Genomic DNA, 71,453 nt, shown 5'->3' with positions numbered 1-71,453 from the left:
GCAGGTCGAGGCTGTGGTGGCCGGGAGCGGCCACTGCACTCCAGTCTGGGCGACCGAGTGAGACTCCAACTCAAAAAAAAAAAAAAAATTCGGAATAAAACAAAAACAAAGATGAAAGATACCAATACAATTATCTTTCAGAGATAATGCCTATTAACTGATACATATGCTCATGTAATTATAGACAAATATAGACATAAATTTAGGTGAGGTTACACTCTTATTTGCATCCTATATATTTCACTTAATAGTAAAAAGAAAAAGTTTTCATGTGCTTGTGGTGCCATCACTTAAACTTCCATACCTCCATGCCAGCAGGAAAGAGAGGGTTTTAAAGAGAGAAGAAAAGAGATCCACTCTATGACCTCTCCATTCTCTCTACAACTTGAATCACAAAGGTATGATAATGGTATGCTACTATAATGGAGAACCCCATCCTCAATTTCAAATTAGATGCTCTGCTTGCATGCAGGGGTAGGGTTTGTCATTAATATAGATTTTCTTTCCTACAAAGCCAACCTTACTCACAGACATAAGTAGCCAGAGAGAGTATTATTTATGGTAGAGGCTGAATGATGGCCACTTCAAAAATATCCTCATCAAAACCCTTAAAACCTGTGTATGTCACCTTACAGAGCAAAGGGGACTTGCAGATGCGATTAAATAAGGGATCTTGAAATGAGGATATTATCCAGGATTATCTAGATGGGCCCTAAACATATTCACATTAGCTTTTAGAATAGATGACGCAGATCAGAAAAACAGTAGGAGATGTGAAGCAAGAAGCTGGAGTCAAGTAGACATTGGAATAATGTGCTATGAAGATGGAGAGAATAAGCCAAGGAATACAGGGAGCTACTAGAAGCCAAAAAAAAAGAGGCAAGGACCCAACTTTGACCTCCAACTTTAATCACACTTTGATTTTTATCCCAGTGAAACTGGCTTTGAACTTCTGATCTCTAAAATTTCATAGAATAAATTTGTATTGTTTTAGGACATGAAGTTTGTGGTAACAGCAACAATAAGACATTAGTGCATGTTTTTGAGACTCCTCTCTAAAACAACCTTCTCTGGCAATAGGAATTCCATCTTTAGATATAAATTCTTCGGAGCTATATCTTGAGAAATCTGTTAAAATGAAAAAATCTATAAGAGGTGTGATATATTTAACATTATAACATTAATGTGAATTATCTATAAAAATATCCATTCTAGCAGAAATAGTCACTGGCTAGGTAAATCTGATGGGAAGAATAGAGAAAGGACGGGTCTAGAGTTTGAGATACATCTGGAATGAGCTGGTTGGAGCACCTGGGATTTGGACAATAAAATTGGAAGAATTAAAATTGGGCAAAGATCAGGAGAAGCCCAAAACACATATGTTAAGAATTCTACAAGTTAGCCTTGAGATAGCCCTGCTTTTATGCTCTTTACACATAGAATTTTATCCATTTCCCTAGCAAAGTACTCTATTTTTAATTATTACATAAAAATACTAAAAAGAAAGAATAGTTACTTAAATGAATATAGCCACAGAACAGTATAGAGTTTCCTCAAAAAAAAAAAAAAGTCAAATAGAACTACTATATGATCCAGAAATTCCACTACTTGGGTATTTTTCCAAAGGAAAGAAAATCAGTATATTAAGGAGACATCTGCATCCCCCACTCCCCATGTTTATTGCAGTATTCACAGTAGCCAACATGGAATCAACATAGGTGCCCAACAACAGACGAATGACTAAAGAAAATGTGGTATAAACACAGTGGAATACTATTCAGCCATAAAAGACTGAAATCCTGTCATTTGTGACAACATAAATAGAACTGGAGGACATATGTTAAGTGAAATAAGACAGGAACAGAAAGCTAAACGCCACATGTTCTTATATTTGGAAGCTTTAAAAAAAGTGGATCTCATAGAAGTAAAAGGTAGAACAGAGGACGCTAGAAGTTGGGAAATTTAGGGAGAAAGGGAAAGGAGGATAGAGAGAGATTTGCTAAAGAATACAAAATTATAGCTAGATGGGAAGAGTAGGGTCTAGTGTTCTATAGCCCTATAAGATGACTGTAGTTAATAATAATATGCAGTTTCAAATAGCTAAGAGGAGGATATATAATGTTCTGAACACAAAGAAATGATAAATCTTTGTGGTGATGGATATGCTAATTACTCTGACTTGATCATTATATTGAACTTATCAAAACATCACTATGAGCCCCATAAACCTGTACACTTATTAAGCATCAATTAAAAAAGTAAAAGGAAAAATAAAATTCTGAACACATATTGAAATCTAAATAATAACATGTGTGCTAAAATGTTTAAATATTCTCTGTACCAATGTCTGTAATTTACTTTAAAATTAATAAAACAAGCCGGGCTCGGTGGCTCAGACTGTAATCCCGTGCCTTTGGGAGGCTGACATGAGTGGACTGCCTGAGCCTGTGGGTTCGAGATACGCCTGGGCAGCGAAACCTCATCTCTACAATAAATCAAAAAATCAGCTGGGCGTGGTAGCATGCGCCTGTAATTTGGGCTACTCGGAAGGCTGAGGCGGAAGGATCCCTGGAGCCCAGCAGGTGAGGCTGCGGTGGCCGGGAGCAGCCACTGCACTCCAGTCTGGGCGACCAAGTGAGACTCCAACTCAAAAAAAAAAAAAAATTAATAAAACAATAAGCTGAATTGATGGATGGCTAAAGGGATGGATGGATGCGTAGGTGTGAAATAAAGCTAATATGGCAGAGTGTTAAAAAAAATGAAATATATCTAATTGAACAGCTAAGGATTGTAAATTCCAAATCCAATCATTTGATTTAACATGTTTATATTTAACTCCCTCCATGTACGAAAAAGCACAAAAAAGCATGACTTTTATTTATTTATTTGGTGTTTTTTAAATTAATTTACTTATTATTATAAAGATGTGGGGTACATTTCAGGGTTAGGTATATAAACATTGATCATGCAGGTATCCTTGTTGATGAGGCATGCTCCTCCCTCCCCTAGCAACTTCCCCCAACTGCCAGTCCCACCTCCCTTCCCCTAACAGTTTTCCACTACTGCCAATCGCCTTCCCACAGCCCGATAATTGTTCAAGGTCACCTTATGAGTGAGAACATATGGAACTCAGTTCTTTGTTTCTGTGATAAATCACTGAGTATGATCGACTCCAAATCTACCCAATTTGCTGCAAAGTCCATATATTTGTCCTTCTTTATGGCTGCATAATATTCTGTTGTGTATATGTACGACATTTTTTTATCCAGTCCAGCGTTGATGGGCAACACGGTTGGTTCCCTGTTTTTGCTATTGTGAATAGAGCTGCAACAAACATATGTGTGCAGGTATCTTTTTATAGAATGATTTGAGTTCCTCCAGGTATATTCCCATAAGGGGAATTGCTGGGTCATATGGAAGGTCAATTTCTAGTTCCTTCAGAAATTGCCACACTGTCTTCCAAATAGGTTGTATTAGTTTACATTCCCACCAACAATGTAGAAGTGTTCCTTTTTCTCCACATTCTCACCAGCATCTGTTGTTGTTTGTTTTATTAATGATGACCATTCTTACAGGTGTTAGGTGGTATCTCAAATGTGGTTTTGAATTGCATTTCTCTGATGATGAGTTAGACTGAGCACTTTTTTCATGTGTCTGTTGACCGCCCGTATATCTTCTTTTGAGAAGAGTCTATTCATGTCTTTTGCCCACTTTTTAAAGGGGCTGTTTGATTTTTTCCTTTCAGCGCATTTGAGTTCCTTGTAGATCCTAGATGTTAGGCCTTACTCAGATATACGGTCTGCAAATATTTTTTCCCATTCTGTGGGCTGTCTCCCTGCTCTCTTGATGGTTTCTTTGGTTTTGCAAAAGCTTGTCAGTTTAATGAGGTCCCACTTGTCTATCTTATCTCTTATGACCTGGGCACTTCAGGTTTTGGTCAGGAATCGGTTGCCAGTTCCAACTTCCATAAGAGTGTTTCCTGCATTTTCTAAGGTTCTTACAGTTTGAGGTTTTATGTTTAGGCCTTTGAACCATTTAGAGTTAATTTTTGTGTATGGTGATAGATAGGGGTCCTGTTTCAATCTACTGCATGTGTTCAGTCAGTTTTCCCAGCACCATTTACTGAATAGGTCCTCCTCTCCCCAGTGGTTGTTATTGGAGGCTTTGTCAAAGATAAGTTGGTTGAGGAATTGAGGCTTTGCTTCCAGAATCTCTATCCTGCTCCATAGGTCTATGTGCCTGTTCTTGTATCCATACAAGGCTGTTTTGATTACTATAACCTTATAGTAAAGTTTGAAGTCCGGAAATGTGATACCTCCTGCTTTGTTTCTTTTGTTAAGAATTGTTTTGGCTATTCGTGGTCATTTATGTTTCCATGTAAACTTCTGTATTGTCATTTCCAGGTCTGAGAAGAATGATGTTGATAACTTAATGGGTATTGCATTGAATCTGTAGATTGCCTTTGGTAGGATGGACATCTTAACAATGTTGATTCTTCCTATCTATGAGCATGGGATATTTTTCCATTTGTTTGTGTCTTCTTGGATTTCTTTGAGCAGTGTTTTGTAGTGCTCATTGTAAAGGTCTTTCACTTCTTTGGTTAGAAAGATGCCGAGGTATTTCATGTTTTTTGGTGACTATTGTGAATGGGATTGTGCTTTTTATTTGGGTCTCTCCCTGTTTGTTGGTGAAGAGTAATGCTGCTTGTTGGTGAAGAGTGAACTGCACCATTTATTTATTTTGCACATTTATTTTGTACCCTGAGACCTTCCCAAAGTCCTTTATCAGTGCAACCAGGGTTTTGACAGATTCTCTTAGATTTTCAAGATATAGGATCATATCATCAGCAAAGAGGGATAACTTGACTTCCTCTTTTCCTATTTGGATACCCTTGAGTTCTTTCTCTTGTCTAATTTCCTGGGCTAGAACTTCCAACACAATATTGAGCAAGAAGGGTGCCCCTGTCTTGTCCAGTTTTCAGGGGAAATGATTCTAGTTTCTGACCATTTAGCAATATGCTAACTGTGGGTTTGTTGTAGATGGCACTTACTATTTTGAGGTATATTCCTTCTATACCTAGATGTTTGAGGGTTTTTATCAAGAAGGGATACTGGATTTTATCAAAAGCTTTTTCTGCATCTAATGAGGTAATCATGTGGTTCTTGCTTTTACATCTGTTAATATATTTAATGACATTTATGGTTTTGCGAATGTTGAACCAACCCTGTATCCCAGGGATGAAGCCTGCTTGATCATGGTGGATGATATTTGAGGTGTGTTTTTGGATCTGATTTGCTAGAATCTTGTTGAGGATTTTTACATCTATGTTCATAAGGGATATTGGCCTGTAGCTCTCTTTCTTTGTTGAATCTTTACCTGGTTTGGGTATCAGTGTAATGTTAGCTTCGTAAAATGATTTGGGGAGAATTCCATCTTTCTCAATTGCCTGGAATACTTTCAATAGGATTGGTATCAGCTCCTCCTTGTATGTTTTGTACAATTCTGCTGGAAAGCCATCCAGTCCGGGGCTTTTATTGCAGGTAGTTTTCGTATGACAGAGTCAATTTCCTGGGTTGTTATGGGCCTATTTAGTGTCTCAATGTCTTCTTGTTTTAACCTGGGGAGGTCGTGTGAGGTCAGAAAGTCCTCCATTTCATCTAGGTTTTCAAGTTTGTTTCCATATAGGTGTACATAGTAATCGCTGATTATCTTTTGTATTTCGTTGGGGTCAGTTGTGAGTTGATCTTTTTTATTTCTGATTGTGTTTATTTGGGCTTTTTCTTGGTCATTCTAGTTAGGGGCCCATCAATCTTATTAATTCTTTCAAAGAACCAAATTTTTGTTTTGTTGATGTTTTCTATGATATTTTTGTCCTCTATGTCCCATATTTGGGCTCTTATTTTTGTGATTTGGATTCTTCTGCTAAAGTTAGGATTTTGTTGGTCTTCTCTTTCTAACTCCTTTATGTGATTTGTTAGGCTCTCCACTTGTGGTCTTTCCATTTTCTTGATGTGTGCTCGTAGAGATATGAATTCCTCTCTTAAAACTGATTTCATGGCATCCCAGAGGTTTTGGTAAGATGTTTCTTCATTTTCATTTGTTTCCAGTAATCTTTCAATTTCTTCTTTGATTTCGGTGTTTACCCAGTCATTGCTCAGCATCATGCTGTTTAGCGTCCATGTCTTTGTGGACTTTGGGGAAATGTTGCTGGCTTTAATGTTTATTTTTATTGCACTGTGGTCTGAGAATGTGCATGGCAAGATTTCAACCTTGTGGAATTTGTTTATGCTTGATATATGGCCAATAATGTGATCAATCTTGGAGTATGTGCTATGTGGTGATGAGTAGAATGTATACTCTGTGGTTGTTGGGTGGAATAATCTGTAGGTATTGACTAAGTCCACTTGGTCAAGTATCAAGTTTAGGTTCCGGATCTCCTTGTTGATTTTTTGCCTTGATGATCTACCTAGAGCTGTCAGTGGGGTATTAAAGTCCACTGCTATAATATTGTTAGAGTCAATATCTTTTTTCAGTTTATTAAGTAGTTGTTTTATAAATCCTAACACTCCTATTTTGGGTGCATATATGTTTGGGATGGATATTTGTTGTTGATAGATTGAAACTTTTATCATTATGTAGTGTCCTTTCGTATCTTTTTAAATTTTTGATAACTTAAAGGTTATTTTGTCTGATATTAGGATTGCAACTCCTGCCTTCTTTTGTGATCCACTGGCCTGGAAACTCATTTTCCATCCTTTAACTTTGAGTCTGTGTGTGTCCCTTGTAGTGAGATGAGTGTCCTTGATGCAGCAAATAATTGGGTCATGGTTTCTTATCCAGTCCACCATTCTATGTCTTTTCAGTGGTACATTTGGTAAAAAAGTAAAAGAAAAAATAAATATATGAAAACATATTGAAGTCTAAATAATAACATGTGTGCTCAAAGTTTAAGTATGCCCTGTATCAATGTCTGTAATTTACTTTAAAATTAATAAAACAATAAGCTGAATTGATAGATGACTAAAGGGATGGATGGACGCATAGGTGTGAAATAAAGCTAATATGGTAGAGTGTTAAAAAAAAAATCAAATACATTTAATTGAGCAGCCAAGGATTGTAAATTCCAAATCCAATAATTTGATTTAACATGTTTATATTTTAATTATATAAATTCCCTCCATGTACAAAAAAAGCACAAAAAAGCATGACTTTTATTTTATTTATTTATTTGTTTCTTTGTATTTTATTTTAAAGGCATGGAGTACAATTCAGGGTTAGATATACAAATGTTCATTATGCAGGTACCCTTGTTGATGAGGTGTGCCCCCCCTTCCACTGGCAGTTTCCTTTAACTGCCAATCCCACCACCTTCCCCTGGCAGCTTCCCCACTCCTGCCAATCCCTTTCTTATAGTATCATGATAATTGTTCAAGATTCGATTATGAGTGAGAACATGCGATACTCAGTTTTTTGTTTCTGTGAAAGATCACTCAGTATTGTAGACTCTAAGTCCATCCAGGTTGCTGTGAAGTTCATGATTTTGTTCTTCTTTATGGTTGCATAATATTCCATCATGTATATGTACCACATTTTTTTTCATCCAGTTCTCTTTTGATGGGCAGCACCATTGGCTCCATGTTCTTGCTACTGTGAACAATGCTGCGATAAACATACATGTGCAGGTATTTTTTTATAGAGTGATTTGTGTTCTTTCAGGTATACTCCCAGTAGGGGAATTGTGAGATCATATGGAAGGTCAGTTTTTAGATAATTTAGGAGTCACCATACTGTTTTCCACAGAGGCTGTACTAGTTTCCACTCCCACCAACAGTGTAGAAGTGTTCCCTTTTCGTCACATCCTCTCCAGCATCTGTTGTTTTTTTAGTTATTGATGATAGCCATCCTGATTGGAGTTAGGTGGTATCTCAATATAGTTTTAATTGGCATTTCTTTGATGACTAGTGAGGCTGAGCATTTTTTCATGTATCTGTTGGTTGCTTGTATGTCTTCTTTTGAGAACTGTCTATTCATATCTTTTGAAACTTTACAATGAAAACTACAAAACACTGCTCAAAGAAATCAAAGATGACACAAACAAATGGAAAAGTGTTCCATGCTCAGGGATTGGAAGAATCAACACTGTTAAGATGTCCATCCTACCCAAGGCAATCTACAGATTTAATACAATACCCATTAAATTGCCACCAGCATTCTTCACAGACCTGGAAACGACAATACAGGAATTCATATGGAAACATAAACAACCACGAATCGCCAAAACAATCATCAGCAAAAACAAAAACAAAAAAAACGAGCAGGAGGTATCATACTCCCACACTTTAAACTCTATTATAAAGTTACAATAATCAAAACAGACTGGTATTGGTACAAGTAGAGGCATACAGACCAACAGAACAGAATAGAGAGTTCAGAAGCAAAACCTCAATTTCTCAACCAATTCATCTTCAACAAAGCCTGTACCACCAATGACTGGAGAGAAGAGAACCTATTCAGTAAATGATGCTGGGGAAACTGGCTGACCACCTGCAGAAGACTAAAACAAGATTCCTACCTATCACCATACACAAAAATCAACTCTAAATGGATCAAAGACCTAAATGTAAAACCTCAAACTATAAGAACCTTAGAAAATGCAGGAGACACCCTTATGGAAACTGGAGCTGGCAACCAATTCCTGATTAAAACCCCAAGTGCTCCTACCATAAGAGATAAGATAGGCAAGTGGGACCTCATCAAACTGACAAGATTCCGCAAAGCCAAAGAAACCATCAAGAGAGTGTGGAGACAGCCCACAGGCTGGGAAAAAATATTTGCCAACTGTATGTCTGACAAAGTCCTAACATCTAGGATCTACAAAGAACTCAAACATGTCGAAAAAAAGACTTTATTTTTATATTCTACATGTGACATCTTCTGTCTCAGGGACATACCTCTGCTAGATGAGAAATGATGTAGCTCTTTTGGGAAGTGAATGCGTTGTTTAGTCCAACATTTAATTTACATTTTTGGATCTTAAATGCATAAATGAATCTAACTTGGGTTCTCTCTTTTAACCAGAGTCATTTGTTTATGAAATATCAGTTGTATAAAATTTTTTCTAAGTGTTTGAAAAACAAAACTCAGGTTCTTCCATACCAACTATTTAAAATCATATCAGGAAGAAAGTTTTAAAAATATAACCACAAGTAAAGAAAAGTAGAGGATAAGAATACTATTTTGGAAACATCAGCAGTTATGCTTGGGTTGTGCCTCACACATTTTGGAAGCCAGAGCTCTAAGTCTGGCCAAATCAAGATCACTTTCAAGCACAGCAAAACATTCAGTTAGCTCAAGACCATTTTCCAAAAATATATAGTCTGAGATAGCAATAATTTGTTAAAGTATAAGAAATTATTATTTTAGAGTGATTAACTCACTCTTTGCCTAGGACTCTCAGGGGCATTCTAGTTTTTGCAATGAAAATCTCATGTCCTGGGAAACCTGCCCCATCTCAGGCAAGTCAGAACAAGTAGTCCAAATACAAATATAGTCCTGAAAAAAATGTCATCTCAAAAACAGTTTTACACACTTAAAATGAGCCAATTTAAAAAAAATAGATTAGATAAATTGCCTTCTTTTTAAACAAAGATCAGTATTGATCGTTTTTATGTACATTGATTATGTGGAATATGGATAGTGTGAGTGGTATTGCAAATGTTAATATAATTATTGGATAAAATTTTAATTTATTTCTACTTCAAGGTGAAATCAAAATGTGCTTTTTCTTTGTTTATCAATCACATTTTTAAGACCCCAAATCAAGATTTTTCCCTATGCTTAGTTAGACACCACCTGTCAAAACCCCAGACAAATCAGGAATTATACATATATTCACACCCAGAATGAGGCATCTATATTTCTAATGCTATTTCAAGGCAGTGTATCAGACTGAAGATCTTTATTAAGTCTGAGACAGGACAGCATGCAGATAAATGTCCTAATGGTCAAAGCTTTCAAGGAATGTTTTCATTTATCCTATGGATGTTCATTTCTGCACAGCTACCAGACACGACTGCACTTGATGCAACTAAATACAATTCCATTTTCCCAATTCTTTCTCTTTCCCCTTTGCCCCCAAATCCTTCCTCTCTCCTCTTTTCTGCTCCCTCCTTCAAATGTTCATTTTGGAGATATATTTTTCACTGGGATTAAAACAGGGTTTGCATTTAAAATTTTCATTTACCAAACAGAAAAATATTTTACTAGAAGGGAATGGTATTAAGGAGAAATGATTTTTTGTGTGCCCTGAGGCCTGGCATAGACAGGATTTGATTTGCTATGTTCAGTTGGAATCTGGATTGATACGCAGAGATGAGAGGGGGTGTTTAATAAAATTTACATTTCATTTTCTCACTTGACACCAGTCTCCTGTCACTCATGGAACTGATGGGATGCTGCAAATAACTTTTGTCAGAATCTAGTTGGAGAAATAGACTGGGAAAAGGGGGAGAAGGGAGAGAGATCAGTCTAGCTTGTTTCTGCCTTGTGGTTGCAATGAGGGAAACAAATTTATTGAGGCTGGAAGACCTGATACTTGGTCACCTCCATACCGATAAGAGTAGGTGCACCAGTGAGAAACATGGGGAAAGCACCTGGGAAGGGACATGGTCCAGCTGTGCACAAGGGCAGTCATGCTGTTGGAGGGGAATCTATGGATTGAATGTGGAGTTTAAGCTTATGGGGGTTCATGCCAGTTGAAAAGGACATCAGAAGACAGGCAAGACGAGAGGATCAAACGCCCCCCCTTCCTTTTTTTTTTCCCAGTGAAACCAGAGTGTCCGTATTAGTTTTCTAATGCTGCACAACAAATTGCCACACACCTAGTGGCTTAAAGCATCTATTTATTCGCTCTCAGTTCTGTAAATCATAAAACTAGGCAGGCCCAACTGGATTTTCTTCTTAGGGGCATGCAAGGCTGAGATCAAGCTGTTAACCAGGCTAGGGTTTTACCTGGAACCTCTGGGGAAGAATCAACTTCCAAGCTCATTCAGGTAGTTGTAGAATTCAATTCCCTGTGGAGATAGGACTGCAGTCCTCATTTCCATACTGGCTGTCTTCTCGGGGCCAATCTTAGATCTAAGAAGCTCTCTCCAAGTGACATTCTCCATCTTCAAAGTAACAATGACATAGAATCCTTTCCAAGTTTGGAATACCTCTGACTTCCTCTTCTGCCATCAGGCAGAGAAGACTCTTCTGTTAAAGGGTTCCTGTGATCCTACCATAGGGTAAAGGCATTAGTAAGCCTTTTGCATCTACAATATCCCTTTGTCACTTAATTGAATCATAGGTGTGAAATCAGATGACTGAGATTATGCGGTGATCTTTAAAAGCTGCCTATCACATTGTCCTACATGTACTCTATCAGCATCAGCCCAGGGGAGGCAAAATAGTATATTGCCATTGCCAAGGTAGTTGGTGACTTCTGAGAAGCCTGGGGATTCCGAAGCCTATAAAATGGGTTGTTTAATGAAGTTCTTCTTGGAATGAAATCTGTGAATCAGGAAGACATGTATGGTCTCTATGAATTCCAGATAGAATCCCATTAGGGGCTCTTTTTTTGTTGTTGAACCTCAGAAATAATAAGGAGTATTTGTCAAAGAGGATCAAGGTCTTATTAAGTGGGCGAGAGTTATTAAGTCAGAAGATATTTTAGTCACATATTTATTAGTGACTTAATCTGTGTCTTTCATAAGAACAAAATGAGACTTAGAAGTTATGATTTCTATTGATCACAAAGGTAGTATGAACAACAGCATGTTTCTACAGTCTATCTAATGCAAAGTGGTTCCTCCTTCACTTGACTTGGTGTAATAAACAAAAGAGGAATCTAGAGAAACAATCTCTTGAAACTCTGATTGAGAGCTCAGGACTGTTTAGGTAGGGAATTCAGCCTTGGGCATTCAGTGGGTGATCTATCAGAGGTCCCCAAACTCTAGACCACGAACCAGTCAGTACCTGTCCATGCTTCATGCTTCATTTCCCTCCTTTGCCCCCCACCTCAGGCTGCATAGCAGGAGATGAGCCATAAGCTAGCGGAGCTTGGTCTTATGTCGGAGCACTGTGGCATTAGATTGTCATAGGAGTGCAAACCCTGCTGTGAACTTCATCTACCTGGGATCTAGGTTGCGCACTCTTTATGAGAATCGAATGCCTGATGATTTTCCCCTCCCCTCCCATCCAGGGAAAAATTGTCTTCCATGAAACCTGTCCCTGAGGCCAAAAAGGTTGGAGACCACAAGGAATGGGCCCATCCTCTTGGTTTCATAGACTCCCTGTCTGTGTGAAAATTGCAACTAGGCATGGGATTAAGTAAAAGTGGAACTCTCCAGAGCAGTGTCTGGGCAGAAACTTCTATTAACTGGGTCTAAAGGTTGTGTTGGCTGTGGTGCCATACAACTTTGATCCAAGCTTCATTTAGCATATAAGGAAATGAGTGAGTTTAGAAGTCATTTACTCCACAATCTTCCAGCGTATAAATTAGATCAAAGAAGTAACATTTAGCCATGCCCTAAAAATCTCAACAAAGTAGGATGCTAAAAGTTCATAATATTTACTGATCATTTTTTCCAAGCAATTAGAATTTTCCTAATGCCTAATCTCTTCAGGTACAGTGGATATTCTTCAATCTGGCCCAATTTAACCATTTCTACCATTAAAAATATAATTTCACATTTTAAAAATGGCTATTAATTATTCATTTAGCCTTTTATTTCCTATATTCAACAGCAATTCATCACTGAAGAATCCATGATCTGAGGACGAGTAACTCTTCTAGTCCCACTTATATGTTTCTCCTTACCTGAAATGTCCTCTTTTCTATCTACTTAAATCTTACCTATTCTTTCAAGTCTCACTTAAGTTTCCTTCCCTATGAAAACTTTTTTCTTTTCATAAATATTATTACTCTCTCTTTGTGATTATTATTGTTAGTATACAAAAAGACTAGACAATAAAGAGAATTGTCTAGAGAGAATTACATTTATAGAAATAATTAGCAAAATGTTTAAATTAAAATAACATAGGAAAAATATTCTGTAATTTTACAATCATTCCTAAACAGGAACAAAACCCACACTAGTTTCTGAAACCTCTTTTAAAACATTAAAGTCAGAAACAACTGTAATGATGTTTCCAGAATTTTTCAAAGTAAAGATTGTGGTTAAAATATTTTATAACCAGCTTATTTGTTTTTCATGTGTGAACACCATTTTCTATGACAAAGGGGCTTAGAAATAATATATAACATGTATTTTTCTTTCAAAAATTACCAAAAGATAGACTTCAGCATACTAAGATACAGCAAAAGTAAAAGAACATTTATGAACACAGAAGTAAATTTAACATAAAGATATATCTAAATAGTTGTTATGCATTTGGTTATGAAACAAAATGCAAACATTTTAAAATCATTTTTAAAAAGAAATACAAATATTAAAATATTAACTTAAAATGCCTGTTGACATAATTTGTGGTTGAGATTATTGACCTCACTATCCAATAAAGAATTGGATGCATGAAACTGAATTGAGGCAGGAGTGTAAAAATATATTACATTTAATGCATTAGATGCCATTTCAAGTTTGCAAACCTTTAAAATATATAACCAAGGATATAGAGAAAAGGCATATTCACATATTGGTGATGTGAACATACATTTAAGGAGGTGTCTTAGTTTGGACTATTGTAACAAAATGCCATAGACTGAGTGTCTTACATAACTAATATTTATTTGTCACACTTCTGAACTGGAATGTCTAAGATCAAGGTGCCAGCAAGTTTAAATTCTGGTAAGGGCTTTTTTTCCTGTTCACAGATGACCGACTTCTCTCATGTCATCAAATGACAGAGAGAGAGAGAGAGAAAGGGTTGGAGAAGTCAAATAACAAATTGAAGTACTTGGAATAGTGAATAGGAACCAAGGAGGTAATGAAATGTATGAATAAAAATCTTTCAAACAATTTTGCTAGAATGGGAGTAGAAAAACTAGAAAGTGATTTAAAGAAGACTATTAAATCAAAGAATTTTTTTTCTCTCATTTGCTTGCTCTCTCTGGCTCTTTTTCTTTCCCTCCTTCCCTCCCTCCCTCTCTCCTTTCCTCCTTCTCTCCCTCCATCCCACCTTCTCTTCCTTTCTTTCTTTGTTTCCTTCCTTCCTTCCTTTCTTCTTCCCTCCATCACTCCCTCCCTCCCTAGTGAAAACTACTTAACTATATTGTGTAATCACAGGAATAAACCAGTTGAAAGGGAGAGACAGATGACGTTTGAAAGAAAGATGACAATTGAGGCATACTTGGGAATATAATAAAAATGCATATGTGGGGGATGCATGATATTTGCTCTTACTAGACTTGTAGCTCAAATTTATAGCACTGTTAGAGTTGTCAAAACTGTAGATATGCACCTAGAATTATGTATTTATCTGATTTAAAAAATATTGGCACATCTAATGTCTCAGGCCACTTTTACTGTTTGTAAATTAAGTTCCACGGCATCTTTACTTTGTTTTCAGAGTTATACAATCACATATTGCTTAATGACAAGAATACATTCTGAGAAATGTTTGTTATTAGATCATTTTATCATTATATGAACACCATAGAGTAAATGTGTAGCCCACTACACACCTAAGCTGTATGGGATAACCTATTGCTCTTAGGCTGCAAACCTATACACCATGTTACTGTACTGAATGCTGTAGTCAACTGTGACACATTGGTAAGTATTTTTGTATCTACACATATCTAAGCATAGAAAAGGTTCAGTAAAAATACGGTAATCCAATACACTCTTTTAAGTCCACCATCGTGTATGCAGCCTATCCTTGAATGGAACATCATTATGCAGCACATACCTATAACACCATGTAGTGTAAGTCCAGAATAAATTTTTGTGGAGCTGAACTGGAAGAAACACACAGGGTGGCATTAACCTGGGGAAGAGAGGTGTGCTATTGAGTGATCACTGAAGTGCTGTGGGTAACATGTTGGGTCTATACTTGACTTAGGATAAGCATCTGCTTCCACAGTGTGTCCTCTGTATGAGTGATGGGAAGGCAGATGTTTTCATCTGAATCTTACTGAGAGATGCTGAGGTCATAGCCATACAGTTTTTCCTTTGGGGGCATGCCCTGCATAACATTCCAGGGATACTAAGTTAGGAAAGCAGATTCAGCCACACATTAACCACCTACCATATAGTACCTTCGTTTTCTCACCCATTGACCTTCCTTACTTTTTCTTGTATTTCACCTTGGCTTCTCTTCTCAGTCCATTTATCTTCTAGTCTCCACACTCTTTTCCTTCTCCTTTGTATCTATTTTAGTCCTTCAAGGACTAAGAGCATTTCCTATAAGAATTTCCTACTCCAGGCTGAAATTCAACGAGTCTGCCAATCTCTAGTCAATCAAAACTTGGAGAAGATATTTTAAAATGTATTTTAATAGTATTATGTATTTTTAAAAATATTCAATACGACAGGATATAGACTCCATTCCTCAGAAGTAAATATTATTTATAAAATTCTATTGGTTATCTCTTTATAATTTTTTATATATAAATAAACTATGGATAAAAGCGTACTATACACATTGTTTTGCAATTTGCTTTTTTTACTATAAAATATAACATTTTTATATTAATCATTCTACTGAATGGATGTACCATTAAATTGAGAAAATTTCAAAAGAGAAACAAATATAGTCCAAATTTACTGACTTGCCTGAACCATAATAAAGTTATGACAACTGATCTGTTTCTTCCTCTATAAAACAGAAAGAATGAATATTTCTCACATTTTTCAAAAAGAAATTGATTCTTTTTTGTCTTGTTACAGCTACTAATTTCAAAATAAAAGATATAGTGTTAAATGAAATTATTTTAATACTGAAATAAGGGATATGTAGAACCAGTTAATTATCTGAATCCAAGCTAATTTTAGAAAGTTCTACAAATGCGTTAAATTTTCTGTCTCAAAATAGATCAGATTGATGGGAAGAAGTTACTTCTTTTCTTGAATTGTTCCACACAAATTTCCAGCCGGGTTCGGTGGCTCAGCCTGTAATCCTGTACTTTGGGAGGCTGAGATGAGTGGATTGCCCCAGCCTGCAGGTTCGAGACCTGCCTGGGCAACTTGGCGAGACCTCATCTCTATAATAAATCAAAAAATTAGCCAGGCATGGTAGCACGTACCTGTAGTTCCAGCTACTCGGAAGGCTGAGGCGGAAGGATCGCTGGAGCCCAGCAGGTCAAAGCTGCAGTGGCCGGGAGCGTGCCACTGCACTCCAGTCTGGGTGACAGAATGAGACTCCAACTCAAAAAAAGAAACCGAAAAAAAAAAAAAAAAACCAAATAAATTTCCAATTGTTTTTAGTAACTTATTTGAAGCTTAAAAACAACAAATACTTGAAAATATTTCTAAATTCCCAGCTCTTAGTTTTGTGCCACTTACGCTTCATTCAGCTTTATAAGAATGTTTTATCTCTTTTATAAGTTACCTTCAGAAAATGTCATTTGTCTCTCCAACACATCTGTAATTGGCCACAGTGCTGTAGTGTAGATTGAAATAAACTGTTGTATACTCAATGGTGTTTAATTCCTTCTGCTTATAGCCTTTTAAAAATTGACATTGAATATATTATAAATTCTAGAAGCAAAATATGGAATAAATGCATGAGTTTTAAATGGCAGAATTAATTAAAATTCTTTACTTTTATTGACATGTACAGTTTTATAGAAGCTTGGTTGAATAATATTTGCATGTGATTTACATTTTATTTCCCCATACTCATTTTTGCATATAGTTTGCATGCATTTCAATGTATAGTAATTTTATACATTTGGAGTTAGACTGCTAGATGGAAGAGAGTCATCCAACTAAATAATTCTTGAAAGAGGTGAACCCTGAGAGAGCACAAGAATTCTTGGTACTTGGTGGCCTCAATGGGCAATGACATAGACAAATCTACTGAAGGATTCACCTTGATCATTTAGGCTCAATCTCTCACTGGAAGAGATATGCAATTCTTCAAAATTTATTATCTATCCTGAACACAGTCCCTGAGTATAGAGAGAGGGCCAAAACTACCCTAGCTCCCCACATTCCTCTCTCTCAATTTTGACATCCATAAATATTCTTAAACATTATTTATTTGTCACATAAAAATTATATATATTTATCATGCACAACTTGATATTTTTAAATAAGTACACATTGCAAGTGACTCTGTTGAACTAATGAACATATGTATAACCTCACATATTTATTTTTTTGTGGTGAAAACATTTAAAGTCTACTCTCCAACATTTTTTAACTCTTTAGAGTTTTAGCTTGTCCAATCACTTGGGAGAAAGGAGTTCATCATGTATAGAAAATCAAAAATGAGAGGCAAAGAAGAGATTCTTTGAAATAACCCAGGAATATAACATATTTTTCTATTTATTTAGATAAAGGGTGTAGCTTGTCACTGTCAAAAAATATTTGCTAAGTTACCCCTGTTAATAATCTGAATAAGTTTAGGGCTGGCCTACAGTGGTGCTCTGGATGACTTGTCTCCAGACATAAATGAGCCAAGAGCTGCTCTCTTTGCCTTTAGTGTTTGCCCAATTCTCCCATTTTTTTGAGGAAAAAAAAAAAAGAGGTCTAGCTTAACTATGCGTTAGGAAATTCTGACTAGATTCTGAAATTCTTTGCCACATACTAGAGCCCTGCAAGTTACTCAGGACATGCTGGCTGCTGTTTAGACCCAAAGAATCAATTCTGGCCTCAGGGATCCCAGGCTTTTCTGGGGTAGAATTAATAGGTTAATTACGGTTGTTCTTAAACAGATAGATAGAATAAAACGTGCCTTCCAGAAAGATTAGTTGTGTGGCACATGGAAGCTAGATAAGGAGAGAGTAAAGCTTGGGAGAAGGATACAGAAGAGGTAGACATAACACAATGGTAGTTGACTATTTGGGAAGGGTGAGATAGAACAAGGAGTCACGGTTGAACTTTAGATTTCTGGTTGGAGTGCAGTGAGGTCATTCACTGAGTGAGAAAAAACATAAGGATGAGCAGGTTTTAGGACTGTCTCTGTGGGATAACCTACCGGAAACTTTCACTAGACAGCTAATTACATGGTATAGAGTTCAGGAAAGATACCTGGGCTGAAATTTAAAGTAGTGAAAGAAGTCACTGTGGTGGTAAAAGAGAGAATGTGCAGATAAACCCTCAGCTCTCAGCAGGTAGTGCAAGGACTAAGCCAGCTTCCATTTTATATTCTTCAAAAGCTTTAACTTCCCAAATATGTGTTGACCAAAAAGATTCCAGCTCTTTGAGGATCCAATGCATACTCTGAAGTAGAGAGTGCAAAGGCAAAATGACTTCATAGACCAAGAAGCTACAAAAATGAGATAAAGAACTGGTTATAACAGGGGTTAATTAAACTAGGGAAGGCATGTTCTGCCTAAGTCATTCAAATTGTTTTGTGTTTTGTTTTTAAACTGTTGGTGCCTAAGAAAAATACATCTAAAAAAATTACTTACCAGGTAGGCAAAAATTTACCTCCAGAGTAAATTTTTATCAGCCAGATGGTTCTTCAAAGTCCTCCCTGCCCACAGATAGCTTGGAATCAAATCTCTCTGAGAGCACTTATCTTAATGTCTATTTATATCTGCCTCAGAATCCAACACAGTGACTGCAGAGAAGGCTGCTTATCTCCTTTCAGGGGCAGCTTTATGATTTGAGATGTTCACAAGACACCTAAAGTATGAACAAAGAGGCTAAGAATGTTTCTGTCAACTCACAGCAAGGCAAGACATGCTTCCCCATTGATGCCCAGCAGATAAGACAGCTTTCTGCCAGTACCTCCCATGAGACTAGTCCAGGGCATCATATTTGGTCAGGTAACACTGTAATCCCAGCACTATGGGAGACCAAGATAAGAGGATTGTTTGAGACCAGCCTGGGCAACATAGTGAGATCTCAACTCTACAAAAAAAAAAAAAAAAAATATATATATATATATATATAGCGGCTTGTGGCTTGTGCCTGTAGTCCCCACTACCCCACTACTCGAGAGGCTGATGCTGGAGGATCGCTTGAGCTTAAGAGTTGGAGGCTGCGGTGAGCCATTATTCTGCCATTGTACTCCAGCGTGGACAACAGAGTGAGCTCCTTACTCAAAATAAATAAATAAATAATAAAATAAAATAAAACTCAGCAATGAAAGAGAGTTTGCTTTCTCGGTTCTAGCATTTAACCACTTAATCGTTTAGAGACTGGAAAACCTGGTTTACCTTTGAGGAAAGTTTGAAAGCAATCATTTTTTGCAGGTTCTTCTTATTTCTACTGCCTTTGCTTTACGCTTTTGGAGCACAAGTCCTTCTAGATTCAGAGCCAAGGAAAAAGTCAAGTTGTTTAAAGTATCCTTTATTTGAACAGAGATAGGACCTGTACAAATGTATGAATTAGGTGAAATTGCCTTTAACATCCTTACCAAATTTATCAATACCACATGATCCTTTGTTCTGATCTCTATTAGAACCCCCAGCATAACCTAGAGACATTACATGTAATATAATCTCTCCTCCCCTTTATTGAACAGCTTTATGCATTATCTTCTTTAAAAAGCAGTTCTTTGATAAAGGAGTTAGCTGGTAATCCACTTGGGCACTTGGTTATCTCTGCTTTCCCAATACAGTTCTCTTTCAGTTGTAAATTTGACCCAGTTACTAACAGAGAGAACTACTGAAAAATATAACTGTGGTCATTAGACAATTTCCTTCTCCAAACTGGGTATTGTCATATCTTTGTCCTTAACTAAAGTCTCAGCAAAGCCCATAAGAATATCAATTTTTATGTGTAAATACATACGATGTGAAAATTAGATATGTTCACACTACTGTGGGTTCCCAAAGATGATTGAATTTAAACAATGAAATAAAATCCACCTTTAAAAAACTAGTAAGTGGTCTTGTGGTTGGAAGGTAAGCTCTGACAGATTAAGGGGCAGTGTACTCTCATTCAAATATTCCTGCAGGATAAAGGAACATTTTCCTGTAACACTGCAGAATGTACTGTAGCTGACCATATTTTTTCATGGTCCCTTCCATAAGAGAAGCCCAAAGCATTGAACCTCAGAGGAAATTTAATAATAACCTCTAGTATAAGTCAATATTACATCATTTTTAAGTTGGCAAAATAGGAATATAACTGGCTTAAGTTAAAAACAAGTAAAAAATTAACAAGTGTCTGAGAATTATTACTTGCCTGGCATTGGACTAGGATCAGTGATAGACATAAAAGACATATCAGACACTTTTCAGTTTACCAGCATTTAAATGACCATTTTCCATTTTAAAGTTAAAAAAGCAATAGAGTCCACACTCTCCCTTCTTAGTTGTCCCGCAGGTCAGGCCTCACTTCCTCTGACTCTTATCCAGAAATATTTTGAACATTCTGCCTTTCAGCCCAAATGTCTACAGTACTTTCTGATCACAGCTGCTCCTGAATAGTTTCTGGTCTTACTGAATGAAGGCAGAATGCCTCAGTGGCCCCACAGGAAGCCGCCTTCTCTTGGGAGAGTCCCAAGCTGCTACTTCCTTTGCTCAGCTGACTCTGCCCTGGCACCTGCTGCCTCTCTTGTCTGAGGTCTGGGCACAGCGGTAGCAGCTGGTCTTGGCCTGCCAGCTGGTATCTGAGCAATTGTTCTTCGGCCTCCTTCCAGTTTCCAGTCTCCTGAAGGTGCTCCTGCTGAGCAGAAGCACCTGGAGCACAGGTGTGCCCATGGGATGTGATGCTGGTGACACCGGAAGCAGGCAAAGAAGCCTCTTCCTCTCGGGCAGCATGGCGGTTGACCTTCCTTCTGGACACCCCATTCACTGACTGGTGGGGCAGCTGGGTCAGTTTGCCCATTGTCACCTTCATCCTCATCTCTGTGGAGAAAATACGTAGGGAGAGAAGTTTATTGTTTTCAACCGGTTGACTGCACATCATACATATTTAGCACTTCTGACAAGATATTGTCAAATAATTAAAGATTGAATTGTATCAGCTCATCAATTTCCAAATATCTTTGGAAATGTGTTTTTTCTTAAGAAAACACAATAAAAAAGAAACAATAAAAGTATCCCCTGCTCAATTTGCACTAATACTAAATAGTAATAAAAGTTAATAAAAGTTTGAAAAACATCTATATATTTGATTTTATAAAAATATGAATATAAACACATATAGAGATAATATAAAAATACAAATAAGCATCTGTCTATATGAGTGTCTACATGTATAGATTGTGCAGTAGTAGAAGGACAAAAGGAGCATTGAACTCGAGTTGCAAAGTTAGAGTTCAAGTTCCCCTTCTGCCAGCTGTTTTTGTGACTTTCATCCTGTCAGCCTCTCTGGGCTTCAGTTGTATAATTTTATTTTATTCACAGATGCTGCTTAACAACTTACTAAAATGCATTTCATTTCAGCAACCTAGCTTTAATTGTTTTCTCCTCTTGACATTTTACTTGTATTTTAGTCTATTAAACAGAATTAAAAACCAACTCAGAAGAGTTCAATATTGGTAAACAAATATCTGGATACCATGCAATACTGTGTAAAGATAAAGACAGAGATGCAAAGTTAAGAAGAATGTTTGGTGAGATACATGCATGGGAGTATGTCATGCATACAAAGGTCATCTTTCATGTGCTTTATGTGAAAAAATAAATAAAACCTGACTAACCCCTGTGGATGTAGGTGTCAATACTGTCATCTATATTTACTGTCCCTGCTTTTTGCATAACTCACCACCAAATTCATTAATCACTTTTTATATACAATGTAGATGCTAATTTATTAACCTTTGTAAGATGTTTTTCTGTTAGTTTACTGAGAGCTGTGTTGGTTTATATTAGGACACAGTAATCATGTCTATATCATATGATAAGAGACAGTACTGGGTAAAGAATATCAATTTTATACTTCAATTTAATCTAACAATGGATGGAAAATGAGGTGAAGATAGGAACTGGTAATAACCTAATATAAATATACATAAGATGCTTTTGATTTGGAGCAGCAAAATGAGATAAAGTAATCATATTGTTCATATTGTTTCTATGACACATCAATTAATATTATGATAAGCCCATGTTATTCATGTCTTCTCTCTTCTTTCCACAATCTTTTCGCCTAGCATGCATCTGCCACAGCCACCAAACTATGGGATGATTCTCTGGCTTAGAGCTATGGGAACTTTTAAGTTACCCTAGTATTCCTATGGGATCTGCAGCTCCTTCCAGAAGCGTTTCTTGACAGCTGAGACTACATTGATTTATGCCTCAATACCTGTTGTCTGGAGTTTCTCATTTGACCTGTACAGCTGCTTCTATTCTTGGTCACCTTTCCTTGTGTGACAGTCTCATCTTCCTCTTAGGACTTTGACTTCCTTCAGGGAAGGAATTTTTTTTCCCATCCACCTTATTCCCTCATTATGCCCAGTCTTATGCCCAGCACTGAGCTTGGTATCATCTCTATAATTACTGCTCCCACCAGGTAGAAAAGACATAGTTTATCAGGCTCAGCAAATAACCAAAGAACAAGAATAATAAATTGTCAGATAGAAGCAAACTTGAAAAAGGTAAAAAGGCTTTGAATTTTAATCCCTTGGTAAAACCAATAGCACTTCATATAAGAGGAATCAAACACTGCAAGTCACCTATTTTCAATCCATTGAAGACATTGTTATCCTGTTTTTGAGAGACCTTCATCGGAAATCTTTTCCCCCTTGTTCTTCAAGTCTGCATCTATTCATAAAAGACTAACACAAGCATAGCTTTCCTTTGCAGCCCCCAAAACATTTAAAATTTTCCCATGAATTATTTACATGGCAGCTCCAATCAGCAACATACCTGACAGACTCCCCAGCTGAAATGAAAGTTCACTGTGTAAAGGTGCCCAGGGAGACTGGCCGCCTCCCACTGTGAGGTTATAGACAGAACTAAGTCAGCACACATTATATGTCAGTGCCGACATCAGAAGGAATCAAATCCTTTGATCTCGGACCTCCACAGGAAGCTTAGATCTCAGACAAATTAGATAAAAAATGAATTTATAGCAGATATGTGTCCTAAGGCATTCAGCTGAATGTTTGGGTTTTAGGGAAGGAAGGATAGTAAGTATCAAAACATGTGAATTGGTATGCCTCCTTTCCACCTCCGCCTTGTTGATGAGTCCCCATTAAAATGGAAAGATGGGCTTTTAAATTGTCCCTCCATGCCTCTTAGAGTCCCACTGGTGGATTTGATTAAGTTTTAGGGAAAATGGGATAAAATACGGGAAACATATATCTCTTCTCTGCGGAAAGGAGGTCTCACTGGTTTGGGGCTCTTCTAGGTCCATCCACAGTCAGCTCTAACTTCTCCAACTATCCTTAACCTCTTTCGACTTCCAAAACTTTCTTGAGTAACAAACATACACTATGCCTGTTATTTTGAAATGTTATGTAGGTACTAGTCCCTAGCTTCTTTTGCGATGAGAACATTTACAATGGAGCTCCCCTTTCTCCCTACTTCCCCCAGCCTTCTTTATGTTTTCTCAACCCAAGTGTAGTATTCAGTGTTAAATGACTTGGATTCAGGACAGAAGATCCAATAGAACTGCCTGGAGCTCTGAGCCTAAGCAGGGACAGAAGCAGAGAGATGGACAACTGATCAGCCAACCAAAAGAATATCTGCCACCTTGATTTCTCCTTTGTCAATAAGGGCACTAGTCCAGCCCACATATTAGAGAATGTATATACTATTAATAAACCTACTATTAATACTCTAGGCACCCTGTGCTGCCTGGAGTATGTGTTTCCTTAAGTGAAAACTTATTATTTGTTGTTAATAAGCAATGCATGACAAATCAGGAGGTATAAGAATTAGAGAAAGATTTTTTTTTTTTTTTTTTTTTTTTGAGTTGGAGTCTCACTCTGTCACCCAGACTGGAGTGAAGTGGCCGCTCCCGGCCACTGCAGCCTCGCCTGCTGGGCTCCGGCGATCCTTCCGCCTCAGCCTTCCAAGTAGCCGGAATTACAGGCGCATGCTACCACGCCCAGCTGATTTTTTGATTTATTGTAGAGATGAGGTCTCGCTGCCCAGGCGGGTCTCGAACCCGCGGGCTCAGGCAATCCACTCACCTCAGCCTCCCAAAGGCGCGGGATTACAGGCTGAGCCACCGAGCCCGGCTGAGAAAGATTTTAAAAAGGAAAAATGCCTTTAGTCCCACTTATATCATAAGTGATCTCCATTTTATTGTATTTGTGATACTCTGGCAATGGATATGTTTAAGAAACCTAATTTAACTCACTAATCCATCTGGAATTTCCTTTGATTTTTTTTGGAATATGACTCTAAATTGATAAATATTCTAAATAGATAAATTTACTGGCCCCATTTATAGACTAATTTGCATTATTTTTAAATTTTATGTTCTCTTTTATCATATATTACATTTCTGTATCAAATATCTATATCCATACTATCTAATTGTGGCTATTTCTGCTAATGTGTCCATATAGTCTTGTTACAGAACCATATTGTCTTAAGGAGAGTAACATAAATATTACAAATATTATTTCCCTGATAGCGCTACTTATATCCACTACCATCAAATTTATTTATTTTAGAAAGTTGGCTTTGCATCATTGGTAGATATTTTCTGATAAACTTTAGAATCTTATGCTATTCAACACTGTAATAAATTATTGGAATTGCATTAAACCCATTCATTTGGTAATAACTGAGGTCTTTGCAATATCAGTTAATCCAATTAGAAACATGTTGTAATTCCCTATGTATTCAAATCTTATTTTTAAAACTATTTAAAATAAAATAAAATAAAATAAAATAAAATAAAATATGGTTCATTTGTATACAGGTACACCATATCTCTCATTAAGATTTTTTTTTCCCAGACAGCATATCCTTTGGTCGCTATTGTATATTTAATTATATTTTCTAACATATACAATTGGCTTATTCAACTTTTAGACTGATGTATTTAAGTAAGTTATTCAAGTTGTTTATAAACTATAGGAGTTAATGTTTGACTCTTTTAAGTTCTTTTAAAAATATATTATCTACAAGCCATCTCCAACACTGTTCTGTTAATTTTGTTTTATATCTGGCTTCATGTCTTAGGATTCATATATATATACAGATATATAGGTATATATAGGGACCCTATAAATTATATAATGTATATGCTGTAAACTTATGGTGAGAATGAGTTATGTGTTTTGCCTTCATTTGAGTAGGAATTCCTCTAATTTTCCATTGTTAAATGTAATATTAGATTATTTTTTGAAATGGGGGTTTTGCCATGCTGTGCAAGTAGGAGTGCTGTGACTATTCACAGGCATGATCGTTGATCACGGCAGCCTTGAACTTGTAGGCACAAATGATCCTCCTACCTCAGCCTCCTGAGTAACTGAGACGACAGGTATGTGCCACTGCGCCCAGCTCTTTATCTTATATAGTGGACATGTTCTTATTTCTGATTTTTTTTTTTTTTTTTTTGAGTTGGAGTCTCACTCTGTCGCCCAGACTAGAGTGCAGTGGCCGCTCCCGGGCACCGCAGCCTCGACCTGCTGGGCTCCGGCGATCCTTCCGCCTCAGCCTTCCAAGTAGCCGGAATTATAGGTGTGCGCTACCACGCCCAGCTGATTTTTTGATTTATTATAGAGATGAGGTCTCGCTGCCCAGGTGGGTCTCGAACCCGCGGGCTCAGATAATCCACTCACCTCAGCCTCCCAAAGGCGCGGGATTACAGGCTGAGCCACCGAGCCCGGCTTTTATTCCTGATTTTTAAGAAAGTTTTCTTATGAAACAGGTGCTATATTTTATTCATGTTTTAAAGTAGGGGATGTTCATATCTCTTTTCTTATATAACATGGGTATAATACATATTAATAATTTTCAAACACAAATGTAGTTTTATTCCTGGGAACTTGAGACATTTTCTAGTCCTCAGCTGTTTTGTTCTTCTCTGCTTCCAGACAACTGGAGATCATCCCTCTCCCTGTCATCCTTATAGAATTGTACTTACAAAAGGTAAATTGATACTCCTTTTAATTTTACAATCACAAAACCAACAATACACAGTCAACAGTTCTCTAAAGTGGTAGGGAAAAGACATCCTTGAAGTGGGTGATCATAATTACACATGCATGGTAGCCAGATTATTTTACAGTTCAGTTTTCCATTTCCAACATTCAGTGCACAGTTTCACAAAGAAAAGTGGACAGTGGACAAAGATCAGTACGTGACTCGGAGAAGGCAGCTCTGAGGTTTGCAGCAGTGGCTGCTCTGCAAAGACAGAGGTGGAGCAGGGAAACCGGAAGAGGAAGCTATAGTGGCCCGCAGAAAGCATTGCCTGGAAGCAAGAAGGCACATTTTGCCCGTTGTGAGGATCCAGATTATGTACAGTTATCACCCTGTTGTTAACTCTGTGGACCTGGATAAAATATTGACATGTCTATTAGACGATGTAGGTTTCTTTTTTTTTCAGCTGTTGTAAGAACTGCTGGAATCTAGGGACCTCTGGAAAGGATCAAAGGAAAGAAGGGGGACTCATTTCATCTCTGTTTTCATTCGTTGCTCAGTAATAGTTATCAGTGGTCAAATCTCCTAAATCCCCATGGTGAAAGTGCTACTAGGATTATAAAAGATGCAGAATTTATACCCAAGGATCTGGATACCATGAACACAAATAATTATATTACATATAAAGGGCATTATGGGAACAAGACAGAAGTGTTATAAAGTTGAGAGAAGGGAACTTCCAGATAACAAAATTTGAAAAAGAGAAAAAGTATTTGATCTGGATTGTAATGAATGGGAGATTTTGGAAATGTGGATATACTAGAGAGGGGCATTTTGATATGGGAAGGCCTAGGCTGAGTATGAGGAATACTGTCTTGGAGGGAAAGACATAGGGAGTGGAGGAGTAGCCACCTAAAAGGAGTGCATTCGATAAGCCTGAACTGAAGGCATAACTGTGAAGAGAAGTGTGAGGGGGAGATAACAAAACAAAGATGTTGAAGAAGTAAAAAGTAAAACTTGGCAAGTAAGAGGACGAGATGGGGGGAAAGAGAACTAGGAGTTAATGAAAACTCTGAGGTGTCTAATCTGGAAGATTTGGGAGATATTAGCCAATTTAGGGGATCAAGGGAACAGCTGAGAAGATGTGATGCAAAACTGAGCTTTAACAGAGAAAGCAGAGCTCCTTCCCTGGAATTTCTATGACCTGAGTTCTTGTGTACTGGACACCCAAGCCCTTAGCAAATGGGTTCTGAAAGAGTGTGACATGATTTAGAAGTCACCGGGACAAAATATGTAACTTAGACAATGATATTTTTCTCTCCTTTAGCATTTTTTCTCATATTTAAATTCTTAAATACACACTGTTGTGATCACTTTACACTTAATTGTTTGTTACCTGGAGTCATTCTCTAATTTTCACCCAAATATTATTCTTGTGTCCCAGCCATATTGAAAATCCATGAAGGATCAGATATCAACTCTTTGTAGCTACACAGCAAGAACCTTATAACATACTAAATAAACATCAGGGGATAAATAAATAAGCACTTATTTATTTATTTCACTGGAAGATAAAATCTAATTGCATTCATTGTCATTTCTGCTGGCTCTCACCTAAATGTTAGAAAAATGAGTAATAGCTTCTGCCAGAGTTTCTCATCCTTAGAGTTATTGACATTTTGAGCTAGCTCATCTTTTCCGAGTGGGTGGTCTTGTGCATTGTAAGATGTTTAGAGCATCCCAGATCTTTATACACAAGATGCCAGTAGTGCTCTCCCTCTCCCAAGTTGTGGCAACAAAATGGTTTCCAGACATTACAAATGCCCTCTGAAGGCAGGGTGATCAAATGTTCCAATTTGTCTGAGACTGAGGAAATTCTTGGGACATAAGACTTTCAGTTTTAAAAACTGGGACAGTTCAGGGTAAATCAGGAAAACCACTCTGTGCAGGGGACCAAATTGTTCTGGTTGACAGCCACAGGCCTAAGGAAACAGAAAGTCATCTAGACAATGAATTCCAAAGACCACACATGCTATTATGGGGTGACACATTCAGTATTTTTTTAATCAAGTGAGGAAAATACTCATTTTGATTGAGGAGAGAATGGTTGAGGACAGTTTTTTTTTTTAAATTTAGTTGACCCATAATAATTATTCATATTTATGGGATACAGAGTGCTGTTTCAATACATGTGGAATCATCAAATTTGAATAATGATCATGTTCAGCAACTCAAACATTTATCATTTGTTTGTGTTGTGAACATTCTGAAGAAAAATTCACTTCAATGAGTGCTTGAGCTTGAGCAGGTTTTAACAGGTGGAGACAAACCACCCAAAAGAAAGAAACTATATAATAAATGAGCAGGAAGATGTTAGACTAGTCCTGGGATGAGTATGCTGGTGTGTGAGCATCCATGGGGACATGAGTGTGAAACTCAAAATTAGAAAGATTGAGTACAGTCAAGTCTTAGAGGGCTTTGAATCTGAAATAATGACTAAAAACAACAATTAAAAGCACACTTACTAAAAAAAAACTAACACACATATAGCACACACAATATGCTAGGATTTATTCTGCACTCTTTACTGATATTAATTCACGTATCTGCTTAACAACTATACGTGCGGGCAGTATTATTAGGGCAATTTTACCAATGAGGAAACAGAAAGGCACAGTGAGGTTAGTTGTCTTGTTTGAGGACACAAAGTCAGTCAACAGGGAGTCACATTTCACTCCAGTCTGTAGGACTTCTGGGTTTCATGCTTCTAACTGTCACATTCTCCTGCCTCTCCAACTGACTGGAACTCATTAAATCTTACGGGTAGCAGAGTGACATGAGAATTTAAGAATTTTCAAAGCTGGCTTAGATGACTCTGTATGTCAAAAACCCTGGCAACAGTAAAATAGGAGGGATATAAACTTTACTCCAGTCTTCTCCTATCACAACTTTCTCGCACCTTCACTGTGTCTATGCAATTTTGGTAAAAACTGTACCATGATGAGTTGACAATGTGAATCTAGAAGAAACATACAATTCCGCCAGCTCAATCATCTTAAGTGCCAAGGTCGTACTCAGTGAAGGCAAAGTGGAGAAGAGACAGCCAATCATTTTATCAGCAAGTGCAGAAAGTTTAAAAATACAGAGGGAAAAGGGAAACTAAACTGTCATGGAAACAGCAGAATAAAGCTAAATTTATTTAAGGCTAGCAATAATTAGGTGGTTTGTAGCTGGTAATAATTTCCAAAGAAAAGCAGGAGATGTCTTATTACTTGCCTTCCAAATGATGCTCTTAAGATTTGTACAAAGCTTAGAAGATAAGGAAACAAATCCGTTATGATCCCCAGGGGAGGATTTGGATAACACATCTTTCTATTTTTAACTTGGATGTCCTAATAAAATGGCCTCTTTGATGCTCCCATCTCTTCAATCTAAGAAACTCTTCCACAGGAGCCCTGTCCCTTGTCTCATTCCTAATAATTTATTAATAAGCCACCACATAAAAAATGTTCCTTAATAAAACACCCAGGCACTGTGGACTGCTTAATGTAGTTAATTTAAATGGGGCAACTGAGATTCATGTAGACAGCCATATTAGATTAGGGGAGAGATTAGCACCACTCCTGCCGTTTGCTGAAGAAGGTAGCTGGGTATGAAGAGCTAGGTTCAGACAGCAGTTTTCAAACACCTGTAACTGAGTTCACCTGCAATAATATGGATAAGAGAAACTTCTGAAAGAACAAAATTAAAAGGGTCATGGATGGAATCTAGAAAGAATTCCGTTCCCCACTCTGTCTCTGTTCATTTCATTACCACCCATATCTCCACTTTGACCCACACCCACTACCATCTTTTGGTGCAAGTTCAGGGGCTGAATGGAGTATGACTGGCTAATGTGTTGCTGTTGTTGTTATTTTTAACTTTATTTTCTTCATGGGAAAATATACAGACAAACTGATACATCCACATGTACACACACACACACACACACACACACACAAGAGCTCACTTGACTACATATAGACAGAGCAATATCAGACTGCTATTTTTTTGGTTCAACATGCACTCAGAACCAGTGCATGGTATTTCTTTTCAAGCAGAAAATATGATAATTGAGTCTTACTTAGAAAATTAGAAATATTCTTCTTAGAACATTTGTTTTAAAATATTTCAGATCCCATGGAAATTACATGAATAGTTTTCATATATTGTATCCAGACTTGGCAAAGCCATTTTGTATTCTTCCCAGTCTTCCTATTTTCAGCATTTTTAGTAGGACAAGGGCAAAACATTGGTCCCCAGCAAATGTTTATCTTTTCTCTGCTTGGCACTAATTCTAATGGCAATTTAACAATATAACTAGTAAAGTCATCTGGCACAATGCACCATGTAGGTAAATAATACATTTTGCTAAAGTACAACTAAACAACAAAGCAGAGATTAACGAAGCTGACTCATTTTTTAAAGGATTCTGTACTCAATCTAATTTGCATAGTTGGTATTTGGCAACTATACACTCTTCTTTTCCAAAGTCAATAATGTTGCCAAATTGGCAGCTTTGCAATAGCTAAGGGAAAGATGATATGCCTAGACTCTGGTTGCCCCTTTTCTCTATGTAATGAACCCAAATTTTAATCAATAATCTTCTTAAAAAAATGTATAAATCACAATTCAAATAATTGGTTAATAGCTGAGTGTATCAGTTGGACTTATATATTTCTGTGTTGGGGTATAATTTCCTTGGGAAAAGTAACAAACTAAAGAAGAGGCTATAAACAAACTTGCTTCAGAAAATTACAGCCTGCGGGAGAGGGAGGCTCAGTCCATTCACCATACCTCTTCCCTGTGGGATTCTTCCCCATCATCCAAGCTCACCTTCTGCCACCACAGTATTTTCTTTTTCAGTTCCTACTTCTGATCCTTGGCGTTTAGATGAGATGTGGATATGAGTCTTTTGAACATTAATCTGTGATTCCAAAGTCTCTTCAGATTTTATTTCTGTATGAATAGGAAAAAAATAAGTTTTTTTGTTTGTTTTATTTGTAAATGGGCCTTAAGTGTTAAGGTGTCTCTCTTGTATATCCCCTCTACCTGTGATTGTGATATACATGCAACAGTATGTGTATAATATATTCAGAAGTTAAGAAATAATGGAGGCCAGGTACAGTGGCTCGTGCTTATAATTTCAGCACTTTGGGAGGCTGAGGTGAGAAGATTGCTTGAGTTCCAGGAATTTGAGACCAGTCTGGGTAACAAAGTGAGACTTCGTCTCTACAAAGTATCCAAAAAATTAGCTGACATGGTTTCATGTGCCTGTAGTGTTAGTTACTCAGGAGGCTGAGGCAGAAGAATCTTGTAAGCCCAGAAGGTCCAGGCTGCAGTGAGCTTTGATTGTGCCACTGCACTCCAGCATGGGAGACACTTAATTATTCACTTAGTTAATGCATGCATTCATCAAAAGTATACTTATATTCCTCATGGCAGGCACTGTTCTAGGCATAGAATATCTAGCCTCATAGAGCTTTTATTCTAGTTTGGATGACAGAGGAGGAACAAATAAATGTGTAATATAATATGAAGTAATGCCGTGCTATGTCAGAAAAAGGAGATAGTTATGGGGGAGGAAGTAGATACTTTTTGGATAAATGTGATCAAGGAGGTTATACCCTGAGATAAAATTGCAATAAAACAAAACAAAAAACCAACAGGCAAGGAAGAAAAAAGTCTGTTTTAATTAAGACCGACTTTGATGAAACAATAAAAAGAATTAATTTTATTAAAAAATATATATGATAATTTTTCTCAAAAAAAAGCAATTTTGCAATTGAGTTTTGAGCTGATTTTTCATGAAACACTATTTTTACTTGAAAGAATAATTGAGGGAGAAATTATAATTATTCATACTTGTGTATTCAGAAGATTTTCTTTTTTGGAATAGATAAAGAGGGCTTTTCAAAAGAAACAACAGTATTTGTTGCCAGTAATAAAATTCAAGCTTTCATGGGAAACAGAATACTTGCAAAACTACCATGGCCTTCACGATTTCTAATTCTTAAAGATCCATGTTGATATTAACAAATGCGATGTTTTGAGTTGTAGAATGAAATAAGTCAACATTGAGAAGATTTGCATAACACAGTGGAACAATATTTTCAAAATAGGAAAAGCATAATGTTTCAAAATTTTGCAGGGGTAAAAGCTCCATTCAAAGTGCAGACTATATAGTGGATTTTCATGTAACAAGAACAAAAAGTACATTTAGATGAACTTTAAGCAACTATTTATTATCAAGTTAGGGCACAGAATATCCACAATTATCTGTGAAGCCTCTTAAAATACCCTTTCCCTTTCTGCTGTATATCTGTGTGCAGCTGAATTATCTTCATCTACTTCAGCCAAAATAATACATTGCAAAAGATTGAATGCAGGAGCTGCTAAGACATTCCAGCTGCCGATTAAGGCTAACGCTAAAGAGGTTTGTAAAAATGCCACTCTTTTCACTATATATTTTTGAAAAGACAATTTTTAAAATAAAAAATGATATGTTTACGTCATACGTGTATTAGTACTATTTAAAAATAAGTGAATAAGTAAGTTTTAAATGTTCTAATTCCTAATTTTGAAAATACTGATGACTAGAACTCATGTAGACAAAAGTTCTTTCAGTTTCAACAATTATTGAGAAATAACAAGGTCCTGAGATCAAAATTTTGAAAACTGTAGACACAGAACACACTGTAGAACCAGAAAATCATCTTCTAAGAGGAAGCTGTGGAACAAATATCTTTTTGTGATTCTAAAGTAATGTATACTAACTTTAGAATTTTGAAAAATATAAAATACAGAAGACATAAAGAAAATACAAATCACTTATATAAATGTGACCATTGTAAATTTTTGTTATAAAATTCCTTCTAATCTCTACAATTTTTCTGTTTAACATAGTTAGGAGTCTGTGCCCAATCAGGAAAATAGGGAATTTAATACAGGAAAATGTGTCCACAGATATTGAAAGGTTGAAAAAGCAAAAAGAGACAGAGTTAACTTCTTCCTGGAAGAGGAAGAAGGTATCTCTAGAACTAAGGGACCAGAAGGGAAGATGTGGCATTAGCAAAGTTTTGGAGAAGTCCCTGTATGATGAGCAATTTTAGATATAAAATGGAGGATGAGAATTGAATCGCGTATTTCACAGGGTCATATGCAATAAAAAATTATGATGAGTCTGCTTACAAACCAAAAGGCACTACACATACATCCACACACACTCACACATACATGCACACACATACAGTGTAGATAGAATTTTAGAAACAAACTTTAGTTCAAACTGTAGTTCAAGGCAGAGTCAGGTTGAGATCTCACTCTTCTTGAGAAAGATGGGAGGTTTCCCTGTAATTTGTCCAGCCCAGATTACTAGGGCAGGGAGAGAGGCAGGGACACCAGGCTGAAGCTTGGTTCAAATACAGAGTGTGTGTTTAGTGGAACTTCTCTTCCCAATTATCTCTCAGAAATTCAAGCACAGTGAATGTTCTAGTAGCAGGATCATGTTGCTTCCACTCTCCTTTTTTATTCTGGCTTTTTCCCTTTGCCTGTTCTCATTTTTTCTCTTTTTAAATTTATTCTTGCTTATAATTTTGGTCTTGTAGGAGTTCCTAGTATCATAAATGTTTCCTCCACTCATCTGATGGTCTAGGGCATAAGAAATAGGCGGAGTAAGAAATTTGCCAGTGCCAGTGCCTTATCTGCTCCCCTCTCTCCTCCACTTCAAGAACTAAGTAGAAAGATAGGAAAAAAGCCTCATTTACAAAACCTCTTTCCCTCAGTGACTCCATATCTCCAGCCTAAAAATAACAATGATATTCTGCTTCTGGGAAATGTTTAAGAACACACTTAATTTCTATGCTTTAAGAACTATCTTCCCTCTTTTGAAGAGGAAATTTTCATCTGATTTTTTAATTCAACTTGTGGAGGGTCACCTGACAGTGAAGTCAATGTTTTAGAAAGTGAGATCTGGAACCAAAGTGCCTGGCTTCTTTGTGGTTGTGTGACCTTGGGCAAGCGACTTATCCTTTCTGTGTCTTGTTCTCTGCATCCATAATATTGGCATAATATTTACTTCTGACATCATTGGGTTGTTGTGAGGGTTAAATAAGTTTATCTAAAGTACTTAGAAACTAGTGTATAGTGAGCAATCAATAAATATGGATTTGTATTATTGTTGCTATTATGACTTAAGATGAGGCAATTCTTGTCTCTACTGTGTTAATTGAACCATTTGCCTTCATGTAGTTTTATATTATGTAGAAGCTCATCAAAATTTGTCTTTGGGGGAAGAAAAAGAAGCACGAATATATTATACATGATGGCCTTTTTTCCCCAGAAATTTTCAATCCAAAAAACACAAAAATTCATGTACTTCTACTTTTGCTTTTCTTAAACCAACAGCACACCAGACAGCTCAGAGCCAGCCATGAGACCACAGAGCACAGGGAAGCAGCCAGGATGAGGGTTGACTTCTCCTTCCTAATCATGGGCAAGACAGCAAATGACCTGGATCGAGCCGTAAAGTTGGCTCCTGTGGAAAAAAAATTCAATAATATATTAATAAGATGCTTATATAATAAAAATTTGGAGAAAATATTTTTATAACAGTATTAGGCACATAGTAGGTATTCAATATACAGTCATTAAATTTAATGATTGAATAGATGAATCAATAATAAATCCAAGATTTATATTTCTGAAGAACTACAAAATTCCCACAGCAACACATAATAGTTCTTTCCAGGTCTGTCCACTACTGATGGAGAATTTTTCCAGTTTTGTACCAAGAGACTTTCTTCTGTCCAAAGAGCTTTGTTATCTGGAAACTAAGAGTAGAGAAACTCAGATTGAACCATTTTGTCTTTTAGATGGAGCAGAAGAGATTCCTCCTGTGCATCTCTCTAAGAATTCATCTGGAACCTCTCCCTTTTTGAAGAGTAAAAAATTAGGTATCATTCCATTATTATTCATGAAACAAGGCATAACATAATATATATAAAAAATGAAACTATCTGCACACAAATGTTCACACCAGCTCTACTCATAGGTATCAAAAACCCAGGAACAACCCAAATGTCCTTTAATGGGAATAGATAATGATGTAGACAATGGAATACTACTCAGGAAGAAGAAGGAGGAGCAGGAGAGAAGGAAAAAAAGAGAAAGAAGGGGAGAAGGAGGGAGAAGAGAAAGAAAAGGAAAAGGAAGAAGAGGAGGAGAGGGCAAGAGTAGGAAGGGAAGGGGGGAGGAGGAGGAGCAGGAGGAGGAAACAACAAACTACTGATAACTTGCCACAACTGGGATGAACATCAAAGGCATTATGTAGAGTGAGAGAAGCCCATCTCTAAAGGATGCATGCTATAGGATTCCATATGAGATTCTAGAAAAGACATATCTACAGAGAGAGAACAGATCAGTGGTTGCCAGAGGTTAACAGTGGAGAAAGGGGTATATGTGAAGACAGATTTTTTTGGGGGGGGTGATGAAAATGATCTGTATCATGATTATGGTGTTGATTACATAAATCTATACATGTATTTGAATTAATAAAACTACACACACAAGGTCAATTTTACTGTATAATTTTAAAAGAATTTTTAAATTAAGAAACCTGTCTATAATTTTTAGAGTGATGAATATATTCATTATCTTAATTGCAGGGATGGTTTTCATGGAAGTTGACATTCATCAAAATTTATCAAATAGTATGCTTTAAATAAGTGTATTTTATCATGTGTCGATCATATCTCAACACACACAAAAATTTTTAAACTTTGCTTATGAACACTATTTAGTTACAGTCAGCATTTTAAAATAAAATAACTCATTCAAAACCAAGAAGCAAACTCCAAACTTCCACTTTCATCCAAATAACTCAGACAAAAGCAAAATTTTTATTTATTCTACTCAAAGAAATACCTTGTTTTTCTTTGCTGTGCTCTTCTTGGGTTGAGCCTGACAATTTGATTGGAAGTCACAGTCAGATCTTAAATCTCTTGACTCCTGACTGACTCAGTCCCAAAGCTTCCATAACAAAATTAGCTAGAAATGTTTCTCGTTTGTATATATCTTATACTTAAGCCATATTTGGTTTGTTTGTTATCAATTAATTGCTTTTTATGAGCATCTGAATAAGCTCAATCAAGCCTAGAGACAGGGAAATGGATTTTACTAGGGATTCACAGAAGTAAAAACAAAATTCTTTATCCTTTTATCCATTTCCCAGTGATTGCTCAGTGATTGTTTACTTGACTAAGTGGATAAGTTACTGTTCCCATTCTTAAGACAGTTACAAGCTAGTAAATAAAACAAGATACACATAGCAAATGTTGGTAAAACGAATCAGAATGTGACAACCATCACCAGAATAATGCAAACCAATTGCCTTTGGGACGTTATTTTTCATTGGTATGATCAGGGAAAGCATCCTGGAAGAAGAAGTATCTGAGGGGGCATTGAAGGCTGAACGAATACATGAATAAAGACAGACAGGAGAAAATAACATTCAGATGTTTAGAAAACTCACCTTGGGAAATACTTGGAATTAACAAAAACATTTGGAACAAATTTTGGGGAGCATTTAATGTCATGCAAAAAGCCCTTAAGAACATTCTGAAAGCATGAGGTGTGATAGAAAGGAAGACGCTAAGCTGAGAAGTGGAGCCACATAGAACACAGAAGATGAGTTCATAAAAGTGTACAGAACACAAAAAATGGCAGAGAAGTTGAAGTCAGGGAGACCAAAGAATAGGAACCTAAGTCTAACAGAGACCAATAGCTTTCTAATAATTTAGCAGCAGAATATTTTTAAAATTTTCAATCTTAAAAATAATCTCAACATATTCACTCTTTCATAAACATTTATTTGTGCCTATGATGTGCCAGACTTTTCAACTCCCTGAGGATTAGGGTTGAACTAAGCAGAATCTCTGTCCCTTTGAAACTTGTGTCCTGATGGAAGGACCAACACACACATATCACTAATGTCAGGGAGTGATATATGCATGATGTAAACCATGGAGGTTGTAAGACAGAATGACTGGAGGTAGGGCAGGATTGGGGATGGTGTGGACTGAGTGATCCAGAAAAGGCCTCTCTGAGGAGAAGACAGTTGAGAAGAAATCTGAATGAACTGATGGGTGAGCTTTGTGAATTTCTAAAGGAAATGAAATTCAACCACATTTAGAATTCCTCTAGTTAATCATGTATGAGGTGGGAGTGCGAGGGGGAATACCTGGCTCCTTTAATTTCTTCTCAGCCCAACAGCCCCTGAGGGCCTCCTGGGAAGCCCAGGTCCCCAAGAAATGGTCAGAAAAGTCAAAGCCTAGACCATGGTAATGCTCAGGAATGTGGAAAGTCTGGGAAAGAGATCAATACTACAAACTTGCAAAAACTCTTATGTGTCTTAGCAGTGTCAGGAAGTACAGAAGTGACAAACGAACCCGATTTGGTTAACATTTTACCCTTTAAAATATATCCACCCAAAAACTCAAGTTTAAGGCAAAATTCCTGGGAATACCATAGTCAAGGACATAAAGCATGTTTATTTATGAACCTGCATATATTAGGACACCTTTACAGATGTTGAAAGAATATTTGCCCTTCAAAATTAACACTTACTAATATTACCTGACCTTAGAATGTAATCGTTTTGTTAGGAAAATGATCCACAAGTTAGAATTTTTAAAAAGGATTATGATTATGGGACTTATCAACATCACACCAGAACATTTCCAAAAGACCCATTTATCATTCATGGTTATTAAGTTGTCTTGAATAGAGGTTCTAAACTTTTTGGCATCAGGAACCAGATTTGTGGAATATAATTTTTCCATGGATCGGAGTCAGGATGATTCAAGTGCAAAACATTTATTTTGCACTTTATTTCTATTATTATTACATTGTAATATGTAATGAAATAATTACATAATGCACCATTTTAAAAAAGAGGCACAGATGGAAGTGGTAAATAAAATAATGGACAGGTCACAAGTGGACTAAAATAAGTGTTGGATTCTGACTTAAATTCTGCACCAGGTGCAGCAGTACAATTGAAGTACATCAACTCACTTGCCACTAACTGATAATGTTTTGATATGAGTCTGTAAGCAATTGACTTATTATAGTCTCTGTGCAGTCAAACCTCACTGCTAACGTTAATCTGCATTTGCAGCCATTCCCCAGTAGTATCACCACTTCAGCCATTTCAGATCATCAGGCATTAGATTCTCATAAGGAGCATGCAACTTAGATCCCTCACATGTGCAGTTCACAATACATTTCACACTCCTGTAGACTGAGAATCTAATGCCTCCACTGATCTGATAAGAAGTGGAGCTCCGGTGGTAATGCAAGTGGTGGGGAGTTGCTATAAATAAAGATGAAGCTTCACTCACTCACTGCTCACCTTCTGCTGTGTAGCCATGGACTGATACCCATCTGTGGCACAGAGGCTGGGGACCCTGGGCTAGAACATATGTTGGTTTGACTTAATATTTATTATTAATTAAGACCCAGACTTGTTAATTTGTAGAACACTGACAAGATACAAATGATTTTTGTCCAGTAAAGATTCAAATGATATCTGTAGACATGTGACCTCAAAGTTTATGGTTTTATTGCCCTGTATTCAATTTAGCAAATGTGTTGCAGCATTTCTTCCCTGGCTATTTGGTTACTATCTCTCAGATGCTCTTTAAACCAGTTTTGTCATCTTCCTGGTTCCCTCATTTGTGAGTTAAATAACTTGTTAAGTGTTCATTATCTATTTTCATGAAAGCCACATTTAATACTTTAGAGGGAGCTTTTAAGAAATGTTTTATCGAGACCCACGTGGGCAGGCGAGACCTCATCTCTACAATAAATCGAAAAAATTAGCCGGGTGTGGTAGTGTGTGCCTGTAGTTCCAGCTACTTGGAAGGTTGAGGCAGAAGAATCACCAGAGCCCAGCAGGTCAAGGCTGCGGTGGCCGGGAGCGACCACTGTCCTCCAGTCTAGGCGACAGTGAGACTCCAACTCAAAAAAAAAAAAAAAAAAAATGTTTTATCAAGAAGAGCTCGGTTATATAAGCAATTTACACACAACTTATATTAATACTTCTAAAGTACAAGGATGTTAATGAATATAACACCAGGTGAGAGTGGTGAGAATAGAACCCAAAGATAAGATTTAATGATACTCAATATCCCATGACTCTGTTTCTTATAAATTAAAATTTTTCCTATTAATATCCAGTCAAATGTCATAGGAATGAATAATAAAAAAGAAAACAGAACACTCAAAGTAAATTTTGTTTTTTGTTTTTGGGGGGTTTTTTGAGTTGGAGTCTCAGTTCATCGCCCAGGTTGGAATGCAGTGGCTCGCTCACAGCCACCCCAGCATCAACCTGCTGGGCTCCAGCAATCCTTCCGCCTCAGCCTTCCAGGTAGCCAGAACTACAGGCAGGCACTACCACACCTGGCTAATTTTTGATTTATCGTAGAGATGAGGTTTGGCCAAGTGGGCTCAAACTCGTGGGCTCAGGCAATCCACTCACCTCGGCCTCCCAAAGTGCTGGGATTATAGGCTGAGCCACTGAGCCCAGCCCAAAGTAAATTTTAACATAAAAAGGATAAGGTACATTTGGATTCTTGCTCATCAGGAGTTTCCTGAGGCTTAATTTCTACATGTGCTTTTTCTTGTCACACCTTAGTGATATAACAAAGTGATTTTTTTTTTCCCCTAAAATACAAAGACCGGTCAGGAATAGTGGCTCACGCTTGTAATCCCAGTACTTTAGGAGGCCAAGATGGGAGGATGGGGCTTGAGTCCAGAAGTTCAAGACCAGCTTAGGCAACATAGCAAGGTCTCATCTCTTCAAAAATATTTAAAAATCGCTGAGTGTTATGGAGCACACCTGTAGTACAGTTGTAGTCCCAGCTACAATACTTGAGAGGCTGAGGTGGAAAGATCACCTGATCACCTGAACCGAGAAGTTGGAGACTGCAGTGAGCCATGATCATAAAACTGCACTCTGCCTGAATGACAGTGTGAGACACCAACTCAAAAAAATTAATTAAATTAAATACTATGACTGCTTATTCATAATGAGCTATTCCCATGATAAGGTCAAAATGTTATTTTCAAAAAAAAAAAAAAAGAGAGAATAAAAACACAGTGTGCTACATTTACCTGGAGGGGAAGTGACAGTAAAAATAAAGCGCCAGTCTGACCCAGAGATCAAGATTGCCAAATTGGAGAAAACAACATAACCATCTTGAGTTTCTGCCTGGGTACACCCTACAAACAACACAAAACAAAAATAGATGTTAGTTATCTATTCGAGAACAATTTCTTCAAGTCTTCTCTGAAGATAATCAATTGGACAATAAAAGATTTTTTTTTTTTTTTAATGGAAAAAGTGACCTAACCTATCAGGTTACCTTAGACAAGACTTGAAGCCAAACAGTTCAAGACAGAATAGTAATAACTAACATATATTAAACGTTTGCAATGCCAGGTATTGTTCTTTATACACATCATTGTATATAAACTACACAACAGCCTTACAAAATATGTTGTCTATATTCTAGAGATTAGGAAACAGGCTCATGGAAGATTAAACTATTTGGTGCTGAGATTACAGCTCAAATCTGCCTGATTTCAAAATTTGTATTCTTAAACACTACTGTATATTGACTATTTTATTATTAAACGTCTATCAAAAAAAGAAATTCTTTTATCTTTCTAGGTGATCAGTTTCTAGAGTCTGTCTCTTCTGTATCCAGGAAATCTATAGTTTATGTGGTAGCATAGATCAGGATCACAGCAATCTATCAAATCATGACCGACAAAACTACTCTGAGTTAGCAACATGGATTGCCTGAGCTTTGATTTCCCTGAATAAAATACAAAATAAAAAGCTTTCATCTTCTAAAAATAGGCCATTTATCTATAGAGTGAAAGAAGAAAATTTAACTCAGGATCACATTCACAATATCATTAATTTTCTTTTGACTCCACTATCCCTAAATTACTTTGCTAATTAACAGCTGCTACACTTCACTTTGGAAATATCATGATGATTGGTATGGTGGACGAAGGGTTAGAAGAGTGGTCTTAAAGTTTACAAATTGGTTTGAGATCTCTAAAGCTGAAAGGTATCATAAAGATAATATGCTTAGTGTTACATTTTTCAATTCAATTGCTTAATCTTTTTTGTGAAAACATTGTGTTTTCTCACCAATTTTGCAGAGCTAACTAAAACTTCCTTTTTGAGAAACATCTTTTCCTTCATCTCTTCAGAGTTCCAAAATAAATAAAATGCCCAGAAAAATGGAAATAAATAAGCCAAGACTCAAATAAATGATAGGCACCCAAGATAAATGCAGTTTATACTCTTTAAAACCTATATGCATCAAAATTATGGTCAATAAACTCTTGCAAACAATGAACTGCAGACTACAGATGTTCAACATGAAATCATTTGCTGCAGTTTTTCCTTTGACAAACGTCCTTATTGTTCCCATCTTTGGAAGAATACAAAGCAGCATTTAATCGAAATGTGTCCGTAGAGCACAGTGAGTCTGCCTCGTAGAACAGCCGCCAAATTGCCTAATGGAAAGTGCTTTAGCTCCAAATGGGTTTGCTTTTGCGTTAAATACCAGCTTGCCTTAGAGATCGCTACAAAGATTCCCATATATATCTATGATATTCTCAGATTTGAAGCATATGTGCCCAAAAGCTGAAGCAGTTGCTGCCAAGTACAGTACATTACTCCAGGGTTCATCATATCTTTGGAATAGCTATTATGAAATATACAAATGCAATTGACAGGCTCTCTGATCAAGCTGGTATAAACAACATACTGGCTAGGGGGATTTGGGATGAGGTGGGGTGTGCTGGGCTTGAGCAAGACTGGAATTGATTACACAACTACCAGGGAATGTTACCTGAATGGGTTTCTGCAGGATAGATGGTTTCTAAAATACTTTTGCAGCCCAAATCATCCCCACAACTATCCCACTCACCCCTAACTGGGTACACTGGTAAACTTCTACATCATTAATATTGAGATGCTACCTTTAAAAATATTAAAAAAAACATATTTTTCATACCACTCTGATCTAAATATGTCAAAGGATCTGGAAGACCTTTAAATAATTGTCTTTGAGTACATAAATTCACTGATCATGGTAATAGATTGTAACTTCTTTTTCACTGAGGTGGGTCTACTAAAAAAAAGAATATAAAGTTAAATTGCAAAATAAAAGATTTAGACTAGATATATAGATATGATTTTTTGTTGTTATTTTGTTTTTCTTCAGGAAATACTTATAGTAAGTAAGATAATCCATCCCAAATGCTTTTGGTGCCGGTTTTCCTGAAGTTAAGAGGTATTTCATGATAGCTTCAAGAGAAACTTTCAATCATATGAAACAGGATGTTTGGATGATGTGGGCGTCCTAAAAACAGCAAACACCATGTGATTTTTCTCCCTACTTTGTAACACAAAAAAACTGTATGTATAGGAAAAAACCCTCAGCTCATTCCTCATACTTTCATATTGAATTTCCCAAAAAGGACACTGCTGAAAATACTGATCTGAGTGGGCAACTGGCTTGACTGTGGCTTGGTGTCTGTAGAATAAAATAGTAAATAGTTCATGCCTCATTCATTTTGCATGGCCACAATATGATTCTATGCTGGTCAGTGATGACATTTTTAGGATAAGTGAAAGAAAAATAATGAAGGATGGGGTGTGACAAGGGTCAGGAATGGGGCAAAGTAAAATATGGAATCTGAGTAAGGTATGGAAGAATGGGTAAGGCATGGAGTATAGAAAGTCCAGACTATAGTTAAGGTATAGAGTGTGGCTAAGGCAGGGAGTGTGAATAAGGTCCTAGGTAATGGTAAGGTGTGGAGTAGGAGTAAGGTTGTAGGACATAGAATGTGGGTAAGGTTTGGAGCATGGATAATGTATAGAGCAGAAGATGGGGGGTAAGTTTTAGAAGTTCTGTGCAGATATCTGTTGTAAATATTACTAAACATGAAACAAGTTGGTAATATTTTGGATGCTGCCATATACAGAAGGGAGTCACTGTTATGTCCTAAAAATGGCATTAAAGAACAAACAGAATGACAGCATCAAAACAGGCAGTAAAAAATGCAGTTTTGAATGTTTACTTTTCACACCGGGGAAACTTGGATAGGTTCACTTAATTTTCTTGCTTTTTAAATGACATGCCTTGTTTCTGCATGTCCAAGGTCCATTTGGGGCTGTGCTCTTTCCTTGGGACTTTAAACCCAAGGGATTTCACACTTAATTGCCTAGGTAAAGAAATGATCAATAGCAAAAATATGAGTCAGCCATACAACTTACTTTCACCAAAGTGAGCAAAAGATAGAATGGAAAGTCTATGAGGACATTGCCACAGAATTTGCAGCATTATGTGGGCCTTAAAATTGAATTGTACAAAGAGAAAGTGGAGAGGGTGCTAAGAGCAACACGACTTTGAAGTTTTGGAGAAAAATATTTTTGTGAACAGGCTGAAAACATTTAGCTTCTTAATAAGTAAGCAGATAGGGTAAAGAAGTTACAGGCCCAGACATTTAAAAGGCAACTTGAAAAGAGAGTGGGCAAATTTATAGCTCTAATAAGAAAACAACAAGATGAAACAAGCTTTAAGGACTAAGAATTTTGAAGCTCTGAAATGTTTAATCATGAGATGTCAATTGCTTCCTCAAGAGAGTTTTCAGAAGGGGATGGTTCTGTTTTCTGGAATTGATGAGGTATAACTATACAGGAAACAAAATGTATAAGCCAAATTAAATGGTGATGCTAAAAAGAAACTGAGATCTGATCTGAAGTTCATTCATTAAAAACAATGTCAAGTGAGAATTCATTAACTTGGAAACTTATCATAACAATGTTATATCATTCCTTTTTTTTTTTTTGTGAGACAAATAAAGAATGAAAGAACAACATTATCAGGAGAGGTAGTTGTTATGTACCAGATAATAGGAACAGTATTAGGCCAAAATCAAATTTAATTAGAAGAAGAGGCAAGATTTAGCACATCTATAATCGACTTATTCCTATCTATTTTGGTATTTCATATATAATGAGCTCAGACTCATAGCCAGTGGAGAAAAAGTAGTATCTCTAAAGTCATAGTCTATTCTTGGAGTCCAGTGATTTGGCAGATAGGTTGATGATGTTTGAGTTGGTAAATAAGTCATTTCCAAGTTTGGAAAAAAAAAAAAGTTTCAGGGAACACAAAACCAACAGAAATAGAAATACCCTAGCTGACTCATAAAGAACACAAGAAATCTGAAAAGCTGAATTTTTAAAGGGATATCAATATAATTCTCAAATTTATATAAGGATGGAAATATTTGAGTAATTATGTAAAGGTACATACAAATCGTAGCAATTTAAAACTGCCAGTGATTTATAGATATGGAGCCTCCTTTCAACATGTTACTGACATAAAAGGTCCATCATTATGATCACAGAAATAACTCTGCATAAATAGCACATGGAACCGTATTTCTAAAAGGGGGGTCTGCAAAAGTTAACAAGATTTTCTACTTACAGGTATCATGGTATAATAGGTTATTGTACTTAAAACAGATAACTACTATTCTCTTTTGCTCATTTTATCAATACTGATATCTCTTTATATAATATGTATGTTTTGATATCTATTTTTATTTTCAAAAACAACAGAACATATTTTTATTTTTATTTTCAAAAACAACAGAACATATTTAGAAAGTCTTTCTAATCTAAAACAGCAATATTATATTTTGTGAAGAGATTTGTCTGAGTCCTAATTTTTGGTCAGAATTATTCAACAATTCTGAATTCAAGTAGACATGATAAGCCCACTGACTAAATTCTTTAATGAGAACCTATAAGGATTTTGAAGAACTGTCAGGAATGAGGCTGTGGGGAAAGGAGTGGATGCTTTCCTTTCTGGGAATATTTTCTCTACCTTAAAAATCATCTTTAATCAGTCTGAATTCTTGAGACACTTTAAAACTTCCTTCTTGAAGAGGGATTAAAAGGATTTAACAATCCACTCTTGATACTGTTATAATCTCTGGCCCACTATCCACATATAGGGGATAATTGTGGAATGTCCCACTGGACCATCCTATTCTTGATTACATCAAGTTGATATAAAAAGAATTTCCCTTCATCTCAGGTTGAAGCTCCAGGATTGACCTGCAACCGTGTATGATTGGAACTTCCTAAATGAGAAGGAAATACACAATCATATCTGTAACCAGAGGAAAAATCCCAGATATTATGATGAACATGAGCCTCCTTACAAAAAGAGAAAACCCCTATGCATGAAGTTTGAGACCCTTAGGCAAGATCTGTGTGTTGGAAAAGGCCCCCGTTGACTGTACACAATAGAAAGAAACCTCTAAATAGGAACAATGATTAATAATTTATGGTAAGTTTGAAGGGAGACAGGTAAGGTAACAGGAAGTCCTTTGGACTCTCTGGAACACAAACTATAACAATTATAAAACAGAATCCCTTGTTTCTGCTGCCTTAAAGTGAAAATTATTCATATAAAAAGATCTTTATCTTAATCTGGTCCAGCTGCCAGCCTGTACTTACCTTTTTGTATTTCTTCTCATCAAAACTCTTGCTTACTTGGATGGACTACTGAGTGTTTTATCACAGAAACAAAGAATTGAGTATCATGTGTTCTCACTCATAAGTGGAACTTGAACAATTATTGTAGTACTATAAGAAAGGGATTGACAGTAGTCGGAAACTGCCGGGGGGGGGCCACACCTCATCAACAAGGGTACCTGCATAATGAACATTTGTATCTCTAACCGTGAATTGCAACCCACCTCTTTAAAATTAAAAATAAAAAAAACATACTCTTGCTTTTTGCTCCGCTTTCAGTGTTTCCCACTTTAGTAAATAACACCAATATCCACCCAATATCTCAAGGTCAAAACCTAAAAGTCTTCCTTAAGTCCTTGTTTCCTTTACTTCCAGTAGATTCTGTTGATTTTACTTCTAAAATATACTCGATCAATGCACTTGTGATCTCCACCATTATTTCTTGCCTGGCCTTCTTCAATCACTTGCAACTGCCTTTGTACGTTTACTTCTGCCATTCTTGAATCCAAACTCTACTGAGCAGAGTGGTCTGCTAAACATGAAAGTCAGACCTTGGCACTGGCTTACTTAAAACTTTCTAAAGGTTTTGTGTCTCACTGAGAGTATAGTCCAAACTTCCCACCATGGTCTCTAACATCCTCTGGTATCTGTCAGACTCCATCACCCTTCTGACTTCACCTCCTTTCTTTATCTCCTTTAGTCATTTGGTGATTTTGCCTTCTTTCAGTTACTCGAACACATTCTCCTTAAAATATTTTTTGTAAAGGGAGGCCCAAACTTTACCTACACAATGACCATTTGTATACCTAGCCCTGAATTATACCCCACATCTTTAAAATAAATTTTAAAAAAATATTTTTTGTGGTTCACATGTTGTACGACTTTAAAACAGAAACACAATGATTTCATAATAAAAAATGTGTACTTTTTAAGCTCCAAAACAAAACAGGATAAACCAGTGGCAACACTCCAGCTAGTCCTTGGGGATTCTGAATTCCTCATCTGTGACAGCCCACTAGGGCACACCTGCAAGCGCCTTTTAATATCTTTGGGTAGGCTGTATTTCAAGGGTGTGTGTGTGTGTGTGTGTGTGTGTGTGTGTGTGTGTAGTCAGGAATTTAGAAACTAATTTTGCCCCATACAAATCACGTTATACCTGCTTGTTTCTCTCTAGGCTGGGCCCTAAAATGCACATTCCTTGGCCTATTTTGGAATATGTAATCAAACTATCTTGGCCCAAGGTAGTTTGCATATTAAATAGATTTTCAGATACACAAGTTGTAAGGAAAGTAGATGGAGCTGGCAGTGGTGCTGGGATTGAAGAGGAAGGCAAGATAGGGCAGAAAAAGGTAGAGGGGGAAAATAAACTCTGAGGGCTCCTCTGGGTCAGGAGTTTTGTATTTAGCATCACATGTATTCTTCATAACATTGAGAGCATGTGTTCCTCTTATATAGACTCCCCACTGTACTTAGCAAATTGCTCTTTGGGCCAGTCCATGATACTGTACCAAACAAAGGTGTGTGACTGAGTAGTCTATAGAAAAACAAGTTTTGAGATCCAGCCAAAGATGCCATTCCCTTTTCCTTATACCATATTAGGTTATAGATATGATGAAAACATTGTCCTATCAGGCAAAGGAAGAGTGAGGTGAAGACGGTGACATAAGTATTCACTGACAGCCTAATCTTACTTTTCCCAGACACTGACACTTTAGATTCCTTCCAAATAATTACTGAAAAATTGAGTATTACCAACTTTGCGATGAATTTCTGAGTGCGAACATTTTCTGTGCAGATAAAGTAGTAATCGGTACCTGTAAGTCGCAGATACCTTCCTACCTTTTAGCACTGAATCTGATGTCCCTTCCAGGGAAGCTGAAATGGTCCAAGGCTCTGAGGGGGACCCCAAGGACTCCACTCTTCGATTCTAGAAATGGTAGGGGGAGGAAGAAGAAGTTGGATTCAGAAGAAAATTTTGTGAAGTCTTCTACAAAAGAAGATTCAGACAGAAGCCTTATTCAGTAGATATGAACAAAGGAAGAAAATGATAAATAAATGTTGTCTTTCTCAAGTTACGAATATGTCAAAATTAATTTACTTAAAAAAAGGAGATTTTGCGGCACAAATTGGGGCAGGGCAGCATAGAGGGGAAATGAAAGCCAAGTTTATGGAATAGAAGAATGGCATTATGTGCTAAAGGTTAATAAGAAAAGGTAAAGAGAAGAAAGCAGGAGAGAGCTGGATAAGTGTCAATCTAGACAAAGTTGACAGGGTCGACCTCAGAGTTCAAGTGTGGAGTTCAGTTACACAGTCTTCTCTCTGCAAGCATCTTAGGGGATGCGGTGGTAAAGTAAAGAGGAGCAGGCAGATTTAATAACCATATTTTCCTTTTTATCTCCATGAGTTTTATAACTGTAGAAAAGATACAATAGAATCAAAGGACACTGAGCCTGCAATTAAAACTAAGCACAGAAGCCTCGTGATGATTCACTTACCCACACAGGAGAGAGATCATTGAACATAACATAAACCTGTAATGCATATGTGACTTCATAAGCTCCTTTATTAGCATATGTAGACTTCTTTAGACTTAGATTTCCTTCCTTGAGAAGGCTAGATTTCATAGAATATATGAGAGACTCAATTAAAGAATTTGCTTGAAGAGGAAAAATCAGAATTTTATTTTTACGCTTGATCAAATTCTGAAAAAGTCATAGAAAATGGAAGGAAGACAGGCTGTGAACTGGAAAGAAAATGAGAGAAGTAGTGAGAAGTTCTAAGTGCAGCAAATTGCACAGTGGGCACTCTGTAAATCTATATGAATGATGACAAAATCTCAGACATACCAATTGCAACATGCTGCTCAGCTCTAAAGAAATATTGCTACCAGTGAGAAGTTACCTGTTTGTCCACAAAAACAAGCTGTGGCTGCACAGAAAGCTCTTTCCCCACTTCTCCATCTGAAGGCTGGACTAGGATGGAAAGAGCATAGGGCCGAATGTATATTAAGTTTCCAGTTTTAAAATTGCTTGTATTTCTGGAAGATATCAAAACAAACAATACATCCATAGGATTACAAATATCCTTGCAATCGCAATTTTCCATGATACATTATCACTAGTGAAAATATTTGCATTTGCCTCTGTTTCTAGAAGCTTAATAATATACTGTGTAGTCAACATGCTTTATGCCAAAGATTAATTATATATTTACGTATATATTTCATATGTTTTCTTAGCCACAATAAAAAATGGACCTGGAAGGGGAAAGCACAAATTATCGATTTATAGTCTTATCACTATTTATTATGATCAGCCCCTCAAAAAGGAACCTCAGTGAAGGAACTTATCAGCCTAAAATACTTAAAGGGCAGGAACATGTTCAGTAGTAGGCAATTAAATGAGCTCTTTCAAAAAACGCTCTGATTTGTAGTGTGTTCCAGTTTCCTTGGTAAAATACTACTGCCATAGCTAATTCCAAGATACCAAGATAATGTCACTGAACAGAATTGAGGAGAGATGCTCAAGAGCAAACTTTAGCACAGCGTAGTTTGTTTAATCCTCACAACAACACTTTCATATTTATATTCTTCAGGTGTGCTTGCACTAAATCGGTTCAATAACTGTGGCATTCATTGATTAATGTATTTTAATTGCATGAAGCACCTGAGGATAAAAAAACATTTATAATTGATATTTACTGAACACTTACTATATACAAAGTACTATTATAAGTTTTCATATATGAACTCATTGCATCTTTAAAATGATACTCTGAGGTAGGTACTTTTATTTATACATGAAGAAAATGAGGTCCAAAAAGGTTTCAGTAGTTTGCCAAAGGTCTTACAAATAGTGTTGACCAATGTCTAGAGTAATTAACCAATGGGCTATGTTGCTTTTACCACATTCAAACATATTAATTGCTGATATGACTTAGCAATAAAATGGAACACATATAAAATAGTTGTGTGATTTACTATACCTCAAGCCGAAGATTAGTCCTAAAAGAGGAAATAGCAGAAAAGCAAATACAATGGATCACAAAATATAAAGGTTCTGGAGGAAGTTATTGCCCTCTCCCCTGGAAATTCTAGAAAAAGTAGGCAGAGTGGGGCTATGTGTTCCTAAGAACTCCTTTGGTCGTCTACCAGATAAAACCCAGCCTCTACCCTAGAAACACTACCTGGGAATTCAACACATACCAGCCCAATCATCATTTAATAGTTTGCTCAGCCTGAATGGCTAACGCTCCTTTCCTTTTTAAAAAAGAAACAATTTATACCAGATTTTTAAAATCCATGTTATTAATTCTACTCTTCTATGGGTCCCAGGCTATTGAAAAATTCTAACATTGTTACCCGATCTTATTTCTCCCCTCACCTAGTCCTTAACTGCTTTCTGATGAGGGCCAGGACACAGGCAAGCAGTCTGGGTTAAAGAAACTGAAAGACCCCATCAAAGATTCTGACATAAGTACATTGCTGTCTAGAGACGAAGGGTTGGGAACCAACTGCCTGAGCACCCGCTGAAAGGCCCATTCCTGACACACTTTAAAGTTTATTGTGAGCAAACATATCTTATTAAATGTAAACAGCATCTCACTGGAGGTCAGAGACTTGCTGCTGCAGCATATCCCAAGGTAATACCACTTTAAGCTCCACATAAACTCTTAAACAGTTTCTATCCTAAAACCTGACCATAGGTGGTACAGTTTTTTACGATATGTTATAATAGTGCAATAAATCTGTTAGCTTAAAATCGAATCTCCGTGGCCTTTTAGAGAAATCATCATTAAATGCAGGGTCCTGTTAATGATGCCATCGAAGTGAAATTGTTTAATCTGCTAAGGGGGTGAAAGGTCACCAAATGAATTTTTTATAATACATCAACTTGACACGCAATAGGGAAAACTGTAATAGATAAAAGCAAAGGAAAAGGGCACTGTCTTCTTCTGATAGGTCAATAGCAGCCAAGAGAGTCACTCATCCACTTTCCTTTCACGATGGGGCTCCTTTTGCATTTAATATGGACACCCAATTAATACCTCAGCACCACAGACAACCTCATTTTAGGTGACTTATAGCAATTTCTCCCCCTTCCCTGAAATGAAAGTGATCACAATACATCATAGCATTGTGCGAATTAACGTTAATTGATTCAAGTTACCCAGCAATGATGGGCCACTTATATAATCTAGGCGTTATTGGGTGCTAGAAGGGATGGAGGGAAGATTAGATTCCAGTGTCCGTTGCTGTGACGACGGGAGTCACCTGACGCCTTGTTAGACAGTTGTAAGGTTCTATTGCTGGCCCCAGTGGGGTCGTCAGTAAACTGGAGTGATGTCCAAACATCATTACACGCTGCTCCAATATTAAAGCAAAGGGATTAGCAACTTATTGCAAGCAACCTGGATTTGTCATTGTGCTGTCGTTATCCAATTTCCAACTGCTAATGTGACTGTAGCCTGCAGGCAGAAGGACCTACAGCCAAACTTTAAAAAATGGGGGAGGAAAGTTCCCTCCATTCCTCCCAGTTTTAACCACTATTTAACAGCTTCCAATACCCAGTCAGGCATGTGAAAGAATTTTTTTTTCTGTAACGCTTCAGTGCAGGCTAAAGGAGAAAGATCAAGGGAATACAGATATTTCCTAATTTAGAGATCACCCCTATTAATTCCAACTCTTGCTTTTCCATTTCACTAGATCAGAAATGTTTACCCTGTGGAAGAAAGATGAGATTATTTCTATTTGCATGTCAAACTCAGCAAAACAAATAAATAAATTTTATTGGTGAAAACTGGCTCTGGACAAGCAAGACCTACTGTGGTGGGGTGGGGGTGGGGATTAGAGATACTCTCTTCAATCTTCTCCTCAAAGCTACTAAGCCAGGTTCCTGTAAAAATCCTCAGGTTCTTATGGACTGTTTCAGGGTATAGTGAGCATTTTTTTATCTTTCTTGTTTTAAATAGCTAGATAAGGCAGAATAGTCTACAAGTACTATAAGGGGATTTGAATTCTAAAAAACGTTTGGATGACTGTACCCTGCAAGAAAAAGGTAAATTCTTTAGTCAATTCTATTTAACAAATATATGTTAGCTCTCCTACTATGAAAAAACATGGTGAGATATGCAAAAATAAATGAAACACCATGATCTCTGCCCCTGCTATCTTTTTGAGTTGATACTTAACGTTTTACTTACATGTCATGGAGCTTATATGCTCCCTACTAAGCCTATCCTGGATTCCTTAGTAACCTGTCAACTCCTGGGAGGAAATACATGTCTTATGATCTGACACTTTCCTTCTGGCACTAGGTTGAGTGTTTCCAAGCCTGGCACACATAAAACACCCAATATGTGTTGTTATAGTAACACTTTGCCAAATCAGTACCCATCATGCACTTCCTCTGCTCTTAGGTAACCAATTGCCTCTGGTATGCCACCATCCATCTTGGTCTGACCAAATTCTGTTCTGGTGCATTTCTTAAGCAGTGTGATTACTGTTATACTGTAATACTTAGGATTAAACTCTTGTGATTGCTTGGGATTATTCAGTTCTAGTTGAAATCGGAGTAGCCCCAGGTGTAGATTACAGTGAGTCAGAAACACATAAAGACATGGAATAAACATGGCACATCTTCCAACCAAGTCAATTATAAGCAAAAATTCAGGTGACAAAAACCTAAGTATTTAATTGGTAATATTAAAATAGTATTTTATAATAAATCTAGCATGCATATCTTATCTAGGAGAATAAAAACTCTGAATATATTTTTAAAGATCATACACAAATATTCAAAATTTTCTATTTGTCCTGGGAGGCTATAGAAGGCATAGTCTTGCCAGGCAAACCACCCAAGGTCTTTCTAACATAAGAGATTTAATACAAAATACTGGTTTCACAGGAGTATTAGAAAAGTAGAAAAGTCAAACAGGCTACACTATTTGTGATAAATATTGAATAATCATTTACTGTGAATGACAATGTACCTAGGTACTCTTGTGAATAGTAAGTTGAAAATATATATTAGCCGGGCTCGGTGGCTCAGCCTGTAATCCCGCGCCTTTAGGAGGCTGAGGTGAGTGGATTGCCTGAGCCCACGGGTTCGAGACCCACCTGGGCAGCGAGACCTCATCTCTACAATAAATTAAAAAATCAGCCAGGCGTGGTAGCACATGCCTGTAATTCCGCTACTTGGAAGGCTGAGGCGGAAGGATCGCCGGAGCCCAGCAGGTCGAGGCTGTGGTGGCCGGGAGTGGCCACTGCACTCCAGTCTGGGCAACAGAGTGAGACTCCAACTCAAAAAAAAAAAAAAAAAAGAAAATATATATTAAAAAGATAAAAATATACTCAATTAATGTCATGAAAAAATTAGGTTATTGGTTAAGCAGGTTCTAATTAAATTAATGATTTCTTTGTAACAGATGTAGAATTAAATTTAATGCAATATCTCACTAAATACTGAGGTAAATATTTTTTTGTCCATTAATTTTCAAATCTTTCAACTTTTATAGGAACTATATAATATTTTGGACATAATAGTTGTTTGATTAGTGTTCGGGAATTTTTAAATTGAAATATAGGCTTTCAATCTATCAAATTCAATTAGGACTTCATCATATGTACACATATTCTTAAATTACTTGATTTTAAGGTAGTGTGGTTCAATTTTGGAATTAGAGTTACATGTGCATGAGGGTAGGGAATTGCCGAATGCAGACATATCAACAGCAGCAGTAGATTGCAATTAACATTCTGTTCAACAAAAAAATAGCAGGCAAAATATAAACTGCAGAACAAGAATGAAAGATTTAGTGGTCTGAGACCATTTAGTATAAGAACAATAGCACCCAAGGGCATCACTGCAAAAATAGGGCTGTAAAATAAATGATAGTTTTAATGGTGATCATGAATCATCAATAAAAACTGCGAATGGTCTATATTACTCTCCATTTAACAAGGCTGAATATTATGTAATCTCTGTCTGTTTTTTTTAAGAGTAAGAGTTGAAGACTTTTAAAATATGTCAATAATTAAAGGAATAATTTTTAATTATATAAAAAGCTTGACTATGCAAGATATCTCATTTTCCCACAAAGCCACATATATGAAATACTATTACGGTGATTTTGCCATCCACTCTACTCAACAAAGTAGTGAATTTTTATTGTAGTGAAAAGAAGAAATTATGTAAAAATACTCTTTAAAGGCAAAGTTGTGGTTTTGACATTGAGAAGAAAAAAGACAAACTGGCAACACAGGAATCTTTTCTAGGATAAATATTCTACCAGTCTTGAAAAGAACATCCTCCCGTGTTGACAAACGGTCTATACTTAAGTACTCCAAACAGCTATTTCCTAGAAAGCAGGCGCCCCAGAGACATGGAGAAGAGAAGTGGCAGAAGAGACAACATTAAATGTGAATGGATATCAATAGACTTGTATCACCGATTGACTCTCCTAATTTTCTTCTCTATTTCAAGTCAGCCTGACAGGGTGCTCCTTACACAGAATCGGGGAACTTAAAAAGTCACTAAAGTAATAAGTAAACACGTATACACATGTGCACACACACATAGATCACAATCCCACAGTGTCATGCTCACCCTCACTATATTTTCGGGGCCAAGGTTCATGGCAGTGTCATAAAGAGCATTATGTGACATAGCATATTACTCTTTTATTACTACATAACAAATTATAAGAAAGCTAGTGTCTTAAAATAACACAAAGGTATTTTTCCAGGGAGTGGGCCACGAGTCCAGACAGGCTTGGCAACTTTTAATGCTTATGTAGAGGCTCAACTTAGGAAGAATTCACTTCCAAACAGGTTGTTGGCAGAATTCATTTCCTTATAGCTATAAAAATGAGGTCGCTGTCTCTTTACTGGCTGTCAGCCAATGTCCACTCTCTACTTGTAGAGTCTACCTGCGTTCCTTTTCATGGGAACCCATCAAATTCTTCTCACACTTGGACTGTCTCTACCTTCTTCTTCTGCCTTCTTTTGCCACAGCAGGAGAAAGCTCTGCTTTTTAAAGGGTTCATATGTTTGCTTGGTAATTCAAGCTTGATAATTCAGCTATTCTTTCTATCTTAAGGTCAACTGTGTCACATAACATAGTTTAATCATGAGTGCTAACTCATCACATTCATACGTTCCAGGTAATAGGGAGGCACATTTTTAAGAAGCCATTTTTAGAAATTCTGACAAGGAGAGACAGCTTTGGCATTTCAATAGCTAAGCATTCATAAAAGATACACGGATATTTAATTTTACTATGTGACAAAGAATATTATTTAGAGATTTTTGGTTTTTTAGAATAGGAATGAATGAGGCAAGAGAGAGGGAGAGAGAAAAGAAGGACATTCAAGAAATCAAAAGTTAACTCAACTGAAAGGAAGGCAAGCAATATAAACTATGTTCTGCCAGTATTCTAGATAAAAGACAGTGTATAGAAATAAAAGTCTGTTGAGGAACCCGCAGTTTAAGAAGGTAGATTAAATATATGTTTATTTTTGCTTCCTCTAAAAACTTCACTAAATTTACCTGAAAATATAAATGAGTAAAAATAATGTAAATCAATAATAAAGACAGGCAAGGAGACAACAAAGGCAACAGAGGTCAACAAAGTTTTAGAAATTGAAAAGTAGGTTCATGGAACTGATTTAGTTAAGCAGAGGACGCTTAAAGCCTGATGTCACTAGAAGAGGGGAAAAAATAGAAAAGGCCAATTCACGACATACTATTTGCTTTAAAAGTAGATGGCAACTCTATTTCTCGCTGCAAAGCAACGTTGGTACATTCTGTGAGAAAAATGTATCCAGTATGGTCTAAATTTGTTGAGATGCATACAACCCCATTAAATTAAGCAGAGTGAACCACTGGAGAACATTTTTGTTACTCCTCATTAAAAGGACTGAGTCCCTAGACTCATTTTTGCTGTCTCAAGGCCAATTCATTGGCTTATCAATAGCTCTCCAGTGAATTCAATGGAAGTCCCAACTGACACCGATCAAAGCTGAAAGACACTAAGCTGGCCGTGGGGCCTACGTAGAGTTTCATGGTTGTTTACCATACTCCAACTCTTAGAAACTTGGAAAATCTTGCTAATTCTCATTCAATTCCATAGGACATGGTGTTTCTTATTCTGCAGAGATTTGTTCAGATATACTTGAGAAGCAATCTTTCCTTACTTTCAGAGGATTTGCTTTTTGCCCTATGTCTAGAAAATCTCTCCTAAAGTACCAGAAAAAAAGGTACATAGGGGACATAACACATCCCAACAGGAAATCAATGCTATAATATACATGTTCAGCAGATTCTTATGAAATCAGAAATATATGAGTCAAAAGTAAAAACGATGGCTATGACAGATGTTGAGTGATACACAAAGGTAATTTTTTTTCCTTGAATGTTTCACTTTTTCATGATAGAATGATATTCACCATACACGTGTGTATGGCTAAACTTATGCTAGATCTGCTCTGCTGGTGTCCTCTAATATACCTCTATTGCTTTTACTTGTTGACTTTTCTTTCCTTCTAGTTAAAGATTCAATATTCACTGAGTCTTCTTTTTATGTAATATAAAAATCAGTCATTTTGGAATAATGACCTAATAAAAAGCTCAGTTCTATAAAATCTAAATAAAATTAAGCAATGAACTCTTTTTCTCTCTAGAGAAAATGTATGTAAGTGTATATATAATATACTTACAAAAACTCAGTGAGATCTAAATGAGATTGGGATAAAGAAAAAAAATAAACATAAGCTAAGATTTAGTAGTACCTTGTTTTCAGATTTCTGAATCTCATATCACCATGTGTAGTACCATAATAAAGACGCCAACATGGTGAAAGTTTAGTGGTTGACAAAAACATCCAAAATTTAATACGTTATGAGAAATTATAAATTATAAATACTTTTAATTTCTAAATTAACAATTCCCAGACGCCTTCAGATATTCAGAAAAACAAAATTGCCTCCTAAGTTTTCTTTTCATCATATATATATATATATATATATATATATATATATACAAATACATATATGTGCGTATATATCTTTATTATAAAAACAGAGAAAATATAATATAAAAACATGAGCTAAACTTTCATTTGAATATGTTGCTCTGTATTTAAAAAGGCAATCGGTGTAGTCTTTGAATATGCATCCAAATGTTTCCTTTTGCCTTTGCTTTTTATTTAAGTTCTAGTGAATCCCACATCATTTGGAGATGGCTATGTAGAAGTAGTTACTACTCATCAAAAAAAATTTTTTTTTTTAGTCAGGGTCTCACTCTGTTGCCCAGGTTGGAGTGCAGTGGCACACTCACAGCCACCCCAGTGTCGACCTGCAGGGCCTCCAGCGATCCTTCCTTCTGTCTCAGCCTTCCAAGTAGCCAGAACTATAGGCGCATGCAACACCTGGCTAATTTTTTGATATATTGTAGAGACGAGGTCTCACCAAGTTGCCCAGACAGGTCTCGAATCCCTGGGTTCAGGCAGTCCTCTCGCCTCAGCCTCCCAAAGTGCTGGGTTTACAGGCTTAAGCCACCATGCCCAGGCCCAACTCATTAAATATTAATTGCTTATTTATTTGTAGTCTCATACATAAAATGAAAAAGCAACAAAAACAAGAGTAATATATGTTTCACCTTAGAAACCCAAGAACCTAGCTCACTGCTTAAATTCATTACACAAATAAATGAATGAACAAATGATCTAAAAACAAATTGCTTCAGAAAAATTTCTTTTTACACACTTTCACCTTTAGGAATCAAAATATGATGTGTTCTACTATGTGGGAAACAGAATCATCATGAATAATGTGAATTTAATACAGAACATAAAAAATAAGAATTTAAGTTTTTAAATTGTTCCTTGAATTTGTAGTCTTATCATAAGTAGACAGGTTATATAATTCAGTGTAAGTAGATTGACATTTGCAGCATATGTCAATATGGAGACAAGAAATCAGCCCTCATTCAGATGTTATTATAATTAGTTCTTACCCATAGCCAGTGACTCCCTTTGACTGAGTCACCAGTAAGGCCCCAATAGTCATATTCAGAACATTCTCTAGTACTCCAGTCTGTTGAGCAGTGATGACTTGGTGAGCCAAGTTCTGTAGCTTGTTACTTGATAAAGTTGGAATTATTCCAGTGCTCCTTACTGTTGGCAAATCACCAATTACAATGACAATCACCTTTGAGATAGTTTCCATAGTTGTTGGTGATGAAACGCTGTGTGAGTTCATTTCCATCATGAGAGGTCTACGTTGACCAACCTTTCTATAGTAACTGGTACAAGTCACAGTTGGGCAATTGCGCTTTCGTTTTGCTCTACTGTCAGCAATGGCCTTTAAGGTCCCTTCGTTGCCAGGCATCTTATGAATAAACCTTATTTGGTTTTGGTCAATCTGTAAGAAGTCAGTTAATCTTTTAAGGGTCACTATTTCCCAGTCTTTTTCTAAGACTGAAAACGTCACAGTGAGGGCTAAATGAATGGAAACGCTTGAGCGTATTTCAATGGGCTCTTCTCCTTGTAGGACAACGTACAAGAGGTTATCCATGATGTTGAAATAGTTGACACCAATAGATTCATTCATCAATAAGGAAGCTGACTGAACCATAGTGGGTGGAATAAAACTTTCCCTTAAGAAAACATGGGGGCTCTGGAGCTCATGGTAGAATATAGCCAAGAGAAGCTTGGAGGTGTTTTTGTTCCCCAATAGAAAAAAACGCAAAACTTGAGGAGTCTGATCCACAAAACAGACCTTGGTGATCTGCCTAGTGGGTAAAATGGAATAGAAAGTAGATACAAACCCAGAGGTAGAGCAGGGAATATTGGTATTTACACTACTAAAGATGTCAACAAAACCACCAGTCACAGATACAACTGGATATAACTTCCGGATTTCCCAAGTGGCATCAACATTATCAAGAATTAGGACTACTTGGTCAGTCTGCTTGCAGATGAAACCTTGCATCATCGGTCGGTATGTGCATTTTTGTTCTTCTCTAAATGTACCTATAAAATTAAGGAAAATGAGTGATACATGAGTTGTAATCGCACAATGATAATTTGAAATCTATCACTCTCACATCATCTGTAACCTCATAAAATATTTATTGAACATCTAATTATGCTAGATACTCAGAGTATAAAGAAGTTTTGTGGAAAATCTACATTTGTTGCATAATAGCTCTTTAATATACTTTAAAGGATATGTTACACAAAATACACGATTTAAAGTTAATAATGGAGATAATAACTAGTGAAAAAGAGTTAAATAAACAATGACATAATCATTGAAGGCCACTGAGGGGAAAAAAAAGCGAAACTGCTTTTTACTTCTCTCATACACGCAGTACAACACAGAACACTTCACTTCTCATCACCAAAAATGTGTGGGTTTTTCTTCCCACCGACAGCCAATGATCTATTGGATAGAGCAACTGGTTGTTATACAATTTATCCCAGTTCTAATGCTAACCAAAACTAATGTGGACTTTACAAGTAAAGACTCAGTCTTACAAAACTGCCTCCATTTCAGATGCCAAACACAAGTTGTAGGTCGTGACCTGTGCTTCTGATAGAATAGCTATAAATCAGGGTTCCCATGACCTCTTGCTTGAATTCAATTAATTTTCTGGATAGTCTCACAGAACAAAACATTTTGCTTATGTTTACCCATTTATTATAAGGTATATTAAAAGAGATACAGATGAACAGCCAGATGGAAGAGACGTATAGAGCAAAGTACGAGCAAAGGGGCACAGAGCTTCCATGCCCTCTCTGGATGTGACACCCTCCAAGTGTTTAGCCATCTGGAAATTCTCCCAGTGCTGTCTTTTTGGAATTTCATGGAGGCTTCATTATGTAGGCAAAATTGATTAAATTATTGACCATTGGTGATTGACTCTACCTTCAACACCTCTCCCCTCTCTGGAGGTCAGTGGGTGGGGTTTAAAGTTCCAACCCCCTAATCATTTTGTTTATTCGCCTGACAAATAGCCTCTATCCCATTAAACAAATGATCAATTGCCCAGGAAATTCCTACGGATTTAGGAGGTCTGTGTCAGATGCTCCTATCACTCAGGAAATTACAAGTTTTAGAAGTTTTGTGTCCGAAACCAGAGTGGAAGTCAAATATTAGAACAAGAGATTATCCTATCACTATTATCTAAAAGAGGTTTAGCATCTCTGTCTCAGGAACTAGGAGCAGAGCCAGATTATCTATCTATGTACCTATCCACCTATCTATCTATCCATCCATCCATCTATCATCTATTTATCCATCATCTATTTATCTATCTATCTAAGGGGGGGAACTCCCACAAAACCAGAATTATCTTTTGAAAAGCAAGCCCCTTGTAGTAGACTTAGAATTTGTTCTTCCTGATCAAACAGTCAACCAAAGTTTTTATGCGGAAGTTCTGAGAAGGGTGTGTCACAATTTGAGGAAGAAACATTCCCAGTTGTAGCAAAAAGTGACTATCTCTTCCATCATGACAGCACAGCTGCTATGCTGAATATTCAGCAGTTTTCAACCCAAAACCGCATGAACCCCATGCCCCACCCTCCCTATTCACCCAATCTTGTCCCAAATGACTTGTTTCCCTGGATGACAAAAGTCCTCAAAGGAAAATGTTTCACCTATGTGGAAGAGGTGAAAAAAAAATGGCAGAAACACTAAAAGGTGTCAAAATTGATGAGTCCAAAACCTGTTTTTGAGCAGTGAAACAGCATCTCCATAGAGTTACATCAAATGAAGCATACATTGAAGGTGACTGTAAAGAACATGTAAGAATAAATACACAATTATTTAAATAAATAAATTCCATTTGGGGGGGTCCCTCCTCATATATATGTTGTAGGGTAGCGTATTCTTTCAGCTTCACAGCTAATTATTGGTGTGTATAAATGTTTAGAATTATTGGCAAATGTGGGCAATTTCTTAGAAACTTTGTTTCATGTATGAGCTCTAATATTTGAACAAATTTTCACAGACTAGCTTTTATAGCACTGTCACTTCAAACCCTACATCTCCTCCTCCTTCTCACTTTCTCCTCATGTCTTCAGACTGGTTCATATCACAGTGTGATCTAAGGTCTGGATCCTGTGTGCTGCAACACTGGGTAAGTCAACACAGATGTCTAGTAATAATTTTATATGGAAGTGTTTATGAACTACACCAATCATATCCTATTAAACCAAATCAAATATATGTCCAACTCAACTTCCCCTTAGCTAGATCTGAAAAATGCTGTAGTTAGTCCATTCTTATTCAACTCCAAAGCACCTGTGACGAAGAGGAATTTAATGTAGAAAGGGCTATCTGAACTAATTTAAGTTAAAATATCTTAATTTTGAAAATCTTACAAAAACACAAGTCTATGAAAACACATTGCTAGGACTCCTTTTGGAGACTTGGAAGGGACTCAAGTAAGTGAAGACTCCAAAACCTGAACTTCATCATCTTCCCAGTAATTTCAGCTGTGTTGTGGAGAATAGATCAGCATATGCCTTGGCTATACCTAGTAAGACAGCATGAACAAGTATGATGCCTGGGTTCATTCAAGGTTGGGTTTGTACCTGAATATTAAGAAAGGTCATAGGCATTAAAAGTATTTTAAAAGAACTAATGACAAAGAAGAATAGCTCATTTTCAGGTGCATAAGAAAGTAAATAGGAGGGTGACACTTATGTATGTTAGGAAAATGCACATAGCAATGGGTTTAATGACACATGGAAAGGGTTCTTGACCAAGTGAATGGAAAGAATTGAATTATGGTCTGAAAGTAGCATACTTGAGCTAATGGTTTTGAAGGTTGGTAGTAATGACAATTTTGAAACTGACCCAACTTCTCAATAGAACTAATGGTTACAGTTTTACTTTTATTTTTATTTTTTATTTTTTTTTTGCAATAGACATAGAAATTGACCCTTCTGGTCTTAAAACTTAAAACGTACATTTATTTTACTTGAATTCCTTTCTCAGGAAACCACCCGTCACACCTATATATCAAAAAATTGAAACTCACCAGATCACAGCAAGCAGACAACAAAATGTCAGACTCCTCTTGTTTACCAATTCCTCTTTCCTCCCCCTCCCCAATTCCTGTTTTCTACATTCCTGTCCCACTTATAATCTCCTGACTTCAGTGAAATGGGGAGATAGATTTAAGAAGGAATCTCCTGTTATCCTTTGCTGATATCACCCACATCAAAAGCCTTCTTTCCTGGCAATACTTGTTGTCTCAGTAATTGGCTTTCTGGGTGGCAAACAGTACTATGACTGAAACCCCAGCATATCAGTAATAATTACAATGCTATGACTTCATCAATGAGTGATATTTTATGATGAGGAGAAAAACACACCTGATCATAATAATTACAACAACAACTAACATTTATTGAAGGTCTTCTTCATGTCAAGTATTCTTCTAGAGAGGACTTGAAGATGAGTGAGCAATGAGAGACTAGATATATAAACAGACAATGGTCAGACCACATGGAAAAATAGAACTCTGGGTCACAATCAACAGTAACCAGTCTAAGAAAACCAAACAGTAACCCCAAAGCAATCAGCCCCAAACATCCAGTATTTATTAATTACTTTATTCCTCATTTTCTCAAATGTCTCTAACTTTTCTGCCAATTTCTAACTTAGAACCAGAGAAAGCCAAATATGCACCAATAACCAATCATAAAAACTCACTTTTAGTTAGCCTGCCTCCAGCTTACCCTTGCCAATGGCATCTAATCTTTTTATACCTGGAGACTTCTCTTTTTTCCACTATAAAGTTTTCCTATCTGTCTGTCTTCAAGTCTGTGCTACAGTGAAGTGATGATGGTTGATTCCCTTGCTATACTAAGTTTGGATAAATATCCTTTAAATGGTCTGTATTTATTCACAGTAGTTAAGGTTTTGAATGAATTTTCCACCTTGATAAGAATCATAATAGAATCAGAATGGAGGAGAAAACAGTGAGCCAGTTTCTATGGCATTGAAGGAGTGAAGAGCCATGCCTACTATGTAAACAAGACACTTGAAGTAGGAAGAGCAGGTAGTCAGCCTGATGGTGTCAGAGGAGTGGGAGGTTTTCTTAAGGAACATTACATCGGGCATGGGAACATAGGAGACACCTTAAGGTTTGAGGGTGTGACTTAAAGAGGCTTTAAAAAGAGTGGCATCTTTAGAAGATGGCTAGGTTTCAATTGAGGCAAAAGGGTGAAAGAATGTTTTTTGAAGATGAAGAAGAGTTTGCTGATTCCAACTCCCAAATTTGTCACATCACTGGGAGTAAATTTTGGAGGAAAGCAGTAAAAGGTTGGGTGAGCTCATGGATGCGTTGGGAAGGAGACACATTCTGGAGATGATATACAGTCTTGTGAATTATGACAGAGAGAAGCAGGCACCTTAAACAAAACATATTGCACCCTTATACTAACAGCAGCATGGAACTTAGGGCCTATCAGAGGGGATCTAAGGGCTTCTCACAGTTTTTGTCAATGGGGTGCTCTGGGTTTCTGCTTAAGCAGACCTTATGAGGCAGAATGGTGGTCATCACATGACTGTTTCAGCTAATATATATAATGGTACTTAGGAAAGTGAGTGGATAACTACACCTGCTATTAGAAACTTTTAGATAACAGAGAGAGGGAAGAAAGAAAGGGATCAAAAAGGAAGAGAGGAAGGAAGAACCACTAACCTTATGGCTTGAGGACATCCTTGTAGGGAGTTCAAAGCAGAAGAATTTTTGCCGTTCTTTTTTTGAGTTGGAGTCTCACTCTGTCGCCCATACTGGAGTGCAGTGGCCACTCCCGACCACCGCAGCCTCGACCTGCTGGGCTCCGGCGTTCCTTTCGCCTCAGCCTTCCAAGTAGCTGGAACTACAGGTGCGTGCTAGGTAGTTAGGTACGGATGTATCTAGCAGGAAGCCCATAGACAAATGGGAGTGGTGCTTGGAGGGGACATGGTGGGATAGTGATTAGAATGGCAAAAATTCGTCCAGGCTCGGTGGCTCAGCCTGTAATCCCAGCACTTTGGGAGGCCAAGGTGAGTGGATTGCCTGAGCCTGTGGGTTCGAGACCCGCCTGGGCAACTTGGTGAGACCTCATCTCTACAATAAATCAAAAATTAGCCAGGCGTGGTAGCACGCACCGGTAGTTCCAGCTACTTGGAAGGCTGAGGCGGAAGGATCGCCGGAGCCCAGCAGGTCGAGGTTGCGGTGGTCGAGAGTGGCCACTGCACTCCAGTATGGGCAACAGAGTGAGACTCCAACTCAAAAAAAGAACGGCAAAAATTCTTCTGCTTTGAACTCCCTACAAGGATGTCCTCAAGCCATAAGGTTAGTGGTTCTTCTTTCCTCTCTTCCTTTTTGATCCCTTTCTTTCTTCCCTCTCTCTGTTATCTAAGTTTCTAATAGCAGGTTTAATTATCCATAGTAGTTCATAGACAGAAAAGTTGAGCCACAGCAATTTTAACTCAGTATAATTACTTAGCAGTAATAAAGAAGAAGAAGAAGAAGAAGAAGAAGCATACTTCTAAATTTCTACCTGTGCCCTTGGCAAAATGAAACACAATCTAAGTAATTCTCTTTTGGGTTGCGTTTGGATGTAAGGTCTAGGTGTGGTGGCTTATACTGTGAGAGAGGGGCTGAAATAACCAGAAATTCTCTCAGCAGAATCCATTGACAGGCACACATGGAAAGGTTTTTAGTTATTTGTTAAATACTGGGTGAGAGTTTTGTTTTGTTTTGTTTTTCATTCGGGCTTTTTATTACTATAACATGCTATCCCAAGAGTAAAAAAGTATAACTGCATATTTAACAAAGGCAATAGCCTCAAAATTATAGATAAGCAACTTTGATTATTCTGTTTTGTAGCCAAACTTGAAAACCTGGTCTTCAAAAATTAAAAAATATATTATGGTGATTTCTTCAAAATTTACAAATGACTAAAAGATGGGGTAGTTTTATCAGTATCTTAACATTCATTTTCCTCTGTCATCTCTGTAGTTAATCAATCCTAGTATTTTAATTTTGGCCTGAGACAAAAATACAGCACATGTAAGCAACACATTGGGGTTCTAGAGGCACTAAATGGATATAGTTCCTGGTTATGGCAGAGAATACACATTACCTATTTAAGTGAGGGTTTACACAGTCAGACCTCAGGGCTCACCCCCAGGCACAGCTGGCAGAAGCCCACAGCGACAGCCCAGCATCATTTCCAAATAGCGTTCCATCTTTCCTTCCTGCTTCTCTCAGTTGGGAAAGGTTGAGTCTTGAGTAATGATTATCTTTCACACTTGTTTTTGTCATTTCTTTTCCCGCTTCTCCAAATGGTCTTATCTGCCAGTCACAATTTTTGTGGCCTGCAATTCTGATCACTTTTAAATGAAGCCCATGCTAGCTTTGGTAATCATAATGTCATTTACAATTTACCACTAAACACGTTTATTCAGTTAGTAGCACACTGGAGAAAGAGAACTCCATATGAACTCACCGTGAAAGGCCTAATCTGATTATTTCCTCATGAAAATCCAGGCGGGGGTGCTTGCAAGAGGGGCAGAAAGAAGAAGAAGAAAAAAGCAAGGTCTGGCCACAGCTGACTTTCATAATCAATGTGAATAGATAAGTGACACAGACTGTCAGGGGCAGCCGTCCAGCCACCCCAGGGCATTCCTCTCAAAAAGGCAAGAGTGGACAGGACTTAATAAATGCTGAGTGACCAGAGAGCATTGGCTTGGCATACGCTAGTGCATTCAAGATGGACAAGAGCAGTGGTAAAATTCAGAAGCTCTTCTCCAAGTGAGGGAAATTAGACTAAGTAAGTTGTATTTGTATGGGCATGTGTGAACATGAGCACTTGCCTTGGGTATACCTTAACTTCACAAATATCCTGGACATACAATGTATTCTGTCTACCTTTCCTTAGACTGAAATCATAGACCCCAAAACTAAGGAGACAAGTTTGTCTGCCCGGTGGCAGAGGAGGAAGGAGAAGGTGGTATGTGTGTATGAGTGTGTATGTACACTCAAGTTGCTTCCAGGGTTCTAACAAATATTAACTTTGTGTCAATATTTGTCCTTCCTGTCGTGAAATGAGGATTTTCCACCTCATTTCACGTTTGAAAAGAAAATATGCCAAAGGGGTCGTATTTGCTAGGAAAAAAAAATTAAAAGAAAAGAAAAAAAAGAAACTACTTCTATTCTTTATTTAGAAAAATGGATCAGAAGGAAATAAAAAAAATTAAAATAAATGTTTTGACTCAAAGGCACATAGAATCCTTCCATCTTCCCGTTTTCAACAAAAGAGAAAAATTTATATGTTTAAATTGAATGAAATACATCAACATTAATGATTCTTTTTCCTCGAGGTTAACACCACCATTTCCCTCAATATTTTTTTAGGCATTTTGTGATAAATTTCACAACTCATGGTAGAGTAAAGTATAGGAGATTTTGACAAAAACAAGATATATAATTATTCTCTTATTTTCAAGAAATGAAAAGAAATCATTTACAATTCTTTTCTGTCAAACAACATTTACACCTCATTATTTCTAATTTAACAAATATAAATGGCCACAGATCAAATAAAGTGAAGACAGGTTGAATTTATCCCCATGTATATATGTTGTTACAGGCCCTCGAGCTATGAGGAGTGAAACTCCAAAATCTCAGTGCTGTGCTCCTAAGTACACAAAAGGAGCCATGAAGATCTTCAAAAGAATTGTTAAAGAAAATATGTGTTGGTCATGTTAGAAATAATAGGAAAAAAAGGCCAGGCGCTGAGGCTCATGCCTGCAATTCCAGCACTTTGGGAGACCTGAGTCCAAGAGTTCAAGAGCAGCTTAAGCAACAAAGTGAAACTGCATCTCTACAAAAATAACAATTAAAGAATTAACCAATTATGATAGCATACACCTGTTGTCTCAGCTACTAGAAAAGCTGAGGCAGAAGGATTGCTTGAGCCCAGGAAATCGATGTTTGGATGACAGAGTGATACTCCAACTCGAATAATTAAATAAATAAATAGTACCTTAAAATTTATTATATTGAAGAAGTACCACATATATTCAATGCCTCAATTCTGAAGCTTCAAAATTAAGGCATTTTTAGATTGGTTTTCACAATTTGTTAGACAGTGGCACTTAGGAGCATGGTCACCTCTGGTACCATTTTCAATAGGGAGACAGCACTCTAACAGCTAGTTCCTGGTATAGTGAAATGGCTTTCAACACTTGGGAGTCATGAGATGTCCAAGGGTGAAGACAGCTCTAAAGGACTGAAGCTTCTGCACAGAAACTGGAAGCTGCTCAATGAGGAATATATACATCTGCAGGCAAAAAAAAAAATGGGCTGGTAGACTTTAGGAACTACAGATCATAGAATCTGTCACAATTCTATGAGGAATCCTGCCAACGTTCTTGTATCTGGGTCTATTTCATCATGAGAAAACATTTCCAAATTAATATGAGAAAAATGGAAAACTATATAAACCCAGTTATTGCATGAAGCAAGAAATGACTGCACAGCCCTCTATTAAGACTTTCCATCTTTAGTAAGTTCTCTTAGTGGATATTGCAAAATATTTGTCCTCTTTTTCAAAAATTTTTAAACAAATATTTTGAGTAGGAGTCTCACTCTATCACCCAGGCTAGAGTGAAGAGGCACAATCATGACTCACTGCAGCCTTGACTTCCTGGATTCAAGCTATACTTCCACCTCAGCCTCCCGAATAGCTGGGATTTCAGGCCCGTGCCATGATGTCTGGCTAATTGTTTTTATTTTTTATAGAGATGAGGTCTCATTATGTTGCCTAGGCTGGTCTCAAACTCCTGGCCTCACACAATCCTTCCACCTTGGCCTCCAAAAATGCTGGGATTACAGGCATAAGCCATTATATCTGCTCTGTTCGCTTTTAACAAAAGTTTTGCTTTGGGAAGAAAAATGATCAGGATATGAAAGTAAATGATGAACTAACAATAAAGATGAAGGAGGTGGTCAGATATGTATCCAGTAGACCCTTCTTCTAAATAAACCATTTTTTAAATTAAAAAAACTTACTTTTATTGATGGAAATCTATTAAAACAAATTCAAGAAACTACTTTATGTTTTTCACTGTGGTGAAATGTCATCATCTATACACTGCTCGAAAAAGTGACTAAAATGTTTTTGTATTTCCGTTATTTTGTTGTAATATGGTTTCACCTGAAAACATCAGTGGATATGGTCTCAATTATTTTATTCCTTGAAGACTACATTGAAAACAGCCAAGGCAAATGCAAACTCAGGAAATACAGCTTAGTGGGTGAGAGAGATCAGGTTTTCAAACGGGAGAATTTGCATTGCAGCCTGGATCTTTCACTTTCTAGCTGCAAAACACAGACAAGTTACTTCCCCTTTTTCTGACTCAGTTTTCTCATTTGTTAAAGGGATTGAGAAGGATACCCAATTCATAGGCTGATGGAGAGGGTTAAATGAGATGATGTAAGCATGGGAAAAATCCATGCTAATAGATATGATGTTATATATGTCACAATAAAAATGGAGTAATTTTAAAACTACTTTTCACTCTCCCTTTGCCTTCTTTGACTCCATTCATATCTCAAACCAGCATTTGCCTGGTAGCCTGGAACAATACCTGTAAGTGTTGCAAGCATTCATAATAGTGTTGAAAGAGACAAGTTGCAGTTGCAGGTGAAGAAAATGCTTAAAAGATGAACATAGAATCCATGTTTTTGAGGAAAGATTGACAAGAAAGAAATGCACATAATACATACATATGTATGTGTGCATGTACACATGGTGTCCATGAGTGGGACACCTAGGTTTTCCACTAATTAAAAAAACAAACCCTGCAAAATCAAAGATGGATTTCCCATTCATCTATTCTTAACTTTTCCCTTAATTTATTTTTTTATGCTCCCTACCCCCACCCCACACTTTCTCTCCGCCCTCCTTGTTTTCTTTCTTTCTTTTTGCTAGCAAACCTTGCCTGCCAGCTTTTAACAAAGTGATGTTCATGGGTTAGTTTAAAGGCAGGGGCAGCCAACAGCATTCTTTACTGATACAATTCCTGGTACACTCTTTCCCTAGAATGATAAACTTATCACCTCTCCAGCCCTCAGTTTGAAGCTGCAGCAGTAATTTCTGCTGGATGCCAAAACTAAAATGAATGTGACTGTGCCATGCCCTGCTCTGAGCTGTGGCTATAATGAGATTTGAATGGGAAGCCCCGGACACAATAAATCTGCGCCATATGTGACCATTTCCTGTGTCAGTTCCTTTCTCATAACCAGTGGATACTTTTTTTTCCCCTCTCGTGACCCCACACCATGACTCTGAAATCCTTCATGGCTGCTTATGAGCCTCAGGCTTTTTGCAGCAGTTGTATAAATAAATGAATTTGACAGCAAACATCATAACAGTTAGCAGTAATGTGTGTTCGCCACAAGTGCCTATACTACTCACTGGAGAAACGGCAGAGGAAACAGCTTGTTTTGTTACCTAAACAAAAGTAGTTTCATTTGACAAGTGGTGAAAGAATTAGTCAAATAAACTTGAAATCCACTAGGACTTTTTTTTTTTTTGGCCAATTCTCCCTGCCAGGGAAATGTTCCCAGCTCTTTAGTGCCCATGACTCACAGGAGATAAATGTCCCCCCTTTTATTCTGAGATAAAGATCTGGTCTGGAAATACAAAACCTTTGACTGATATTTTATATTAATCCTTTGCAAAGCAAGAGTGTCATGTATGGGAACTCAGGTACAGCAAAGAATTTCCAAGGCAACATGTGGCAGAAAAGTCAAGCAGAGTATTTCAGGTGGAAAGGAAGAAAGGTAACGATAATGACCCGACTCACTGGTTTTACCTGCACAAAGAAAGCAAAGTGAAGCTTACAAGTGCTTCCTTTCCTTTCACATGGTCTTTATTCAAGAACAAAAAGAAAAAAGTCTCTACACCAGTCGCTGAAAGAAAGGGGGTTAACATTTTCCCTGTATCTCTAGAGTCAGTAGAATGAAGTTACCTGTATTTGGTAACTTGGAGTCATTTAGATAAGCACCCCAAAGCATATATTTTCCTCAATTATATGGACTCGTTGTAAGACCTTAAATTTCTCCACCTTTCCTTTGGCCAGTTAATGCCAATTCCATTGTCCCTGGTGTGAAGGATGGCACAGCTCAGTGATTATTCTCCGAATTTTGGCTAGTCATATGGACTATGATGCAAACAACCTAGGTTACTTACTTTAGGCAAGCAACTTAACTTCACTGGGCTTCATTTTTCTCCTTTGGAAAGTGGGAAAAAATAATGGCATGGTATCAAGCTGTTAAGATGGCAGTGTCAATTAAATGCATATTAAAAGGCTCAGAACAGTGCCAGGAGCATAATACATGCCATTATTATTATTATTATTATTATTTTAAGCACAGAAATTTGGAAAATAGTCTCTTTAGCAACACTAGAGGGTTTTGTTTTTGTTTTTGTTTTTTGGAAAGTTTGATATTGGCAGCTAATCTCAGAAATGACATTTAAAACATTTTGGGAAAAACTAATAGTAGCTTCATTTAAGTCATTATAGTGTAGTTCAAGTTACAATCCAACACTACTTGAAATAAAAATATCATCTGGAAATTGCAAATTTTTTTAGATCAAGTTGATGTTCACTGATTTTTAAGGTGGTACACTTCATCATAAGTAAAGTAATTACTGCCTCTAGAATCTTCTCATATTCAACAGAAGTATCACTGATTAAGAGAACAAAAGTCAAGCGCTATCAAAAACAAATGGATCTTAGTCCAGGCATACATTCTATTGTTTTATAATTTAATTATTAAAATGAGTTCACTGAAGTATTTTACTTGTATGATAATATACAAGAAAGTACATTAAAATTTTAGAATGTATGAATTATAATCAATATGTACAGACATTTCTACTTAAAGAGAGCCTTCTATTTATACAATAGATTCTTAGTGTCTCTGTTTTAATTAATTGACAAATCCACTTGACTATATATTTCCCCATGTCTAGTCAAACTACTAGACCATGATGAGAGTCAGAAATTACACAGACTTGAACTGTGTAAAAATAAATGGAGTACGACAATTTTGTTCTTAGAACAATGCAAATAAAACTTGAAAGGGAGTCAACTAAGGGTAAAAAAGCCACGTGACTTAATAAAACAATGATGAACCAGGAGAAGACAAAATAAATATACCGTTACCAACATCCTCCTATGGTAAAAGACGTTTAAACGCAACTCCATTTATAGTAAAATCAACTGAAAACGTCATCCTGTCACTGCTCTCTGTGTATAGGCTGCACTAGTATATCTAGGAAACTTCTCAGAAATTGGTCTGTGAGAAAATGAGTTTTCCCCTAGGCAATTTCACTGTTTTGGAATGTCATCTGACAAAATGCCTCCCTTGCTACTTCCAAATCCTTTCCCAAGATCTGCTTCTAAGATATATTTTCTAACTCACCTTAGGATTCTCCAGGGTGAAGATTTAATGCTATGAATAACTCCAGCTATTCACTCCAGACATGGCCACCAACACTCAATAAACACAGAGCTAAGCAATATCTTCTTTGATTGTCCTGTCATTTCTATTGACTCTTAACTGGGAAATAAATACAG

At 36.9% G+C, this 71,453-nt stretch overlaps 1 protein-coding gene across 1 annotated transcript; it reads right to left on the bottom strand.

Moving 5' to 3' along the window:
* Window positions 1-20,531: 20,531 nt before the first annotated feature.
* Window positions 20,532-58,492, bottom strand: LOC103267649 (fibrocystin-like). The gene is made up of 7 exons (XM_008065229.1): window positions 57,805-58,492; window positions 48,693-48,828; window positions 47,631-47,718; window positions 40,328-40,435; window positions 34,530-34,688; window positions 30,989-31,111; window positions 20,532-20,971 (listed from the first exon to the last, which is right to left on the bottom strand). The coding sequence occupies exons 1-7, from the start codon at window positions 58,422-58,424 to the stop codon at window positions 20,532-20,534; spliced, it is 1,674 nt and encodes a 557-aa protein (XP_008063420.1). The 5' UTR covers window positions 58,425-58,492.
* Between the last annotated feature and the right edge of the window lie 12,961 nt (window positions 58,493-71,453).

The sequence above is a fragment of the Carlito syrichta genome, unplaced genomic scaffold, assembly GCF_000164805.1.
Source record: "Carlito syrichta isolate Samal-C Ts95f unplaced genomic scaffold, Tarsius_syrichta-2.0.1 Scaffold308193, whole genome shotgun sequence".
Classification (NCBI taxonomy): Eukaryota; Metazoa; Chordata; class Mammalia; order Primates; family Tarsiidae; genus Carlito; species Carlito syrichta.
Note: the sequence above shows the minus strand (reverse complement) of the source record. Positions and strands in the feature narration are given on the sequence as shown.

Bases quoted from the DNA above. Each gene is read 5' to 3' on its own strand.
- LOC103267649 (XM_008065229.1), bottom strand. From the start codon at position 58,424: ATGGTTCAGTCAGCTTCCTTATTGATGAATGAATCTATTGGTGTCAAC. The intron at 48,829-57,804 runs GTAAGAACTAAT...GATATCTTCCAG, and splicing joins AAGGGAGTCACTGGCTATGG to AAATACAAGCAATTTTAAAA. The intron at 47,719-48,692 runs GTAACTTCTCAC...TACCATTTCTAG, and splicing joins TTGTTTTTGTGGACAAACAG to AATCGAAGAGTGGAGTCCTT.